The sequence below is a fragment of the Triturus cristatus genome, chromosome 6 (genome assembly GCF_964204655.1).
Source record: "Triturus cristatus chromosome 6, aTriCri1.1, whole genome shotgun sequence".
Taxonomy (NCBI): domain Eukaryota; kingdom Metazoa; phylum Chordata; class Amphibia; order Caudata; family Salamandridae; genus Triturus; species Triturus cristatus.
The window spans coordinates 173188851-173260939 of NC_140589.1; the positions used below are offsets into that span (position 1 = coordinate 173188851).

The 72089-nt window shown below is 44.8% G+C and overlaps 1 protein-coding gene across 1 annotated transcript; it reads left to right on the forward strand.

Moving 5' to 3' along the window:
* The first annotated feature begins 33073 nt into the window (after positions 1-33073).
* MCM3 (minichromosome maintenance complex component 3) lies at positions 33074-58168 on the forward strand. Its single transcript, XM_085610449.1, has 17 exons — positions 33074-33412; positions 34208-34320; positions 36007-36215; positions 40631-40761; positions 41542-41780; positions 41956-42064; positions 43072-43225; positions 43978-44109; positions 45310-45518; positions 45624-45798; positions 46250-46376; positions 46461-46611; positions 47791-47931; positions 52471-52568; positions 55246-55352; positions 56364-56454; positions 56918-58168. The coding sequence occupies exons 1-17, from the start codon at positions 33326-33328 to the stop codon at positions 57114-57116; spliced, it is 2472 nt and encodes an 823-aa protein (XP_085466575.1). The 5' UTR covers positions 33074-33325; the 3' UTR covers positions 57117-58168.
* Positions 58169-72089: the final 13921 nt, after the last annotated feature.

Below are 72089 nucleotides of genomic sequence, written 5' to 3' on the forward strand. Positions count from 1 at the left end.
CGCCAGTCAGAATCAATTTTGAGTTCCAGTGGATAGTAAAGAAAAGAAAAGAGACTGAATTAAGAGACAGAAGGATGAGTAGTTGTGAGACAAAGAAAAACTTCCGCAGCTTGAACTTAACAAAGCAATAGTGAATATATATATATATATATATTTAATTAAGAGCATTCACCTACCAGCATCTCTTCGTTGTGCTGAGTTCAACAAGAAGATGAGCAAACCTTACTCAACCTCAAATTCCAGCTCTTCTTAAAATATAGAATACCGCTTGATGGGAGACAGGTAAAGTTGGTGGGAGAGAGTCAGGGAGCAGGGGGCTTAGGAAGATATAGGGTTTTACATGTGAGTTCTCTTTACAGGGTTCGCTGCATGTCATCAGTACAGCCCCTCATTCCCAACGAGATACCCAGCCGAATGAGTATAGAGAGTAGCTACCCACTGTGTCAGGACAGGTATTGTGTGGAATAATTACATTTGGAATTCTTAGGGGTAGCGTATGTGGAGCTGTTGTTTATTAACTCTCGTTACAGGGATCTAGAAGACGGAGGTTCGTGTCCAGTCAAGAAAGAAGACACAGTGCAGTCTCTCTTGTCTGTCCAATTCCCCTTTCCCCCTCCTCGCTGTTCGTGAGCCTTTGAGTTCGCGGCAGCGGGGTAGGGGAGTGGAGAACCAGCATCTGCTCCTGTGGAAACCGAAGTTCAGCTTGAGGTACTTGACATATATATATATATACGTTGACTGTTAGACTCAGCTTTTCAAGACTCATGACTCCACCCCCTTTCTACATATATATATATATATATATATATATATATATATATATATATATATATATATTACCACACAACAATCCTCCGCGTACAGGAGCCCCCAACCCTACAGGGCGGCCTCTGTAACAATGGGCACGGAGAAGCCCATCACTTTAACTCCATAAACACAACTCAGAGGCCCAGTTCCGGGGACATGGCTTTATTAAGGACACAGCAGCACGACTTGTTTCCTTTTCCCTTACGCGTTTCGGCGTTAAGACGCCTTGCTCACAGGTGGAAGTCCTTTGCAGAGTGCTTACGTGCGCGCTTTAAAACACAAAATAAATCACGTGACTGTTCAAATACTTCATTTCCCAAAGTGCATTGTGCTTTTGTATATAAAGTATGTGCGAAAAGTTCTCATTGTAATTAGCATAGTGCTTACTTATTTTTCTTGCACAAAGCACTGTCGTTGTTTGTAAAATCCCAATGGAAAACAGTCAGGTGAGTCGGCTTTCATGCAGAGTGCTCAAAGTAAGATCTTGTAACTGTCCTTGACATCGCCTGCCTTCCGGACCGATCAGCACGGAGATTCCTCAGCGCTGAATCCCTTCCTCGCAGGCCAACAGTTTTGCTGAATAGCGTTCCTTTTGTAGGCATGTTGCTGCAAGTGGGTCATGCTCGAGATTCCTAGTACCACACAACAATCCTCCGCGTACAGGAGCCCCCAACCCTACAGGGCGGCCTCTGTAACAATGGGCACGGAGAAGCCCATCACTTTAACTCCATAAATTCAGCGCTGAGGAATCTCCGTGCTGATCGGTCCGGAAGGCAGGCGATGTCAAGGACAGTTACAAGATCTTACTTTGAGCACTCTGCATGAAAGCCGACTCACCTGACTGTTTTCCATTGGGATTTTACAAACAACGACAGTGCTTTGTGCAAGAAAAATAAGTAAGCACTATGCTAATTACAATGAGAACTTTTCGCACGTACTTTATATACAAAAGCACAATGCACTTTGGGAAATGAAGTATTTGAACAGTCACGTGATTTATTTTGTGTTTTAAAGCGCGCACGTAAGCACTTTGCAAAGGACTTCCACCTGTGAGCAAGGCGTCTTAACGCCGAAACGCGTAAGGGAAAAGGAAACAAGTCGTGCTGCTGTGTCCTTAATAAAGCCATGTCCCCGGAACTGGGCCTCTGAGTTGTGTTTATGGATATATATATATATATCACCACCAAGTGCTCACTTACGGGTACGAAGTGGGCAGGACACAGCTCCGGGGTTAAAAGTGGCTTTATTGAAGCAGTAAATGCGTGCAAAGAAGTCCGTGAAACGTCAAGGCAGATGCGTTTCTAGCCGGAACGGCTTTCATCAGTGCCGGAATCACAGGTATGTTCTAATTCACGTGGAGATCTTTAAAGCGTTCAGAAACCACTCACAGTGTAACAGTTTCCAGCTCCTCCTCATATACCAGGTGCGTCCCTCGTCACGTTGCATTTCCTGGTGAGTTGCATGCTGGATCATGTGGTCTATCGTGGAAACCGCATCAGGTGATGACAGGAATCCAAAACACACAGTGGTGTCCCCACACTCGGCGATTTTTCACATCTTCCGCCTCAGCTCGCCAAGGTGAGATTTTCCGGTTCATACCATTCGTATCCCCTACATCAGGCAGTACAGTTGCTCCTCCTCTCTCCCCTTGCAGAAAATTACTGCTCCATGGCAATTACCCGCTTGGGGGGGCTCTGCGCAGCAAGTTATGTTATGTTATGTTATGTTATTCGGAATTTGTTAAGCGCACGGTCACCCAGGGGTTTCATGGCGCCAAGTGAGACAGATGGTAAACTGAAGAGATAGATGGTAACAATACTCTAACCATGCGCTTGTTTGAATAACCAGGTCTTCAGAGCTCCCCTAAAAACTGCCAGCTTAGTACAATTCCGAATAGACAGGGGGAAGGAATTCCAGGTTTTTGGGGCAAGGTAAGCGAAACGGGATCCACCAAGTCGTTTCTTTTTGAACGTAGGCAGCGTGAGGAAGGACAGGTGGGCAGAGCGAAGGTCACGGGTCGGTTCGTATTTATTTATGAGTTGATTGACGAACCTGGGACTTTTTCCGTGGAGTGCTTTGAAGATTATGCAGCCTACCTTAAAGGTGATCCGTTGGGCTATAGGGAGCCAATGAAGGGAGGCTAACATAGGTTTGGCCGACTTCCTGCGGTTGCTCTTAAACATTAATCTGGCCGCTTGATTTTGAACAATCTGCATGCGTTTAGCAAGGGCGAGGGGTAGGCCCAAGTAGATGGAGTTGGAAAAGTCTAGTCGCGAAAGGACCAAGGCGAGTACCACCTGAATGAGAGCAGAGTGAGTCAGCAGATGGGCAATTTTCTTGATCTTTCTTAACTGAAAGAAACAGGAAGAGATCACTGTTCCGACCTGGGTTTTTAGTGAGAGGTTGGAGCAGAGGGTGACCCCGAGGCTCTTCACTGACTGAGAGGGAGATGGAGGGGTGCCCATCGAGCCGGCCAGAAGTGGGGGCCCCAGCTTAATGCGCTGTTACCGGGGAGTACAAGCTCAGTTTTTCCTGGATTGAGCTTGAGATGGTTCTGATCCATCCAGCTCTGGATGTGCAGCATGGTAGTTTGGAATTCCTCAGTGGAGTCCGTGGAGTTGAGGGGGAATACCAGCTGCAAGTCATCCGCATAGTTGTAGATGGTGATTTTCCTGTTTTTCAGGGAGTGCAGTAGCGGTTTAAGATATAAGTTAAAAAGGAGGGGAGATAATGAGGAGCCCTGTGGGACACCGCAAGTGGTGGAAAGTTTGGGTGCCATAAAGTTCTCCAGCTTTACTGCCTGGGATCTGTCCGTCAGAAAGGACTTAATCCAGTCAAGAGCCGCGCCGCTAAGGCCGGCTTGTTCGACAAGGTGTAATAAGATGGTGTGATCCACCATGTCGAACGCGGCCGACAAGTCGAGGAGTACGAGGGCTTGATGGATTCCATTATCGGCGTTGGTCCTTAGGGAATTCTGGACAGCGAGGATCACCGCCTCGGTGGAGTGTGCCTGGCGGAACCCGGCTTGGTTAGACTCCAGGTAGTCGGATGTTTCTATGAAGTTGGATATGCAGCTGGTTACATGGGCTTCAAGCAGCTTGGCGCCGTAAGGGAGAAGGGATATGGGGCGGTAATTGGAAAGATTGGAGAGATCGGCACCCGGTTTCTTAATTAGAGGGACTAGGGTGGCATTTTTAAATGAGTTGGGGACTATTCCTCGTAATAGGGAGGTGTTCAGAAGGGGAAGTATGCCTTGAGGAAGTGCAGTGTAAACTTCCTTCAATATATGCGGAGGGCAGGGATCATTGGGGGAACCAGATTTTACACGGTTCATCAGTTCCAGCAATTTGGGTGGATCGATGGGAGGGATATCCTGAAGTATGTATGGGTTTCTGCTAATGTCCGAATAGGCTGCCATGATATGGTTAGTATGAATACTATAGTTCATTGCGCCAACCAAAAGTTTGTCAACTCTCGCAGAGCACCTGAACGAGAGGGTGTGTCCTTTGCCGGCGTCGACAATGCCGGCTAACCATCACCACCAAGTGCTCACTTACGGGTACGAAGTGGGCAGGACACAGCTCCGGGGTTAAAAGTGGCTTTATTGAAGCAGTAAATGCGTGCAAAGAAGTCCGTGAAACGTCAAGGCAGACGCGTTTCTAGCCGGAACGGCTTTCATCAGTGCCGGAATCACAGGTATGTTCTAATTCACGTGGAGATCTTTAAAGCGTTCAGAAACCACTCACAGTGTAACAGTTTCTAGCTCCTCCTCATATACCAGGTGGGTCCCTCGTCACGTTGCATTTCCTGGTGAGTTGCATGCTGGATCATGTGGTCTATCGTGGAAACCGCATCAGGTGACAGGTGATGACAGGAATCCAAAACACACAGTGGTGTCCCCACACTCGGCGATTTTTCACATCTTCCGCCGCAGCTCGCCAAGGTGAGATTGTCCGGTTCATACCATTCGTATCCCCTACATCAGGCAGTACAGTTGCTCCTCCTCTCTCCCCTTGCAGAAAATTACTGCTCCATGGCAATTACCCGCTTGGGGGGGCTCTGCGCTGCAAGTTCATTGCGCCAACCAAAAGTTTGTCAACTCTCGCAGAGCACCTGAACGAGAGGGTGTGACCTTTGCCGGCGTCGACAATGCCGGCTAACCATCACCACCAAGTGCTCACTTACGGGTACGAAGTGGGCAGGACACAGCTCCGGGGTTAAAAGTGGCTTTATTGAAGCAGTAAATGCGTGCAAAGAAGTCTGTGAAACGTCAAGGCAGACGCGTTTCTAGCCGGAGCGGCTTTCATCAGTGCCGGAATCACAGGTATGTTCTAATTCACGTGGAGATCTTTAAAGCGTTCAGAAACCACTCACAGTGTAACAGTTTCTAGCTCCTCCTCATATCCCAGGTGCGTCCCTCGTCACGTTGCATTTCCTGGTGAGTTGCATGCTGGATCATGTGGTCTATCGTGGAAACCGCATCAGGTGATGACAGGAATCCAAAACACATAGTGGTGTCCCCACACTCGGCGATTTTCACATCTTCCGCCGCAGCTCGCCAAGGTGAGATTGTCAGGTTCATACCATTCGTATCCCCTACATCAGGCAGTACAGTTGCTCCTCCTCTCTCCCCTTGCAGAAAATTACTGCTCCATGGCAATTACCCGCTTGGGGGGGCTCTGCGCTGCAAGTTCATTGCGCCAACCAAAAGTTTGTCAACTCTCGCAGAGCACCTGAACGAGAGGGTGTGTCCTTTGCCGGCGTCGACAATGCCGGCTAACCATCACCACCAAGTGCTCACTTACGGGTACGAAGTGGGCAGGACACAGCTCCGGGGTTAAAAGTGGCTTTATTGAAGCAGTAAATGCGTGCAAAGAAGTCCGTGAAACGTCAAGGCAGACGCGTTTCTAGCCGGAACGGCTTTCATCAGTGCCGGAATCACAGGTATGTTCTAATTCACGTGGAGATCTTTAAAGCGTTCAGAAACCACTCACAGTGTAACAGTTTCTAGCTCCTCCTCATATACCAGGTGGGTCCCTCGTCACGTTGCATTTCCTGGTGAGTTGCATGCTGGATCATGTGGTCTATCGTGGAAACCGCATCAGGTGACAGGTGATGACAGGAATCCAAAACACACAGTGGTGTCCCCACACTCGGCGATTTTTCACATCTTCCGCCGCAGCTCGCCAAGGTGAGATTGTCCAGTTCATACCATTCGTACCCCTACATCAGGCAGTACAGTTGCTCCTCCTCTCTCCCCTTGCAGAAAATTACTGCTCCATGGCAATTACCCGCTTGGGGGGGCTCTGCGCTGCAAGTTCATTGCGCCAACCAAAAGTTTGTCAACTCTCGCAGAGCACCTGAACGAGAGGGTGTGACCTTTGCCGGCGTCGACAATGCCGGCTAACCATCACCACCAAGTGCTCACTTACGGGTACGAAGTGGGCAGGACACAGCTCCGGGGTTAAAAGTGGCTTTATTGAAGCAGTAAATGCGTGCAAAGAAGTCTGTGAAACGTCAAGGCAGATGCGTTTCTAGCCGGAGCGGCTTTCATCAGTGCCGGAATCACAGGTATGTTCTAATTCACGTGGAGATCTTTAAAGCGTTCAGAAACCACTCACAGTGTAACAGTTTCTAGCTCCTCCTCATATACCAGGTGCGTCCCTCGTCACGTTGCATTTCCTGGTGAGTTGCATGCTGGATCATGTGGTCTATCGTGGAAACCGCATCAGGTGATGACAGGAATCCAAAACACATAGTGGTGTCCCCACACTCGGCGATTTTCACATCTTCCGCCGCAGCTCGCCAAGGTGAGATTGTCAGGTTCATACCATTCGTATCCCCTACATCAGGCAGTACAGTTGCTCCTCCTCTCTCCCCTTGCAGAAAATTACTGCTCCATGGCAATTACCCGCTTGGGGGGGCTCTGCGCTGCAAGTTCATTGCGCCAACCAAAAGTTTGTCAACTCTCGCAGAGCACCTGAACGAGAGGGTGTGTCCTTTGCCGGCGTCGACAATGCCGGCTAACCATCACCACCAAGTGCTCACTTACGGGTACGAAGTGGGCAGGACACAGCTCCGGGGTTAAAAGTGGCTTTATTGAAGCAGTAAATGCGTGCAAAGAAGTCCGTGAAACGTCAAGGCAGACGCGTTTCTAGCCGGAGCGGCTTTCATCAGTGCCGGAATCACAGGTATGTTCTAATTCACGTGGAGATCTTTAAAGCGTTCAGAAACCACTCACAGTGTAACAGTTTCTAGCTCCTCCTCATATACCAGGTGCGTCCCTCGTCACGTTGCATTTCCTGGTGAGTTGCATGCTGGATCATGTGGTCTATCGTGGAAACCGCATCAGGTGATGACAGGAATCCAAAACACATAGTGGTGTCCCCACACTCGGCGATTTTCACATCTTCCGCCGCAGCTCGCCAAGGTGAGATTGTCAGGTTCATACCATTCGTATCCCCTACATCAGGCAGTACAGTTGCTCCTCCTCTCTCCCCTTGCAAAAAATTACTGCTCCATGGCAATTACCCGCTTGGGGGGGCTCTGCACTGCAAGTTCATTGCGCCAACCAAAAGTTTGTCAACTCTCGCAGAGCACCTGAACGAGAGGGTGTGTCCTTTGCCGGCGTCGACAATGCCGGCTAACCATCACCACCAAGTACTCACTTACGGGTACGAAGTGGGCAGGACACAGCTCCGGGGTTAAAAGTGGCTTTATTGAAGCAGTAAATGCGTGCAAAGAAGTCCGTGAAACGTCAAAGCAGACGCGTTTCTAGCCGGAACGGGTTTCATCAGTGCCGGAATCACAGGTATGTTCTAATTCACGTGGAGATCTTTAAAGCGTTCAGAAACCACTCACAGTGTAACAGTTTCTAGCTCCTCCTCATATACCAGGTGCGTCCCTTGTCACGTTGCATTTCCTGGTGAGTTGCATGCTGGATCATGTGGTCTATCGTGGAAACCGCATCAGGTGATGACAGGAATCCAAAACACACAGTGGTGTCCCCACACTCGGCGATTTTTCACATCTTCCGCCGCAGCTCGCCAAGGTGAGATTGTCCAGTTCATACCATTCGTATCCCCTACATCAGGCAGTACAGTTGCTCCTCCTCTCTCCCCTTGCAGAAAATTACTGCTCCATGGCAATTACCCGCTTGGGGGGGCTCTGCGCTGCAAGTTCATTGCGCCAACCAAAAGTTTGTCAACTCTCGCAGAGCACCTGAACGAGAGGGTGTGTCCTTTGCCGGCGTCGACAATGCCGGCTAACCATCACCACCAAGTGCTCACTTACGGGTACGAAGTGGGCAGGACACAGCTCCGGGGTTAAAAGTGGCTTTATTGAAGCAGTAAATGCGTGCAAAGAAGTCCGTGAAACGTCAAGGCAGACGCGTTTCTAGCCGGAACGGGTTTCATCAGTGCCGGAATCACAGGTATGTTCTAATTCACGTGGAGATCTTTAAAGCGTTCAGAAACCATTCACAGTGTAACAGTTTCTAGCTCCTCCTCATATACCAGGTGCGTCCCTTGTCACGTTGCATTTCCTGGTGAGTTGCATGCTGGATCATGTGGTCTATCGTGGAAACCGCATCAGGTGATGACAGGAATCCAAAACACACAGTGGTGTCCCCACACTCGGCGATTTTTCACATCTTCCGCCGCAGCTCGCCAAGGTGAGATTGTCCGGTTCATACCATTCGTATCCCCTACATCAGGCAGTACAGTTGCTCCTCCTCTCTCCCCTTGCAGAAAATTACTGCTCCATGGCAATTACCCGCTTGGGGGGGCTCTGCGCTGCAAGTTCATTGCGCCAACCAAAAGTTTGTCAACTCTCGCAGAGCACCTGAACGAGAGGGTGTGTCCTTTGCCGGCGTCGACAATGCCGGCTAACCATCACCACCAAGTGCTCACTTACGGGTACGAAGTGGGCAGGACACAGCTCCGGGGTTAAAAGTGGCTTTATTGAAGCAGTAAATGCGTGCAAAGAAGTCCGTGAAACGTCAAGGCAGACGCGTTTCTAGCCGGAACGGCTTTCATCAGTGCCGGAATCACAGGTATGTTCTAATTCACGTGGAGATCTTTAAAGCGTTCAGAAACCACTCACAGTGTAACAGTTTCTAGCTCCTCCTCATATGCCAGGTGCGTCCCTCGTCACGTTGCATTTCCTGGTGAGTTGCATGCTGGATCATGTGGTCTATCGTGGAAACCGCATCAGGTGATGACAGGAATCCAAAACACACAGTGGTGTCCCCACACTCGGCGATTTTTCACATCTTCCGCCGCAGCTCGCCAAGGTGAGATTGTCCGGTTCATACCATTCGTATCCCCTACATCAGGCAGTACAGTTGCTCCTCCTCTCTCCCCTTGCAGAAAATTACTGCTCCATGGCAATTACCCGCTTGGGGGGGCTCTGCGCTGCAAGTTCATTGCGCCAACCAAAAGTTTGTCAACTCTCGCAGAGCACCTGAACGAGAGGGTGTGTCCTTTGCCGGCGTCGACAATGCCGGCTAACCATCACCACCAAGTGCTCACTTACGGGTACGAAGTGGGCAGGACACAGCTCCGGGGTTAAAAGTGGCTTTATTGAAGCAGTAAATGCGTGCAAAGAAGTCCGTGAAACGTCAAGGCAGACGCGTTTCTAGCCGGAACGGCTTTCATCAGTGCCGGAATCACAGGTATGTTCTAATTCACGTGGAGATCTTTAAAGCGTTCAGAAACCACTCACAGTGTAACAGTTTCTAGCTCCTCCTCATATACCATGTGCGTCCCTCGTCACGTTGCATTTCCTGGTGAGTTGCATGCTGGATCATGTGGTCTATCGTGGAAACCGCATCAGGTGATGACAGGAATCCAAAACACACAGTGGTGTCCCCACACTCGGCGATTTTCACATCTTCCGCCGCAGCTCGCCAAGGTGAGATTGTCCGGTTCATACCATTCGTATCCCCTACATCAGGCAGTACAGTTGCTCCTCCTCTCTCCCCTTGCAGAAAATTACTGCTCCATGGCAATTACCCGCTTGGGGGGGCTCTGCGCTGCAAGTTCATTGCGCCAACCAAAAGTTTGTCAACTCTCGCAGAGCACCTGAACGAGAGGGTGTGTCCTTTGCCGGCGTCGACAATGCCGGCTAACCATCACCACCAAGTGCTCACTTATGGGTACGAAGTGGGCAGGACACAGCTCCAGGGTTAAAAGTGGCTTTATTGAAGCAGTAAATGCGTGCAAAGAAGTCCGTGAAACGTCAAGGCAGACGCGTTTCTAGCCGGAACGGGTTTCATCAGTGCCGGAATCACAGGTATGTTCTAATTCACGTGGAGATCTTTAAAGCGTTCAGAAACCACTCACAGTGTAACAGTTTCTAGCTCCTCCTCATATACCAGGTGCGTCCCTTGTCACGTTGCATTTCCTGGTGAGTTGCATGCTGGATCATGTGGTCTTTCGTGGAAACCGCATCAGGTGATGACAGGAATCCAAAACACACAGTGGTGTCCTCACACTCGGCGATTTTTCACATCTTCCGCCGCAGCTCGCTAAGGTGAGATTGTCCGGTTCATACCATTCGTATCCCCTACATCAGGCAGTACAGTTGCTCCTCCTCTCTCCCCTTGCAGAAAATTACTGCTCTATGGCAATTACCCGCTTGGGGGGGCTCTGCGCTGCAAGTTCATTGCGCCAACCAAAAGTTTGTCAACTCTCGCAGAGCACCTGAACGAGAGGGTGTGTCCTTTGCCGGCGTCGACAATGCCGGCTAACCATCACCACCAAGTGCTCACTTACGGGTACGAAGTGGGCAGGACACAGCTCCGGGGTTAAAAGTGGCTTTATTGAAGCAGTAAATGCGTGCAAAGAAGTCTGTGAAACGTCAAGGCAGACGCGTTTCGAGCCGGAACGGCTTTCATCAGTGTCGGAATCACAGGTATGTTCTAATTCACGTGGAGATCTTTAAAGCGTTCAGAAACCACTCACAGTGTAACAGTTTCTAGCTCCTCCTCATATACCAGGTGCGTCCCTCGTCACATTGCATTTCCTGGTGAGTTGCATGCTGGATCATGTGGTCTATCGTGGAATATATATATAAATGTTTTTTAATTTTTGCAGAACTCGACAACACCCACTGTGGTAAAACGACGAGGGACTTCAAAGACCATGAGGCATCGTGATTGCACGCCCACTGGGGCGGGTCTTAATGTTTAAAATTGGTTTCCTCATTGTTGCCGGGACTGCTGTTCAATCCGCCAGTAATCAAGGTCAGAGTGCTGCCCGAAACGCGTTTGGCCTACGATAAGAACTTAGGAGGGAACGTGATGTGACTGCTAACCTGCAATTAAAATATGGTGATAATTCCCTGATGTGTGACGTTTCCATCGAGGACAACCTTTGTTTGTGATATATATATATATATATATATATATATATATATATATATATATATATATATGAATATTTTTTTATTATCTGCTGTAAAGAAATTGGCAACAAGGACAAATGTGACAGCAAATCTGTTGTTGCTTACATTATTGGTCACAAAGAGGGTACATGTTAAACTACTGTACAGAGTAAAGGCACATGCTGCAGAGATTATTGTGTGCCCAGCAATTTTCAAGAGATACTAATCGGGTGATTAATGTACTTCCTAGAGACATCTACGTTTGTCTAGTTACAGTTTGACTCATGAAATAGCACAGAGGCTTACTGTGCCTGCTGCAAATCACATAGTGTAGCATACAGATCACAGATTTGCATTTTTTGTAGCTAGGTAAGTGGGCTACTGCTTTTGACACAGAGATCCTTTCATTAGTACCGACAAACCCAACCACTGCACTACAATTTAATTTCTGACATTGTGCTTCTCTCGACCATGCACCTTTAACATCTAATTCCTACCCCATACTGAAATGAATAGCAATATAAAAGAATTAATGAGAAATAATAATTAGTAAGTTGTTATTTGTGTAATAACTCATACCGACAGATACACCTGACAGTCACAGTGCATGCATATATCTTACATATAGGGGTTGAACAAAGTAAAAAACCTGCCTCCAAATCATGGTTTCTCTTTCATACTTGTGAAGTGATTACAAGCTGTGTGCCTTTGTTTACCTCTATTGCATTGGCATCTGGGTGCTAGGCTCTAGATAGCATCCCAGATGATACCTGAACAAAAGAAGGGGTGATGGCCCTTTAAATCAGGCCTTTGCTTTGGGTTCAGCTTGAAGGGAAAATAAGAAAGCCCCCTCACCTCTTGCAGGTTGCTGTTATGATTGGAAATCAGACAGCGGGTGGTGTTTATCTCGGTGATGGCAAATTACTCTAGGTCAAATTCAGCACATTTCATGGGGTCAGGCTCAGATCCTGCTCAATAATAGCTGCCAGGTTCGGGATCCAACTGGATTCCTCTCAGAGTTATTTCCTGCACTGTTAATCTGTTAAAAACTGAAACAATGGAGACTAGAATTTAACAAGTGTATCTCAAGTTATTAGTCATGCACTGAAAAGTTGGACATAATGTGGATTTTAGTTCTTTCCAAACCAAAATCCTCACGTCCTGGAATTTACCATGTCTTTTCCCTAGTTAAACATTGGCAGGTTTGACATGCAAAAATGTATTGGGGGGGGGTAAACCAAAGTTTTGGTCATTATTGCACTTGGTAGTATTGGTCACAATGAACATCGCACCACGTGTAAACTGGGATCCTGCGCAAATGTGTTTGCAAGGTTACTGTAACTGAATAAGGTGATCATAATCAGGGCCACTATATTTTTTACCTAATTCCTGCAAATTGATGTGGGTCATGCGATGTCAAGTCCTGTAATGTCAGAGTGAGGTCAAGGTGGAAGAGGTGTGGTGCAGCGGCCAGGATGCCTGACTCCGGACCATGGGGTTTACAGTTTGATTGCCGGCAGATTATCCCAGCACCATGTGACTCTGGGCGATAGCTCGCTTAATCTTCCTGACGTCCCCCAGCACCGGGACACCTCTCCAGAGGGAGCTGTGCACTTTACAAATGCTGGTATTTCATTTTTTACATGATGCAATTTCGCATGATGTCATCATTATGTTAATACTTTTGAAACCCACAGAATGTTGGCAAGTATGTAATGTGATCCGATGTCCTAGTTTATCGGAATGGTACTGCTTTTCAGCATGATGCCTCTGTGCCTTGAGAAATTCTCTCTGGACACCTCATTACCCTGGTTTTAAATTTATAGAGACGAAAGCAGACAATGCTAAATGAAATCACTTCCAAGCACTGAAATATGCTCGTTGGTGGCTACCAGCTCAAGTTCTAAGCCAATTTACAGGCCAGTAATATGCATCCATTGGATGGCAGGGGATTTGGAGGCGACCTCAAAGTGTTATAAAACTTTGAGACGTATGATACCGGTTTAGTATTTGGAAGGGTAGCCTGCAAAACACCCCACTGACTCGAAATCGCTTTTTAGGAGTCAGAAACCCTTTATCACCCCTTTGTATCGTTTCCCCCCTATTTTTTGTCTCTGAAGGGCCACTCTTGCCTATTTCTCCTTCTTCACCTTTCTTTGCCTCCTTTTAGCTCTATATCTCCCTATCTCCTATTTTGATCTGTTTGTCCTCTAGTTGTCCTATCACTCTTTGGGACATATGTCACCTTGCTGTGCTGAATGACAGGGAAAGGGCGGGAAGGCGCTGTACTTAACAATATATGGTGCATTCCTGCCAGTTACAAGTGCAGGTGCACGAAGTGCTGCCTGGTGCCAACTCAGGGCCTGCGCTGTAAACTGGATTGTTTTTGTGCAAACACTCTTCAAAGGCATTAGCCAAATAACTTTGCTGTATTTCATTCCAACTATTCTCTATAGTTGCAGCAACGGATTTGAGACATCCGGGCAACGCTGAAGCTACCGTATCTAAGGTAGCTGAGAAGTAGGCAACTGGTCTGCGGACACCTCCATGAGTCTGTGTGAGTCCTGAGAGTGTGCAATCCTCCCCCTCACAGCAAAATAGTGAGAAGGATTTGTTATAATCAGGCATTCCTAGAGCCGCAGCACAACACAGGCTTTCCCTCAGCTCCATGAACGCAATCAAACATTCGTTATTCCATGGTACCAGATCACTCACATCCTTGTGTCAATCTCTGTAGAGGTTTCGCCTTCAGCGAAAAGTTGGGAATCCACTGGCGGCAGTACCCAATCATTTCCCCCAAAAAAGCCCTGACTTCCTTTTGTTTGGTAGGCGCAGTCATGTTCATGATCGCCTAAATGCGGTCTGGTGACACCTTCCTCTTGCCTTTCTCAATGCAATGACCCAAATACTGAACCTCAGTCAAGCAGTACAGTAGTTTGCTCGGAGACACCTTGTGTACATTCTCTGCCAGGTGATTTAACAAGGCACCAGTATCGATCCTGCAAGCATCTTCTGTTTCAGACGCAATCGAAAGGTCGTCAATGTACTGCACAAGAACTGAATTTTGTGGCAGTACCAGACTTTCAAGATTTGTTTTCAAAATCTGATTAAAAATCGATGGACTCTCTGTATACCCTTGTGGAATACAACACCACGTTAACACACGATTTTCCAGACGGAAGGTGAACAAAAATTGGCTCTCCTTGTGTAAGGGTATCGAAAAGAAGACCTGACATAAATCAATCACTGTAAACCTTTCAGCTTCACATGGGATTTGAAATAAGATCACTGATGGAGTCGGTACCACAGGACAACTTGGAACTACGATTGAGTTGACCTTTTGCAGGTCCTGCACAATACTGAACTTCCCACTCGGCTTCTGCAGTACCATTATAGGGCAATTGCATGGGCTCCCCATTATCTCCTTCAGGATTCCCTGTTCGATTATGGACTCAATTACAGGCTTGATTCCTGCCACTGTTTCCGGCGTCAGATTGTACTGGGACATTCTTGGGAGCTCAGCGTTTGGCTTGATCTGAATCTTAACCGGCTCAACCCCTTTGATCAATCCTATCTCTTCCCCCGTGAAATCCCATCCATTCAGAAAGACTGAGTCTCTCAAGTCGAGTGGTAGTTCTTTAATTGTCATTACGGGATACATCTCTGTACAGAAATTCGGATTCACCAGTTTGAATGCAATGTCATCATCATTAGTCTGTAACTCCACTCCCTTGGGTGTGCAATAGAGGGTACAATTCAGCTTACACGATAGAGCGCGACCCAACAAGCAGACTGGACTCGAATCGCACACCACAAATTGGTGTAGATCGTGGAAAGTTCCTATTCTAACAGGTATTTCATCTGTCAGTGGATTTGTAATTTTCTTATTCGCAACTCCTACAACTTGGATTGATTGTCCCGGGAGGGGTAGGTTTGAGACACAGTAGAACAGGCTGGACCAGTATCAATAAGAAAGGTGATGGGATGACCGTCAACATCTGCCTCCACGTACGGTCCTCTCTGGTCTACCTCCAAGACTGCTCCAAGGGTATAGTCTTCCTCCCCATTCAGGCACCATCACTGCAACGGGTCGGAATCGAATTAATCGAAAGTCTCGATGAATGGCATCTGCTGGTACCTTCAATTTCCTTGACGGATTCTCATAGGTTGGGGAACTTGCACTTGTGGACTCAAACCCCCTCCGTGTACAGATCTGGGCCTCGTCACTGAAGTTACAACCTACAGTACCTGTACTACTTCCTCATCTTGGATCTGATTAGCTGGATTTGACCTACACTTGTGCTTCCAATGCTCGATTTTGTGACAATAATGACATGCAGTGGTTCTCTTCAGGGTACCAATATAAACCCCCGGTTTGGAGTTTACGGGTTTCCCTCTTCCCTGACCTGATGCTTTCTGAGCTCCTCCGTGGTTGTTTCCCTGCCTTCGTCCCAATGTTCCTCCATTCAGCTGTGCTTGGTCCAACCTATCCGCATTGCTCATCTGGACTAGCATCAGCTTATCCTTGAGCTTCCTATGCTTCGAGTCTACTTCATCACTGCAATATCTGGTGTATCGCAGAATCTCACCCACAGATTTGTTCTTACAACAGATCAAATGCTGTTGGATCATAAAGCTAATCTCTGGCCTTAGTCCTAGGACGAATATGGAAATGAACTGTCTCATGTCCTTTGAATCTAGAGTGTCCAAACCACTGTACTGCTTCGTAATAAGCATGAACTGATTCCTTGGGCTCTTGGGTCATTCGGTCTATTTTGACCCAATCAATATCTTGTGGTGAAATCTTGGACTGTAACCATGTGATTACGTGCTCAAACTTTTTCATGACTATGGGTGAAGGACCATGCGTTATGGAGTCTCGCTCAGGTTCTGAAGTTGACCATTCAACAGCAATTTTACAAGCAGACCACAAATCACTTGGTACTACGATGTCAAACAAAGTATTCAAATAAATCCACAATACTTTTGAAATTTTAACAAAGCGATCGACTTGCTTATATCACTCAACAGGCTTTTCCCTCAGCAGAGGAAAATCATTTGTATACGCTGCCAAATCACCCCTGCTCCAAGGCACATGCACATACCCTCCACAATAGGTAAGCCTCTACTCCTGCTGTCCCCCCTCCTGGAGGCGGCGTATCTCCTATACCCCTTTTGACACTCTTTTTCATGAACCACCTTTCTTCCCACTTGTCAAGCATGCTCCATGCACGTATCCCCACGATCAATTCTCAATTGTGGGTTTTTAATCCTATGACTCTTTTCTCTTCCAATTCTTGATTGCTGTAATTTAGCCTATGGCCTCTCTGTAACATTTTTGTTTTGGACAAATCCACCTCATATCTCTGTGCTAATTCTGTCAGCTTCTCATGAGCTTTTCTCGCCTTTCGGGTCATATCCTTTGCCACAAACAGAAGCTCATCTTGTTCCTAAAGTTCCATTCTTTCCAGAGGCAAATTTCCACTTATCATCTCATCTGCTTCTGCCTTCAACCTCACCACATCTAGCCCCTTGGGCCTTATGGCAGCTTTAATCGTTCCCTCACTTGATGCTCTCCACTTTCACTGCTCTGATTTCCACGGTGACTCCCTTCAACTGTGTTCCGTGGGACATTTTGACTCCCAGAAGCTCCTAGATCGATTCCTCCTGTCATTCTCCCCATGGGACCTCTAACTGGGGCTTCTCACATCCTCAAGTCAGAACGTAACTCTGCTAACGACACTGATCTTACCACTCTAGGTTCGATGTGCCCTCTAGAAGGGTCTGCAGTGGCTGGCAGTGAAGTACTACCCTCCACAGGTCTCAAAAAGGGACCACCTCCGCTCACGGCGGCGTTTCCTCCAGAACTGATGCCTTCTCCTACTACTGACTGCATTTGAGTACTGTATTTTGCCTGACATGGGTCATACACTGACACCATGGGACCAATGGTGACCGGCACCGGGCTTCCGGTAACCATGTAGCAGCGTTAACTCCATTCATTTCTGGACTCCTTAATGCTTGCATCCCTATTTCTTACATTCCTGTTGAAATCTTTCCTACCACTCTCGCACTAGGGCTTGCCTGTGGTTCTCCTATTCCCTCCATAAGCGCTCGCCTTCCCTCCTCTGAAATTGGATTGTAGGGAGGCGGACGCTCTGCTAGCAACCTACCTAACAACCTGTCATTGATGTCACTATCGTCCCCTTCCTTCCTCTTCTGAGCGTCCCTTGTTTTCACTAACAGTGAGAATCGTCTCTCTCCCTCAATTTGGTACAAACTCTCAATAGAGCTTTTTGTGTCTGAGCTGAACAAACAACTTCCTCAGTTTTACAGTTGGAGGCCAGATCTGTTACCTTTTGCCAGGGATACATTTCTCTAACAGTGGAACCGAGATCACCTTTAGGTGTTTAATCCATTCCTAATGATTTCCTGTTGCCTACCCAAAATCAGAAGAGAGTCATCCACAGTGATCATATTTACATTTGGCTTCCCATGATAAGTCCTATTGAACAGTCACTGTTCACAGAGCTTCCATATCTTTGTAACATCATTAAGTCAACAAGAAGCCAGTTGGAGAATATCCTTTAATCTGCAAATTACTTTGTGGCTTAAAGGTAAGTATTACACCTGCTGACAGTTCCTTAAAGGTCTTATCAGCAAAACGAACAATGCTGTTATGTTTGGTTACTTTCACAGGAGTATCTCAAGTTATTACATTTGTTGGAATCCTGCTTTACCTAATCATCCAAAACTTAAATGCTGAAAAGAATATGATGCTTGTACTGCTGATCTCAGAACATCTGCAGGCCAACCACAAATTTAATTTGTGAAGTCCTATTCTGCAGTAACTCCGGCTGCTTAGCAAGGTAGGTAAAATGGACCATGTCACAAGCAGGTGTTGTTATTTCTAGTGTCGGAGCTCATTCTGCTGGAGGAGTCATGGCTTCTAAAGTCTTTTGGGTTGGAGCCAGACTGGAAGACTTTCTGAGAACAGCTTATTGGTCATTTGCTTCTCTTTTTAAAACCTTCTACTGTAAGCCTGTTTACCAACCTGCTCTTAAAGTTGTTAATTTGCTTTAAAACAGTAAGATATGAGGTTGTGGTCCTGTCATAAAATGTGGATTTTCTAAGTGCTATTGCTTGAAAATCCTAATTGTAATATAATGAATTAATTATAATGAATTAATTCTTTATTAGTGTTGTTACTTAAAACCATTACAAAATACAACGTTAAAAATGTATAGCAAGAAAAAGAAAAAAAAAGGTGCAGCACATTGTTAAATGAAAATCAGTTTTTTTTAAAAGAGAATTCATACGGATGATGTAGACATAATATAGATTTTTTTTTTTTAAACATAAAACATCAAGACGGGATTAAGGCTAGAAGATTCCGGTGATGAATCACTTGTTCACTAGTGGCCGGACCTCCATGGTGGTGACCCTGATGCTGAGGGCCTCACAAGCTGATCGTCGCACTCTGCCTGTGAAGACTTGGCCTTCAATAATGTGCGAGTATGGTATACAAATTTCCCAAAGTTGGCCATGTGCTTCACAATGTCCAAAGTGTAGAGCTGTTGGACGGCCTTCTTTGCTGTACAGGTGCCCAGTTGAAGAAGAATAGGGCTAAGGTGAATACTGCGAACTAGCTGCAAGGCAGGACAGCAAAGTAAAATGTGTGCCCGGGACTCTCTTTTGTATTTGCAAAAACGACACTCCGTAAGGCCCAGCTTTGCTTTCCAAGATGGATATAGTTCTTTTCAGGGGAGCAGATTCAGTCTTACTGCTAAAATCCAATGTAATGCTTGTCTCGCCACGGGCTGCGTAAGGTGGGGCTTGTGACTAAGCAGAATGTGAGGGAGACATTGAGTTTCATGAAAGCCTCTGGCTGCCAGGGATTCCATGTCCAGACTGCGAGAGCATAGACGTAGTTGCTTTTTTATTGTTATTTTAATGGTGGCATAGTTGATTGTACTGGGGTCCCAGTTCTCTGTTGCTAATTGCAGAAGATCTTTGGCCGTGGCAAGGCTGTCAGACCAAGGGTTACTTAGTTGTAGAAAGATGGATTTTATAACGGCCTTCATGGTGTTATCCGGAGCCTCCATTGTTAGATAGAAGTTTTTTGTCAGGGCGGCCAACTCTTCCAATTTTTGTTGGTTGAGGTCAAATTCAAGGTGAATCAAGGTGTTTCTAGTGCCGGCTGAGAAGCGAAATACCTTTTTGTACGCTGTGCAGTGTATTTTTTCCAAGTCCTGTGCGAGCCTCCTTGGAAATGCCTGTTGCCCGTGATTAAGAGACGGTAGTAATTTAGCCCTCAATACTCTTTGAATAGCCGTGGTTGTTGGGCTATCTAAGGTGGCATATAATTTACAGAGGGCATATGTGACCATTTTACCTTTCTGCCGCAATCATTGGAGGTGGGCCCGTGGGTGGCCCGTCTCGCTAAGCCAGGCCCCAAGATAGTTATAGGTTTGTACACAGTTCAAAATCAGGAGACCCAGCCTCCACTTAGCAAGTTTTTTCTTCAGGTGGTGGCCAAAAATCACTATTTTGGACTTACTAGGATTGGCGACCAGCTTGTTTTCGACGTTGTATTCGGACAAGGCTGTAAGTACTTTTTGGAGGCCTATGTTGGTGTGGTCCAAAAGAACAAGGTCATCGGCATATTGCATCAGCTGGATATTTATGTAGCCGATCTTAGTAGTGGCTTGAGATGCTCTGTACAGTGCTCGGCCCATGTCGGCGGTGTACAAGTTAAAAAGCATCGGTGCCAAGACGCATCCCTGCTTTAAGCCCCGGTCTGGGGCAATTTTCTCAATGGTAGACTCGCTGGAAAGTTTGACCCTTACCCAGGTTCGAGTATACAGCGATCTAATTGCTTGTAATAGTGTGGGCTGATGTTCCACCGTGCCAATTTATGCCAAAGGATACTGCTAACTACCCCACCAAAGGCTGCTGAGTAGTCAATAAAGCAGGGGAAGAGCGGCGGGGAGCGATGGGACACCACTTGTTGGGCTAAGTATGACAGGGCTGTGATGTTATCTACAGTAGATTCCCCTTGGTCTGAACCCCGTCTGGTAAAATGAGTCTTTCTCTAAGGCTCCTTTGTTTTCCCAAGGCTGCCAAGGACGTTCCATTTCACTCGAAGATTACCCCGGCTGCTGATGTCCTCACGGAAAATTTCACAAGGCAAGCAAGGACTGTGGTCAGCTGACTTCAGGACCATATTCAGCAGGGCTCTCTTCCATCACAGTTTTCTATTCTCAAATCGAGGCCAGGCTTACAAAATCGGCCATCTTTAACTAGGCCGCCATAGGCCACAATAGACCATCTTAATTAAAAGAAACAAAAACAACGTTACCACAGCATAGTGATTAAACAGTGTTAACCCCACTAATACCCTTATGTGTATGCATCTATCTAGCACTTGCAACATAGAAAAGCATTAATTCGGAAAGCGTTTTGTGCTCAAAAATAAACAGCACATAGCAACGTTTAAACATGAAAACACGCACGTTATTGTTAAACAGCACATTTATGCGCACCCACGTGTAACTCTCTCTTATTAGGACAAAACGGATTGATTAATATAAACACACTTGCACAAGACAAATAATTAATTATTAATAATTAATAAAAATTAATATGACAAATAGACATGCCAGAGCTTCAAAAACCAACGAATTTTCAAACAGAAAACTCTGCTCCAGCAATCCCCCCTTTGGTGATTTTATCACCAAATAAACCCCAAAAAAAAATTCGTGAAAATTTTAGTCCCATTTTAGGAGAAATCGGAAATGTCTTTTCTCCTTACACAACATTACACACCAGTCACTCTTTCATCATCCCTTTTTGTCTCTAAGTAAACACTCTCCCTCAATTCTTCTAATTCAATTTCTTGAGGTTCTCTTTTCAACCTCTTATTTTTCTTCCCTTTATTCAATTTCTTCCCTCCCCTGTTTTTACAACACACACACACCAATCTTATTATCAATAAAGCAACAATTATACAAGTTAAAGGAAACAATATTCTACCTATAATAGTACTACCTATTTTTGCAATAAAATCTTTAACAGCTATCATTTTATTAGCTATTTTAGTCCATAAATTCTCAGCTTCAAGTGGTACTAATTCTTCATGCAAATCAGTAATATTTTTGATATAGACCTTCAGGTCTTTGCTTTCGTCTGGAATGTAAGTGCAACAATGTTGAACTTTCAGCATTCCACAGACTCCACCCTCCTTGGCCAATAGAATATCAAGGGCAAGTCGATTTTGCATAGACATGGCACGTACGGCACTTAATTCCGTATTCACCAAAAGAAACCCTCCAGCGGTATTTGTCGATAAGCGATCAACCACTGTGGACAGTTTCCGAATTCCATAAGCATTCAAAGAAATTCCCACTGCTGGAATCAAAACTCCAAAAATGTCACCCACTATTTCAGACCAAGTTTCTCTCTTAAAACGCATTAGTAAATTAATATGTTCTACATCTGTTATTTTATCTATATGAAAAATCTTTGGAAAAACCAGGCCCACATAACACGTGCCATACCAATGGTCAGGCAACTTGTAATAAGCCTTGTTCCCACAAACATAATATACTCCTGGAAAAATTGTATCTTCTCCACCTCTGAAACCCCAACCTGTTGCAATGAAGTATGTATCATGGCACTCACTAGCCCCAACAAAATATGTATCATATTGGAATTTCCTTCTTGTAATACAAAGTTTACCTTTCTGTGGTGCATCTAAAGCTAAAGTTGGACTAGCCCCATTCTTCAACTCTTTTCCCATCTCAATGTCCCAAATTGTCTCACTCACTTTATATTTTCCTGCTTTCTCCTGCATGTTCAATCTCCTTTCCTCTACCATATCCAGGAAAGCTTTCTCTTCTCCTTTCAGACTGCAAGTTAAATTATTCTTAAAAATGTAATCTAATGTTAATCCTTTTTCTTCAATAAAAATTTCACCAAAAGTGTTAGCTTCTTTAGCTGGATTCAGCTCTTTGTTCATTGGCAAGTGCCCAAAAATACTATCTCTGTTAGACATCTTATAATCTACTTTCCCTAACAAATAAAAAACACTACTTAAAATACTACAAGAAATACCATATGTAGCTGGTAAATGATGATAAGTAACACCCTCTGAAACGGATGCAGGTAATTGCATGCAAACGTAGCAATCCCTTACTTCCATTGTTTTCACATATTCATATAACAATTTTGAAAAAACATTACTAGAAAAGTTATTAATTGACCTATCTTTGTGTATGTAAGTATTGCTAATTCTAATTGGAACTACTTTTTGCGAATTCTTCTCTACATTTGTCACATTCTCTGTATGCATCTCAAACTCTACTTTAAAAGTAACTAATAAAACTAAAACACCCCATAGAAGCATTAATAATCCAGTACAGCAGCAGCACATTCTACACCACCTTTTAAAGAAGGCACATCTATTTCGATTATCTTCTATGTTAGCCATTTTACTACTTTAGTTTAACCTCAACTATTCCACTACTGTTGGAACTCTTAAATTCTTCGGCAATTCTTCAGCTTTTCAGTTTTTCCAAATGATCCTTTCGTTCACTTAATCCAAGTGAATCCTTCCTTTATTCAGTTTGGATACTTGTCATTCTTCACTTCAATTTCTTCAACATCAAATTGTATTAGATCTCCAACATCAAAATCCTCAGTACTCGACTCTTCTCCAATGTCAGTCAAGAGTACTTTTAGAATTTCACCAGTATCTTCCTCAACCACTTCTCTCAAGATCTCTTCCGGATTATCTCGAGTCACTGTTTCTTCTTTTCCTCCTTCAGACAGTGCCACATAAGACCATTCCGGTGATCTGTACTTTTGGTTGGGTCTTCTTACTCTTTTTATTTCTACTGGTTCTTTTGACTCCTTTGATTCTTCTCCTTCGGCTTTTGAACTTTGACTCGATACTTCATTCACTTGTTCAGCTTTTGATGTACTTGCTCTTATTATTTTGTATCTCAGCCTCTTAACTCTGTTGTTAGGCCAACGATCTCCTTTTATCACCTTTTTCGGCTTTATTTCTTTATTACTTCTTTCTCCAATCCAAGTTCTCTTTCTCAGAACTCGACCCTCTGTTTGTTCATTCTCATCATCCAATTCTGCTTCAAGTGCCTCTTGTTTTCGTTTTCTAGCAGCTTTCTTCTTTTCCACAGATTTTTTCACCACTGTTTGAGATTTCCCTACTTCTGTCCCTCCTCGAGTCTCCGACACGCAATCTTCTTGCTGTCTACTTGTCCCTTCACCTAGCTCATCAAGAATGTTCCCTACACCTCCTCGGGGGTCTTCCGCAATCTGTCCCTCTCTATCTTCTTCTGACCCTACTTCTTCAAGTATAATCTCAAGTGGTTCTTCAATCTCCTCCTCTTCTGATTCAGGAGTAGTCTCTGTGAAATTTCTCTTTTCTTTTCTTTTTCCTTCACTGCTTTTTGGAACTTCAGGCTCTCTTACAGAATCTGATCTCTTCTCTGATACTCGCAGTGGTTCATTCGAAGCTTTTCCTACTTCTTTCCCCACTGATTCTGTATCTTCATCATCACTGGAATCTGACTCTTCAAAATACTCTTTACCAGTCCCTTCTTTTGGGTTTGGAACTCTCAGAGTATGACTTGCATGTACCCAGTGTCTCACTCCAGCACACTTTACTGCAGTCGTCGTAGTCAGAATAACTTGTCTTGGCCTTCCCCACCTTGGAACCAAGCAATTTCTTCTTCTGTGTACCTTAATCCTCACCCAGTCTCCTGGACTCAGATCATGGGCTTGCTTCTTCTCAAGTGTGGTAGCTTCTTCTCCAACCTGGTGAAACACAGAATGAACTGCGTCAGCCAGGCCTTTACAGTAATCCAAAATCATGTCATCAGTTATTGTCACCAACTTATTGACAGGCACGAATGCATGGCGCATTGCACGTCCCATGATTATCTCGTGCGGACTCAAACCAGTAGTTCTATCTGGAGTAGATCTAATAGTCATCAGCACTAGAGGTAAAACATCTGGCCATTTCATGCCAGTGGCTAAGCACATTTTTCCAATCCTGTTCTTTATTGTGCCATTAATCTGCTCAACCACACCAGAAGCCTCTGGTCGGTATGCACAATGTAGCTTCTGCTGTATTTTCAATGCTTCACAAATCAAACCCATGAGTTCATTTTGAAAGTGTCCACCTCTATCAGATTCAACTGTTACTGGAAACCCGTACCTAGGAATCAATTCTCTTAACAGTAACTTTGCCACTGTTATTCCATCATTTCTTCTAGTCGGGTAAGCTTCCACCCACCTTGAAAACAAACAGACTACCACTAGAACATACCTCAGTCTGTTTACTTGTGGCATTTCAATAAAATCAATCTGCATTCTTGTAAAAGGACCTCCTTCTCTGCCTATTGTTCCCAGACTCACCACTGTCTTTTTCCCAGTGTTAAATTGCTGACAAACCAAACACCTTTGACAGATGCTTTCTGCAATCGTTCTGAACTTTGCATTGTATCAGGTCTGTTTAAATGACCTTACCATCGCATCCCTTCCCAAATGTCCCTGGCCATGATACATTCTTGCCATTGACGACAAAATGGAGTTAGGCATTACTGGTCTGCCATCTCTGTAGACCCAAACATGGTCTGTTTCTCTTGGAGCACATCCTGCCTTAATCCAATCTTTTTTCTCTTCCTCTCCTGCCTCATCTTGCAACTGTTTCACTTCATCCCAGGTTTCTAAGACATTAGTAAACATCACAGAGAGAAAAGACATTTCCCCCTCTCGGTCCCGATTTATGGACTGATTTGTCTTAGCACAGTATTGCGCAACATCATTGGCGTAACGGTTTCCAACCGTGATAAAATCTTCTCCCTGTCCATGGGCAGCACATTTTACAACTGCTAACTCTTTAGGCAGCTGTATCGCCTCAAGCAATTTACCAATCATTTCAGCATTCTTTATTGGAGTTCCACTCGATGTCAAGAAACCTCTTTGTAGCCAAAGCTGGCCAAAGTCATGCACAACTCCAAATCCATACTGACTATCAGTCAACACAGTCGTCCTCAAGTCTTTCCCAATTTCACAAGCTTTTGTCAATGCTATCAATTCAGCAACTTGTGCAGATTTCACTCCTTTCAATGGTGATGCTTCCATAACCTCTGAAACTTTGCACACCGCATATGCTGCACATAGCACACCATCATCATTTCTCAGGCATGAACCATCCACAAACAACACATGATCACTCTCATGCAAGGGAAGATCCCTTATGTCTGGTCTCGGTTTTGTACAGTACTCAAGCACATCCAAACAATCATGATCATCTTCCATTTTCACACCCACGTTTTCAATATCCGGCAAGAGTGTCGCTGGATTCACATTCACACATCTTTCAAGAGTCACATTTGATGCCCCCAGAATCACTTTTTCATATTTAGTCAACCAACTATGTGACATGTACTGGGTTCTGCTTCTTGTCAAAAGAATTGCCACATTGTGAGGCACGAATACCCTTACAGGATATCCCATTATGATTCCCTCACTTTGTTCCAGACTCCTGCATGTTGCAGCCACAGATTTTAGACAACCTGGTAAACCCACAGCTACAGGGTCAAGTGTCGATGAGAAGTACGCAATAGGCCTTCTCAGTAATCCATGCTTCTGAATTAACCCTGAAAGTGCACATCCATTTCTCTCACTGCAGTACAGCTCAAACTCCTTTTCGTAGTCAGGCATACCCAAAGCTGGAGCCTCACACATTTTATTTTTGAGCTCTTCAAATGCTGCCATTTGTTCCGCATCTAGATCCAATGGATCTGTCATCTCACTTTTTGTCAGTTTAATCAGTGGCTTTGCTATCAAGGAAAAATTAATTATCCACTGACGACAATAACCCACCATACCCAGGAACATTCTCACTTCCCTCTGAGTTTTTGGGGCTTTCATTTCTCTGATTATTCTGATCCTGTCATCCGTCACTTTTCTCAGACCCTTTTCAATATTGTGTCCAAGATAATGCACCTCTTTCTTGCAAAATTGCAATTTGGCTGGAGATACCTTTAACCCTCCATCTGCCAGATGATTCAGTAAAGCTATGGTATCTACTTCACAAGCTTCACGTGTCTTTGATGCCACAAGTAGGTCATCAATGTATTGCACTAGTACTGAGCTCTCAGGCATGATCAAACTCTCCAACGATTTCTTCAATAACTGATTGAATATCGAAGGACTCTCCGTATACCCCTGTGGGATTCGACACCATGCTAAGATACGCTGGCCAAACCTAAATGCAAAAATCGGCTGGCTATCATGATGTAATGGAATTGAAAAGAACGCATGACACAAATCAATTACTGTATACCACTCAGCATCATGTGGAATTTGATACAGAATCACTGATGGATTTGGCACGATAGGACAACATGCCACCACAATTTGATTAACTTTTCTCAAATCCTGTACGATTCTAAATTTCCCAATAGGCTTTTTCAGTCCCATTATCGGTGAATTACAAGGACTACTCAGTAGTTCTCTCAGGACTCCCTGCTGAATCATTTTCTCAATTATAGGAGTTATTCCTTCAATTATTTCTGGTGTCATTTTGTATTGAGGAATGTTAGGATATGTAATTCCCTCTTTTACTGCAATTTTCACTGGATCTACATTATTCATCAATCCCACATCCTCTCCAGTAAAATCCCAAACTGTCCTTTTCACTGTGTCTCTCAGCTCTCGAGGCAAATCCTCCGGATTAAACACAGCAAATGCACCAATTAACTCACTCTCTCTATTCTCTAGAGTCACTCGGTACAAAACATCCTCATCTGGTGTCTCAAAGGCTATTCCATCCGGTGTACAAAAAATTGTGCAGTTCATCTTGCACAACAAGTCCCTACCTAACAGGTTCACTGGACTCGTGTCACAGACAATAAATCTGTGCATGTCTGAAAATGTCCCTATCTGTACTCTTACTGGTTCAGTAAGACGTGTTCTGATTTGCGTATTGGCTACACCAACTACTTGGATTGCTTCATCCGAGAGAGGAAGATTTCTAACATCTGTTGACCTGACAGTTGATCTTGTCGCACCTGTGTCTACCAAAAAAGTAACACTCTCCTCATTTATTTTCCCATCCACAAATGGTCCTGCCTGGTCTATTTCTAGAGTTGCACCAAGTATGCACTCTTCTTCCTCTCCTCGGCACCGTCAATAATCACCCTCAGATTCACTCCCTTCACTCTTTAACAAGTACTGTTGTACCTTGTTTGAACGTCTTGGTTTGTTTACCTGTTCATCATTGTAGAATCCTGAATCCTGATTATACTTTTGTAACCCTTTATTCTGCGGCAAGGGCGGTTTTGGCTCTTGACTCTGCTGTCTCACAACTTTCTGTTGTTGCTGCTGTTGATTATTTCCTTCATTCTGCACCTGTTGATTTAAGGATTTATTCTCATTACTCACTAATGGTGGATTAGGACACTCCGATCTCCAATGCCCCAATTGGCCACAGTTGTGACAAGGAAACTTTTTTTTCGCTTCCTCAAGACTTCCTTTTCCTTTCCCTGCATATCTAGGTCTATTCCCTGCATTATTTCCTGGATTATTCGCCTGTTCCACTAATTGTGCTTCCTGTCTTTCCGCAACTTTCACTTGTGCCCACATTGCTTTTTCTTTCAGCTTTCTTTGTTTTGCTTCAATTTCATCACTGAAGTATTTTGCATGTCTCAGAATCTCATCTACTTTCTTACTCTGCCAATCCACTGTATGTTCACGAATTCTCTCACCAATTTCAGGTCTAAGGCCATATACAAATCTGTATACAAAATGACTCAAATCTTTGTCACCCAGGTGTTCATCTCCACTGAATTGTTTAAATGCCAGTATCAGCCTCTCGTAAAAAGCATGAACTGATTCTTTCGCTTCCTGTTGTGTTCGATCTATCTTTACCCAGTCTGTCTCTTTTGCAGGAACTTTACTCTTCAGGCATACCATCACCTGATCATACTTTCTCATTACCTCTGGGTCTGGTGCCCCTGTTCTTGGGTCTCTTGGATATTCCTCAGTAGGCCAACTCACAACTATTTTACACTCAGTCCACAAGTCTGCTGGAACAATTATATCAAACAGACTATTCAGGTCAACCCACAGCACTTTTGACAATTTCACAAACCTATCTACCTGCCTATACCACTCGACGGGCTTTTCTCTCAATCGAGGGAAATCATTCGTGAATGATAAAATATCCTGTCTGGTCCATGGAACATGTACATATCCTCCTCCAGGTATTTCTCTCATAGGATAATTATCCACTGGTTTCTCTTTTTCTCTCACTGGAAATGCTGAATAAGTTGTTCTATCTTCAGCCTCATCTCTTTTCTTATACCACCTATCCTTCCACTTTTCTACATCACCCCATCTTCGCAATAATGCTACCATTTCCTTAATCTGTCCTGTTCTACCAGTAGCATTCAAATTCTCAATATCCTTCTCTGTAAAATCCATCCTGTAGGTTTTTTGTAAAGCTTTCACTTTATCAATGTCAACTCCCTGCTCATTCGCTATTGCTCTTAGCCTGTCATGTGTATTTCTTGCTCTCCAAGTAATGTTCTTACACATGAACATTAGTTCATCATCATGATGACTCTTCAGAATTTCTGTTGGAACTGTTCCTGTAACAAGCTCTTCTAGCTCTACACGTAACCTAGCCACATCAATTACTTGTGAATCTTTATCCTTTTTCTGTAGAACTTTCATCCAATCATTCAAATCTTCCACTGTTATTTCAGCAGTTTTTCTCACTGGAACCATTCTCTTCTGCGGTTCTAAAATTGGCATCCCTGAACAACTAGCTTCACTAGCATCCAATATTTCACTACATGTGTCATGTCTTGATTGTCTCAGGTCACTTCTTTCTGCTGTTTTGCCTGAATCTCCTGAAGGACCAACTGAATTTGTCAGATTATTCCCAACATATGGAATCACCAGTCCATTCTCACCTGTCCTCTGTTTGTCAAACACAGGCATAACCGGACCTATAGTTACAGGCACCGTAACAGCTTCTAGATTCTTCGTTAACTCCCTAATCTTCTCAGTCAACTCTGTTGTAGTTCTGGCTAATTGTCTGGCATTCTCATCAAGGTAGCGATCACTTCTTACCTCAGGTGTCTCATTTTCTGTCTCACTGACACAAACTGTATCTCTTATTGGAGAAACAACTGGTGTACTTTTGTCTGGTTCTGGTCTATATGGAGGTGGTCTCTTGTAAATCATGTCATTCAAGACCTCATCCTCATACTCATTAACTCCATATTTTCTCATTTCTGACTCAGGAACCCTTTCTGCTCCTCCTTCAACTGTTCTCATCGGATATAATCCCTCTGACATACTAACATCTCGCCACCTTTTCATTCGATCATGATGAGTCTCACGATCATGTCTCCTCCCAAACATGTATCTGTAGTACCCTCCAGATCTCTGTTTTTCTCGCTCATGTACTTCCTCTTCCCATTCCACTAAAGCCTCGAACTGTGTAGGTCTTGGTTTCGGGTCTAGACATAACATCTTTTCCCGTAAATTTCTCAACACGGCCAGATTAAATGAACCATGTTCTGGAAATGCTAGAACACCATCTTCTTTAGTATACCTAACCCAATTCTCCAACCATATACAGGTATGAAACCCATGTCTTGCAGCCATGAAGGATGCAGGTGTTTTCGGTGGAGGTAACAACTCACCCTCTCTCGTTTTAACATCTTTATCCTTGTTAAACCACTTTTTAATTTTACCAAAAAATGTTTTCTTCTTTTTCTCTTCTTGGTAATACATTTTAGCGTTTACCAAAAACTCTCTACTCTTTCCGTATTATAAGTATACAATACGAATTTTCAACCAATAGCAGCGCGACTCACACTAACGCACCAATCCTGGAGCGTCTACGTCACTAAATAACCCTTCCAATCCTAGCGCGGCTCACACTAACACACCAATCCTAGCGCGAGCACTATTCTGATCTACTATCCAATCAGAACGCGGTCTTTCTGACGTCAACAGTCGCTGCAGTCGCTTGTCTCCTGTCTCCTGTCACTCGTCTACCCCTCCTTTACAAAATCTTTTCAGTAGACTTCGTGTCAAAATTTCTACAAAATCTATTAGTTACAACATAAAAACATCTCCATTGTCTGCTTCGCTAACCACAGAATAGTAAAAAAGAGTCTATTTCACAAGAAATCTTTCATTGACACAGTAGCACTTCCTCTACTCTGCCCTTCTAACATACATTCATTAACTGTTTCCTCTAGGACTTGTCCAAAGAGTTTTACAATCAACTAAATGTACGAACATTCACGCACATTCATACAAGAAAATATAGTACATACATACAGAATCCTGCTTCCCGAGAACAGACAATCTGCTCCACTACAGAATTATAACATACATCAACTAAACAGCTTTCCTCTGTTCAGTTTCTCAAATAAGCTCAGAGAATACCTATTACTTCTCCCGCGATAAGCTTTAACGGTAATCCTTACTGATCCCTGGGACTTAAGACCAGAGTTTCACAGATAACCTTCACTATCATACACACTCCTTATATACCAGAAATATCTAATAGTAACATACGACGATGTCACTGATTCCGAACCCAGACAATGTGACGCGTAACTTCAATTGTCACACGTTATTCCTTACAATTCCGTCTTTCCCGAGAGCAGCATAGACTTCCCTCTGCCCTACTACGGAACTGCTACCAGCTCCCAAGTTCCAGAAGCACTACATATAACTCAACATTACGACTCCAACATATAGTATTAGTACATATACCAACATCAACCAATAATCAATAAGCTAATGTACATGCAATCTTATCAGATCAAGACAATCATCAATAACCATCCTACTCTGCTACCAGGAAATTGATAGAGATCAGGGTGTGTATAATATTCCCACTACCACAGATAGAGTAATCTCACAGTTACACGCACATACATTCATCATACGCTAGGGCCCATTTCACTAAACATACGCTCATATACTCTACCAGCAATAATAAACCTGTGGAAAGAAAACTCCTAGTCACCCTGCATCAATATCAGGTCGATAAGATCTGGTTATTGAGACTGTCCATAAACATAATCTATACAACCTATATGAATTATCAAAATATAATACACAATAATTGACAAGAAATAATATCCAACACCATGTTCAAATTATATTGCTTTATCTAAAATTAGTCAAATGAAAATCAAGCAGCATAAATCATTTTTCTCATAGTTACCTATTCTAGCTAAATGTCAGAACGGGTCAGGACAAGTCTCTCGGTAAAGTCTCTCAAGACGAAGTCCCTTCAGCATCAATCCTCAGCAGCGCAGATTCGGTACGCGGCAAAGGCAAATGGCAAGTGGCAAGACCCTCTCTAGGCTAACAATTCTTATACTGAATCGAACAAAAGAAAGATACAAAGAAAAGTTGTAATGTCCGCTGGACCGCTGAGCAGAGCGAGAAGGAAAGGATGTAACATTGCTACATTCGGAAATCTCCGCTCAAGAAAAATCACAAAATAAAGACTACGGAACAGGAACCAAGAATCACAAATGTATCTGTTAGTTCTACTTCTCCTCGGCAATGAGACCAATGCTCAGAGTCTTTCTCTAAGGCTCCTTTGTTTTCCCAAGGCTGCCAAGGACGTTCCATTTCACTCGAAGATTACCCCGGCTGCTGATGTCCTCACGGAAAATTTCACAAGGCAAGCAAGGACTGTGGTCAGCTGACTTCAGGACCATATTCAGCAGGGCTCTCTTCCATCACAGTTTTCTATTCTCAAATCGAGGCCAGGCTTACAAAATCGGCCATCTTTAACTAGGCCGCCATAGGCCACAATAGACCATCTTAATTAAAAGAAACAAAAACAACGTTACCACAGCATAGTGATTAAACAGTGTTAACCCCACTAATACCCTTATGTGTATGCATCTATCTAGCACTTGCAACATAGAAAAGCATTAATTCGGAAAGCGTTTTGTGCTCAAAAATAAACAGCACATAGCAACGTTTAAACATGAAAACACGCACGTTATTGTTAAACAGCACATTTATGCGCACCCACGTGTAACTCTCTCTTATTAGGACAAACGGATTGATTAATATAAACACACTTGCACAAGACAAATAATTAATTATTAATAATTAATAAAAATTAATATGACAAATAGACATGCCAGAGCTTCAAAAACCAACGAATTTTCAAACAGAAAACTCTGCTCCAGCACTCTCATTGTTTTCATTGGTTCAAGTGTTATACTTTTATTTGTCTTTCTAGCTTCTATTCAATTTAATGGCAAGAACGAGGGCAACATGTTCGCCCTGTCTGTAATAAAATTACGGCTTTCGTGCAATAGCTCTTGAAAAATCCACATTAACGTACTGAAAGATCTGAAGATGAAAAAACACTAGACCTAGTACGTCCCTATTTTCAAACGGTGGCAGCTGCAAACAGGAAAAAAAATATATTTGATATGGATGGGACTTATAACCAAGACGTTTTAGGATAAAGCTAAGAACATGGGCATAGTTTAATGAATTCGAGCAGCCTTATTAAAAAAAAAACACACGAGCGGCAAGCGACAGGACTATGTATAAATATTTTACAAATAATAACAATTTTGAGCAACAATCGCTGATTTGCATTACTAGGTTTGTTTTGCTTATTTTATGGTTGAATTGTTCCATTCGTGGCTCACCACTTGGAAGCATTTCTTTTCTAAAATGGTCGCATTTCGTACTTTGGCGGCGCCATATTGAGCGTAGAAACGTTTCTATAGTGAACTCGCAATTAGGCGGGGCTTCGATGCAAGATGAACTCGCCCTTTTGTGATTGATCGTTACTCAGTTACGCGTGCCGTAGCTATACTGGCTGGCCAATCCGCATCCACATGACTATCTGTGGGCGTTGTGACCCCTGGTGGCGGGAAATCTGGGAGAAGTTTTCGCGCCATTCGCTCAGAGCAGGGAGTCGGGCAGGAGGACAACTTGGGGCTCTGTGATCTGTGCCCAACAACTCGCGCCTCCAGATAGCCAACTCCTCTCGTTACCTACGCCCCCTTGAATCGCCAGCATGGCCGCAGCTCCGCAGACGGATTTGGTGGACGACAGGGAAATGCGCGAGGCGCAGCGAGACTACTTGGATTTTCTGGACGATGAGGTGAGTCCGACTTGAGCCAGGAAGGACAAAGAGAGCCGGGCTGTTATATACGTTACTCCCCAAACGCTTCTCACGTCACCCCTCCATGATATCGTCTTACCCGGAGCAACACTCCCCGTCCAAGCTGGTTTCTCTTTACCAGCGGCCCCCCTTTTGTCCGTTTAGTCACACAAGTCTGAGGCCCTCCTCTAACGGTAAATCCCACTTTTAATGGTTCGGCAGATCTCCCGGGTTCACCCCTTCCTCATTTCCAGGTTCGAGACACACCATCCCTGCATTGTTTGACAATCTCCTTACTCATGGATACTGTTCAGCGCCTATGCATAGAAGTTGAGATGGAGCGCTATGTTGAAATTCTAGTGTCTCCTCATTTCCTGGCATGGTGCACGTTGTTTTTGCTAGTCTGCCCCCCTCGCTGACCTACATACACTGGTCTGTGGGAGTGATGTACTGCAGGGCCGTCTCCGTCACAAATGTTTGTTCTAAGCGCACTTTCCACATTTAGTTATTTTATTTGCATATGCAGGTCATGCACTTTACTTATTGCAAGTTTGAAAAGAGTGGTGGGTGGATTTAAAGTGGGGCACGTTTCATGGTTGCAGTTCGCTACCCGGCTAGGGGTTGAGACGACATCCCTATAAGTAGGTCGATCTCCATTCTTAGGGGCTCTAATTTGATGAAATGTAATCTCTGCAACGTTACCGATTTATTGTTTAGGACTTTGGTGCTTGTTCCTAATCGTTTTTTGGATTGGCTTGTTACTAAATCATTGCTTCTAATGTCTCATGTATGCAGGAAGACCAGGGGATCTATCAGAGTAAAGTGCGGGACATGATCAGTGACAATCGGTTTCGCCTGATAGTAAATGTGAACGATCTACGCAAGAAGAACGAGGAACGGGCAAACCTGTGAGTAATACCGCCTGGCGGGCATCCATGTGGGATAAGACGGGGGGATAGATGGGTGTGCGCCCGTCCATTTCGAAACGGCGGCCTTCTGCCACCGTTCCCATTCAACATGACTGACTTTCTCCAAGTGATGAAGTAATCCGTGATTGCAGCTATGTTTTCGTGCCAAAGGATTAGACAACCACAAACTCACCCACAGGCATCCGATTTAAACCATACTGTCTCGCGTTAAATTGTTTTACCTAAAACGTTTGGGAAGGCCCTGCTGGATTATTTTAGTGGTAGAGTATCACTTAAGGAAAGTGTAGTTTTACCTTTAGTGTACCGATCTATGTTTATCTTGGTGTCACATGTTAATGCATGCTACGCATATTCACCACCTCAGTAGTGGCGGACTTCATCGGGTTCACCCTGAGCCCTAAAAGCCAGGTTGGACTCAACCATATTCCAGGAAGCTCTGAATATCCGGGGGTGGTGCGGTGGGGTAATATCAACTAAATAAATTAACATAACGCTTTGGAACTGCCTTGTATTGTCTGCTTTGCAGTTACTTCCGGTGAGGCAAGTATACACTGCCTTTGCATGCTTAAAAACTAGTATGCATGCAATTCGCAGAAGGCATAATATACGTCACCGGGAGAGTACTAGAAAAAAAAACCCGCCCGTGACGAATACGCATGACCTATAAAGGCTAGTAGTGTAGGCAGTGGTTTAATTCGTTTATAAAATGAACGTGCTATGGCGCGTGTCCGGAGGTAACTTGCACCAGCTAATTTCTCCTGTTGGCGACGTCTAAAACAGAACTAACTATGAAAGTGGGGAGAGGATGTGGTGTATGGCCAGAGCTGGGGGGCTAGGTTCAAGTCTCTGCATTGGCTCAACTTTGTGATTCTGGGCACATCACTTAATATCCCCAGAAATGAATAAGTCCTTAACTGACGCTTGTGAAAAGCGCTGGTGTTGATGATTAAGTGCTGGTGCTGAGCACAGGAAACCACTGACTCAAATTAAACTCTGAGTGTAGGACAGAATCATGTTGGTGTTTCATTGGTCATTGGACCACAACATTCTGAGTACGTAGTTATTTTTTTTTATTTTCCCATCCTCGTGAATAAAGAGATACCTTAGGGTTAGGAGAGGAACTTTATTTAGTTGATACGTCCTTCTAGATAGGAATATTCAAATAGCTCCCTGGAATATGGTCGAGCCCACCCTGACTTTTAAGGGTCAGGGTTAACCCAATTGTGAAGCATGCCATTACTAGAGCGGGTGAGGGTTACTTATTAAATGCTTTTTTATCCCTCCTCCTAATGAGATGGTGTATAGGCATGGAACGTATTAACCCAGCTTGAAAGCTGCCTCTCATAATCGAGGCATACCTTTTTGATTAATGTATAGTTTCTAGGGAGTTCATATCTCTCCTCCTCCTTTAAGACACAAAATGGTTTCCCCGCCCTACCAGGCTCCCTTACTAGAGTTTTGAGTGGTACCATGTGAGAACCACGTCATGAGTTCCTTAGATGTGGGGAACAGAAGTTGCTCGCGGTGTGCAGCGCACCTGTGTGGGGCATACCTTGAGCATGTTAGAATGTTCAGCCTTGGTGTTAGATTAACCTCCACACATCATTACTGTGCTTATTGTTCTAATTTGCTCAACTCTAACTCAATCTTTTGTTTTTCTGACAGCCTTATGAACAACGCTTTTGCGGAGCTTATTGCCTTCCAGCGGGCCCTCAAAGACTTTGTTGGCTCCATTGATGCCACCTACGCCAAGCAGTATGAGGAGTTCTACATTGGGCTTGAGGGCAGCTTTGGCTCCAAGCATGTTACCCCTCGCACTTTAACATCACGCTTCCTAGGCTGTGTCGTCTGTGTAGAAGGAATTGTCACCAAATGTGAGTAGTGGGGTTTAAACCTCAACTTCTCTCCTGAAAAGTCAGCTTTTGAATCTGTTGTGTAATATTAATGGTTTAAGTACGGTTAACGGGGGCACACAGCTCTGGTTTATCAATCTTTAAAATTTACCAATCTTTAAAACTAGTCTACCAATCTCTGCCATCTCTATGCATTTTCAACCAGCAGGAGCACCTTTGCAGCCATTGTCCCTGTGGCAGTAGCCCTTGTTCTGCTGGACTTCATGGCAACGTTAAGGTGCTCTGTTTTACTTAAATGGTCATGTGAAAGTATGTTTTTGGTTGTGTTATCGAAAAATGGCGGTGTTACTGAATGTCCATACAGGAAACACGCCTTTTAGTTATGGTAAACGTTGCGTTCTGGGGGTCAGATGATTCAGTGACAGTTTATAGATCACACATCTTCTGTCCATAAAGGTGTCACCTATTTACCCACCCTTTATTGACTATTGACATTCAAACATCGTGTGTAAGGGAGTTCCTTCCGTTCTTCAACTTCCTTGTTTTAGGTAAACCTTAGCCACAAGTTTTTTTTCTCATCATAACTATGCCAGATCACATTAATTGGTTGCTAGTGTTAATGAATTGAAATTGAAGACCTCTGAGGCGGAAGCCGGAGGTGGTGTAACTCGTGATTTTAAAACTGCTCATTTTCTGATTATTTTACATTTGTTTAAACTTTGTGTCCACTGAGAAACCCACTCTGCATTTGTAAAGTCCTGCAAGCACTTACAGCGGATTTTAGCGCTGTTCCTTGCAGCGGACTTCACGGCCGCCGCCGCGAGTGCGAGGCCACGCCCACCCGTTAGGCCACGCCCACCCTCCCAGCCAATTAAAAGCGCTGATTGCAAGCGCGCCTATTGAAATTGAAGACCTCTGAGGCGGAAGCCGGAGGTGGTGTAACTCGTGATTTTAAAACTGCTCATTTTCTGATTATTTTACATTTGTTTGAACTTTGTGTCCACTGAGAAACCCACTCTGCATTTGTAAAGTCCTGCAAGCACTTACATCGGATTTTAGCGCTGTTCCTTGCAGCGGACTTCACGGCCGCCATCGCGAGCGCGAGGCCACGCCCACCCTTCCTCTCCTTAAATGTGCTTCCTACGCAAGCGCAGCGGGAGCGCCGAAGGCGCGCCTAAGGCAAGCCCGTCTGCGCCCGTCCGCGGTCGTACGCGGTCCAGGGCCACAACCCCTGCTCCTCCAGATGGCCACATACGGTGGAGCAAGCAGGATCTACTGAACTCTTGCCACAAAATCGACGATTCCTGCAAGCATAGTCTATGCGTGGAAAACGATATGGGTTGCGAACACTGTCACTTCTCATTCGACCTTGGTAAGAATACAACCAACATGAACTATACCATACAATGCAGACTGTTTAACGTACGCTCGCTGAGAAAACACAGGCTAGACCTATATGATCTACTTACTGAGAACCAATGGGATCTTGTGTTTCTAACAGAGACATGGCTAGATAATGAGTCTACGCCCTTGAGGCAACTCCAGGAGGGTATACAATACATAGACTGGATAGACCCACAGGCAGAGGAGGCGGAATCGCAATTATAGCCTGCGAAAACCTACGATGCCAGCTAGATAGCTCTCCCATCCTGGACAGTGAAGCAGGGAGCTTCACTGTCAAAGTGAATAATAACTACACGCTAAAGGGCATACTAATTTACAGACCCCCAGGCCCCATAGCCAGGTTCGAGGAGAGTTTGGTTGAAGGAATCATGGAAACCGCACTGTGCACTGACAAGTTTCTGGTACTCGGGGATCTCAATCTTCATCTTGATGACCCCTCAGACCACGTCAGTAAGAATTTTGGCCAGGCACTGAAAGCCCTCCAACTTACCCAAATTGTTAGAGGCCCTACTCATCAACAGGGTCATCTGCTGGACCCCATATTTGTCAACTGGGGGGAAGCGGAAGCTATGACCCCAATTCCCATCCCATGGTCGGACCACTATTTGGTCCCTTTTTCCATACGAATCCCGGGAAGCAGACCCCCACAGCCACCAGCTATGTACCACCTCAAACGGAAATGGGCTACATTCTCTCAGTCCAAATTCTGTGCAGAATTAACGAAAGGAGGAATCCCAGGAGGGAAGGATGCTGACACAGCCAATGCTAACCTCTGGACACGCATTAATCAGGTACTAGACTGCACAGCCCCTTTGCTAAAAACCACATCTGGGGGACGCATAAACAAAACTGCCCCGTGGTTCAACGCTGAACTAAGAGTTCAGAAAACTGCACTGAAAAGAACCGAAAGAGAATGGCGCAAGACTCTCTCTCAAGAAACCAGAAAGAATTATCTAACCGAGAGACTAATCTACCATGGACTAATCAGAAAGACAAAAACAGCATATTTTACGAATAGGATCAGTGAGGCTGGTAACTCGACGAAAGAGCTGTTTTCACTCTACAAAACTCTTTCAAGCGGAAACCCAGCTATTGCCCCTGCTGACTGCTCGCCAGAATTGTGACAAAATCGCAGATTTTTTCTCAGATAAAATAACAATCTACTCAGCATTCCCTACGCAGTCCAAAACCGGGGCAGACTTCGTTGAAAGCCCAAGGGAGTGGGGAGATAAACCTAGACTTATCAACTTTACTACCCCTCCCACGGAAGATCTTCTAAAAATCTGCAGGTCGGTGAAGTCGGGCTCTCCGAGAGACCCTACCACACCCAAACGCCTGACGGATAGTCTAAGGGTACTAGAACCATACATTAGACATGTACTCGATGTATCTTTTACCACCAAGACAGTACCTAGGGAGTGGAAAAAGGCGGTGGTTCTGCCCCTCAGGAAGAAACCTACCATCAGTTTTGAGAAACTTGACAATCTCCGCCCAATTTCACTCCTGCCCTTCCTAGCCAAGGTGGCCGAAAAAACGGTCAATAAACAACTAATGGATTTCGTGGAAAAGGCTGACTTATTGCACGACACCCAATTCGGATTCCGCCCCCGCCACTCTACAGAGTCCGCACTGCTTACTGCAGTTGAGACCCTACGTCAGGGGGTAGATGAGGGACACACCATGGCCCTCATCCTATTGGACCTGAGTGCAGCGTTCGACACTGTGGCGCACAACAACTTGCTACAGTGTCTGAACAACGGAGGTATATCCGAAGCTGCACTCCAATGGTTACAATCCTTCCTGACAGGGAGAAGCTTCCAGGTTCGCCAGGGCGACCATTACTCGAGAAACATAGGTTTGGGTCAGAGCGTCCCCCAGGGTTCGTCTCTGAGCCCAACCTTGTTTAATCTCTGTCTCTCCAGTGGCTTCAATTGCCGTGAGTCACGGATTGAGCATCGTGTCATACGCCGATGACACGCAGCTGGCTATCTCCCTATTGCGTGCACCCGGTCTTGCGATGGGACAGTTTCAGGAACTGCATGCAAGAACTTGCAGCCTGGATGTCCACCAACTGCCTTAAGTTAAACGGCAACAAGACCGAGGTGCTCGTTGTGGGGGGGGAACCCATCTGTTTGGTCATCGGCGTGGTGGCCTCCATGTCTGGATGAAGCTCCCATACCCCGCCAGGGAGTAAAAAAACCTAGGCGTATGGCTCGACGATGACCTATCTTTTGGACCCCAAATAGACCGAGTTGCAGGCGTCTGTTTTGGTGTCCTAAAAACCATAAGGAAGGTCCTTGACCTTCCTATGTCAGCACGGAAAACACTGGTACATGCCCTTGTGACATCACGCCTAGACTACGGCAAACTACTTTACCTGGGTACCACCTGCAAAGCCATGAATCGCCTTCAGGTAATACAGAACGCGGCAGCCCGTCTCATCCTAAAAATCCCTAAACGATTAGACACCAAAGCCGCTCTCAAAACCCTCCACTGGTTGCCAGTAAAAAGCAGAGTGGAATTCAAAGCCCTCTGTACATGCCACCGCATCCTGGCTAAAATCTCCTATTCCACTCCAGAACTTAGTGACAAGGTATACACCTGCGCGCGAGCTGCGCTCCTCATATGAGGGCCTACTTAAGGTTCCTAGGGTCAAAAGAGCCCGTATGGGCGGACGCTCCTTCCGCTATCTGGCAGCGAAAAGCTGGAATTCCCTCCCTCTCCGTCTGGATCCATCCGAATCCAGCTTCCGCAAGAACCTAAAAACACACCTGTTCTCCAGATAACGGATCACTGGTCTCCGCCTCGCTCAGAGTTCTTCAGTTGCAGCGCGGGGACACGCTTTGGCGTAACCAAGCGCTTTTTATAAGCTACCCTTAAATGTCTGGTCTAAACTGAAATTGTCTCATGAACGAGTAGAGTGAACACTGATGTTACACCGTTCTGAAGCTGCATTAGCTAGTTCTATACATTGTTTGTTGTCCTAGTCTTGGCGTGTGCTTTTTCTCATTCCTGTTTGTTTCTATTTGTAGGCTCTCTGGTGCGCCCTAAAGTTGTTCGCAGTGTCCATTACTGCCCTAATACCAAAAAGACAATAGAGCGCCAATACAAAGACATGACCAGTCTTGATGCCTTCCCCTCTTCTGCGGTCTATCCCACCAAGGTGAGTTGCTGATTAGGACTTCGGCTTGTGATCTACCTTGACTAGCTTTGAATTACTGGGCACGGAGATGTTCAGGTTGCTAAAGGCTGGCATTAGAAATCCTTTTTCCCATAACCTTGATGTCCCTCCCTTGACGGAAGAGCATTGAAAAGTGCCTTCAGTTGGCTTTGTAATTAATAATGCTTTGCTACCACTGTAAATTACCCTTCCTTGGCGGATTTAGGTCTAATGGGAGGTTGGAGTGAATGTTATGTGCACCATAATTAATTGGTCACTATATTGTAATTTAAATCGACTTGTGCTTGCCAAATGCGGGCTGATTGAATTGGAGCTTTGCTTTGGGGTCCTTGATTAAACATTACATTTGGATTATTGCAGATCCCAAACTGTGTTTAACAAATGTCTCCATGTGGAAGGTTATTTCGACAAAGAATGAACCCATGGTCTCTTCACATGTCGATTTAGCCTTCCCTTTATGCGTGTGGCTTGGGCGTTCTCTTGTGGTGGAGTTTTGAATTGGTAGTTTATCTGTTACCACTGAAGGATGGCAACCATCCTTCTTGAAGTGATGTCTGAAGTTCATTGTCTAAACATATAAGTGAATATTAAACCAGCAACGTTTTAATTCTTCATTCCAAGTAATCGGTTACTACAAACTATTTTGTATCTTAATAGTCCCTCAAGTTCTACAACACGTGTATATCGCGTAGAAAAGACTTGCACTGTTTCTCAGTCTTTCTTTTGCATTTAAACTTTCGGAACCTTTTTAACTGATTGTAGGATGAAGAAAACAACCCCCTGGAGACTGAATTTGGTCTGTCTACATACAAAGATCACCAAACCATCACCATCCAGGAGATGCCAGAGAAGTCTCCTGCTGGCCAGCTCCCTCGCTCAGTTGATATCATTGTGGACGACGACCTTGTGGATATAGTAAAACCAGGGGATCGGGTGCAGGTGATTGGCACGTACCGCTGCTTGCCTGCAAAGAAGGGAGGCTACACCTCTGGGACCTTCAGGTATCTTGAATGATTGTCAAATTATTATTCAGCGAGGGCTGATAAGAGTTGAAGGGCATGGTCCGTCCTTATGTTTTTTTTGTTTTTACCAATCCCGCTTTGTGGAGTGGGCTTGCATTCGTGAATGGATGAACTACTTGATTCCCCTGTTAATGATGTCTGTTTTCTTCTTCAGGACCATCATGATAGCCTGTCATCTGAAGGAGCTGAATAAAGAGGAGCAGCCTCTATTCTCTGCTGATGATGTGGCCAAAATCAAGAAGTTCAGTAAAAGTCGCTCCAAGGTATTAAGTGGTAGAAGTCTTCTGCTCGTTTTGGTTTTAAAACGTAACTGGACTGTCTCTTGTCATCGCCATGGGCAGTCTGCACAGATGTGAATAATACTGAACTAGCATTGGCCACTGAAACACAAATCTGTACCTACCATGGCTCGTGGACAGAATTGTTGCTCCGCCCAAAGACCCTTAGTTGATCCGTATAACTCCCATCTGCAATGTCTAAATGTTGAGGCTGCCCTGAACATAACTCACAATTAACATACCCACACCAGAGAACTCACCTCAAACACCACATCCTAGTTGGAATACACATGCCTATGGGTTGTGAAACATTCATTTTTGCTTATCTTAAGGAAATACCTGCTCTTGGGTTAACGTAAGCTATGTCTGCATTTTTTCCCACAGGACAGCCCAGTGCTCAACGGATATGTTAAACTTTGCTCCGCATGTGCACCTTATAACCACATTGCCAACCACAGTCCCTGACTCAAATGCTAGTTGCTGAACAGCCCTCTAGTCAATCCATACCTCAAACCCAGTAATTAAAATTGCAGTCTGCCCTCCTATTACGTCTGCACCTTCTATCCAGCAGCACATATTGAGCAGTCCTGCAAAATATACTGGACTCCTGACACCCTCACGGAAGGCATATGACCAGTACCGTGCGATACTTAAGCAGCGCCCGTCTGTCCATCGATCACAATTACAAAGTGTGAGCCGTTCACAGCACCAAGTAATTAGTTTGATAATGTTTTTTTGGTAGGGCGCTCATGTAGGGGGGATGGGCGTAGAGAACAGTTGGAATGAAATACAGCAGTTATTTCGCTGCCTGTCCATAAACCGTACAGTACAATGCTCTCTGGCTGGATCACTACGAAAGAGCCACTGTGCCAAATTGCAGACGTGCATTTGGTGATAGAATACCCTGCGGGTTGATATATTGGTGTCCTTGTCTATTGAAGACCTCCACCAAAGCAAGCTTTGCCAGGTAATCTGTTTTCTTGTTCCGTCAGGATATCTTCGAGCAGTTATCGCGCTCTCTTGCTCCAAGTATTCATGGGCACGAGTATGTTAAGAAGGCCATCCTTTGCATGCTCCTTGGAGGTGTGGAGAAGATTCTGGAGAATGGGAGTCGCATCAGAGGAGATATCAATGTTCTGCTGATAGGTAAAACTATATATTGAAATCTTCCCAGCTTTGATCCAGTCCCAGCTTTGATCCAGTCTCAATAGTGTGTGGTCCCTGGGTTTCTACCGTTGCTCTTTTCTGCTAATGTATAGTGTGCTCATATGCAGAGTCCTTTGGAGATCATGTCAAATGCACAGTTTGAGTTTCAATATTGACCAATGATTTTTTTAGGAGCCCTTGGTCAGCACTACTTGAAGGGACTGAACTGATGACAATAATTAGGGTTGGATAAAAATAAATTACAAGCAACAATCCGAGTGGTTGTGCATCAGTTTTGGGTGTTTGACAGGCGGCCGGGTTGTTGGCTCAGTGGACTAATGCATCCACTCCAGGGTCGGTCTGTCCTGGTTGCAGGCTTTAAACCTGGCAGGTCCACTTAGACGTTCTTTCTAACGAGGTTGATACAATGAGTCCGATTGAGTTGTGGAAACTAACATCTGTTATTTCCGCAGCAAGAGACTTGTGTGAGCAGGCCCTCTACAAATACCATGTTAAGTACATGATTTTCCGGAGGCACTCTGCATGGATAAATCAGTGTTTATAACATCTAAACCACGATAATGGTACTCCTGAGCAGAAGTGTGTTGCACTTAACTTTGCCCCAATTGTCGCAATATGGTTGAGAATCAAAATAATCATCATGGAGCACTTTGTACATCGCTTTCTGTTGTCTTCCTTTTGACCCTAGTCTCTAATGACTGCAACATTACCTTTCGTTTGTTACATTTCAGGTGACCCCTCTGTTGCGAAGTCCCAGCTTCTTCGCTATGTTCTCTGCACTGCCCCTCGTGCCATCCCCACCACTGGGCGGGGGTCCTCTGGTGTTGGTCTGACTGCTGCAGTCACCACCGATCAAGAAACCGGTGAGTAGCCCCTGAGCGTGTTTTGTGCACTCTTCTGTGCATTGAATCCATTTCTGCATGCATATAGTTACATCTCATCCCTTGGTATCAATGTCTTGTGCCTTATGCGCCCTTCTTCCTGCAGTGCTTGCAAGGCACTTCAGTCCACGTGTATGCTCTTTTCCTTTATCGGGGTATATACTTATGGTGGCTGGGTGTATAGGTGCCTTCCCCTGCTGAAAGGTGGCAGCAGTAACCATCAATTGTGCCCCTCTTCTGTTAGCTTATTTTTTATGCAGGAGTGGGGGGGAAATAGCGACCAAGAGTTACAAATTTAAAAAAAATATTTATATGCATCTTTCTAGCTTGCGGTTTAGAGTGGCTCTAGATTTGAAAACAGCCCTGTTTGCTAGTTAACTAGGGGGGAGGTGGCGAGGGTCATGATGGTTTACATCTCAAAGTAGTAAAGCCGGTAGATGAGGGTAGAGCCTGAACAGAGGGTCATACTGGACCTTGAGGGGCCCAAGGCACGGGCCATGTAATTTTGTTTGCAAGTCACACCACACACGTGGTGTAAAATGGTACTTTTAAGTTCCTGTTTTGTGTGTATGTCGTGAACAAGGCTCGGATGAGCCGAAACGTTATGGCGACGTACTAGGATTGAATAAACTAATCTTTGCGCTACTAATTGGTCCGTGTCAGTTGTGCTTGAGGCGAAGGCGACCCACCTGCTTTCTCAACACTTGAGTTCAAGAGATGTGTGTGTATATATATAATTTGAGTTGATTAGCCTGCTGGCAAACTTATTTCAAGAAGTGCCCAGCACCCAGTCGGAGGCAATTAAATCTAGTTGAAAAACAAATCTCTGGTACTCAGTTTGCTTTCTGGCTACAAGCCTTCATGTATATGAGCGAAGTAATCTTGGCTCTTGTCACGGTTATCTGTTTTTAAAGGAGGGAATCTCCACTGTAATGACGTTCTCGTTGCCTAGTCCCGCATTTCTTGCAACAAATTTCAGATGTCCTGTTTCTCCATTTACTCCCATGTACACAGACATAAATAGTGGCAGAGTTACAAATAATGCAGATTGCAAGATTAAGAGGAACTGGACTTTGTAGTAGCCCTGTGACTATCTTCGCATGTCTTACTAGGACCACGCTTGGACTCTAATAGGGTTGAAAACTAAGCAAGTTTAATGCTTTGCAATTCCTGTTCCTTCAGGTGAACGGCGCCTAGAAGCTGGTGCCATGGTGCTAGCTGATAAAGGTGTGGTCTGCATCGATGAGTTTGACAAGATGTCTGATATGGATCGCACGGCTATCCATGAGGTCATGGAACAGGGTCGTGTCACTATTGCAAAGGCTGGGATCCATGCACGCCTGAATGCCCGCTGCAGTGTACTGGCCGCTGCCAATCCAGTCTATGGAAGGGTAAGTCTCTGAGCAAACCGTGTGAACTACTCTGCCTACGCACACTCTGCGATTGCTTACTGAAGTGCAAGGTTTGCTGGTGTGAACCGATTGTTTCTCTTGCAGTATAACCAATATAAAACTCCCATGGAGAATATTGGCCTTCAGGACTCCCTGCTTTCCCGTTTCGATCTGCTCTTCATCATGCTTGACCAGATGGACCCAGAGCAGGATCGTGAAATTTCAGACCATGTGTTGCGCATGCATCGCTACAGGGCAGCCGGGGAGCAGGATGGAGATGGTACGGTCATCAGTGAAGTGACTCATTGCTCAGCTTTTGTTGTATGGCCGTGGTTATCTTTTTGACATGGATGGTTACCTTGGTTGTGAACATCTGTTTAAAATAGGGATCAGTCCATTCTTTTATTGCATACATTTATTTATCAGCAACTCTTCCCAGTTGAATAGAGTTATAATTCAGGAAAGCACCCCATCGCATTAGGCCATCAAATGCTAGTCTTATGTTGGAACATGCTGCTTTTTGAATTACATTGCTACTAATGATTATGTGAATATAGAACTGTGGCAGGCTGCAGTCCACTTTCTTATTTTTTTGTAGCTTAAGTTGTACTTATATTTTAGCCTATATAAGATTTATTGTATGCTGTGCTAGGTTTATGCAGAATTCAACCCTTGATGGCGGTTTTAATTTTTGCTCTAGAACACGTGTGAACTGGCTCTTTTCTTTTCAGCTATGCCATTTGGAAGTGCCGTTGACATCTTAGCAACTGAAGACCCCAACACCACTCAAGAAGAACAAGAAGAGCTGCAGGTGTTTGAGAAGCACGACAACCTGCTGCATGGGTCCAAGAGGCGCAAGTATGTATGCAGTGTTTACAGCTCAGTCATTTTTGTTAGCTTTTTAGGGACAATGTTAAACTTAATTCTTTGTTAACCCTGCAGGGATAAAGTGGTCAGCATGGAGTTCATGAAAAAATACATACATGTGGCCAAGATGGTCACTCCAGTGCTGACCCAGGAGTCTTGTAGCTACATCGCCGACCAGTACTCTCGGCTGAGGAGCCAGGACCAGATGAGCTCGGATCTTGCAAGAGTGAGTGTTGGGGTAGATACTAGATGCCTGACTTTGGATAGATTGTATACCCATGCCACCTCGATTGCTGCTTTTGCCACTTTACCAAGCTATGGGTTGGCAGCTGATCGTATGAGAGCAGAAGCTAAACAGTACCTTTAAGCAAACCTTTGTCTAGGTTACTTCTGGAAAAAAAAAACTTCAGATTAACATCGCTGTGAGAAAAATAACGTTGCTGCTATAGAAACATTCCACATACACAGCAGTATTTACAAGTCCGTTACTACCTGTCTGGTAAGGGTATAAAACCGGTGGAATCACTCTGCGAGAGGAAAAAGTTAAGGTGCCATAGTTGCATAACTGGTAGGAACAATGCCTACTTTATCCCCTTACACACTTAGCCCCTGCATACAGATTACCTATTGCACTTAAAACAGTTGTCCTCATACCCTTGTAGCATGCTTTGGCGCCCTCTGCTGCAGCTTTGCAAGGCCCTTCATGCTTGCCTCCTTTGTGACCACTAATTTGAGGCACTTCTGCTTGCTGCCCCATTTCCCACTTCAGGGTGTATTTCTCGTCAGCTTATGTGAGCCAGACACCTGGTAAAACTATGGCCCTTGCATAACGCATATTAGTCTGTAATGGTGGCAGTTCTTGATTTACTACAGGCATACATAGCAAGGTGGAGCCCACCCTCGCAACAAGCAGGTCCTGGCTTAATTGCAGGCATTTCTGGCAAACACCTTTGATTAGTTATAGTTTTGTGGAAGAGGATACCAGCTCTGCAAATAAAATCAGGCCTTCCCATCCCTCCCATGTATTAGATTTCTTTGGGATTTGGCTTTTAAAGCTGGAACAGCGCACCAGTTTCTACCCTGCCAACATATGAATTCACCTTTCCATAACCAGTTCGTTCCTGTCCTACTTTAATTGTAGAACAGTATATTTGCCCACAGTCGTGCTTTACTCTGGCTACTGTTATATTTTTGGACCTGTTTGTAACCATATCTAATTAAGTCTTTTTAGTGATTGCGCCTCTGCTTCTTTTTCGGACATCTCGAAGTCCTAGCCCCTTTGTATGTGTGTGCTCAGGCTCAATCCTTTCCCCATGTTTTATAGTAGTATGTTGCTGTCACACCATATTCTGTTTTTCTTCTGAGCAGACTTATACTCTTGTGTGTAATTATATTTTCTTTCTAGACTTCTCCTGTCACAGCCCGTAGTTTGGAAACTATGATCCGTTTGGCTACTGCCCACGCCAGGGCGCGAATGTCCAAGACCATTGACCTCGAGGATGCAGAGATTGCTGTGGAACTCATGCAGTTTGCCTATTTCAAGAAGGTAAGTATTTGGATGACCCCTGAATTCATTTTTTGGTCTCTACACCAGCCTGGATATTTCACTTAGTAGATGAAGAATAGGCGGCATTGTGCCCCTCGTCCCCAAGCCTGCCCCCAAAAAGTCTTAACTGCAAGCATTTTGATTTGCTAATAACCATGAACGGTAACAGATTGTTTTAAGTCTGTTCCTACTTAGAACATTTTGTCTGTCATGACCTGTCACCTTGCAATAGCTTGAGTTTCTCCATGGGACTCTTGCTGGTATTTATAAATGGCGGGATGTCTTAGTATAGTAAAAGACGGCCTCCTAATTACACAATTCCGTTTAATTGGACAGAGGGCAAAACTCTCCACCCTGGCAATGCCATTCAAAAGAATAAAATGTTTACTTTTGATAACTTTCTACTTCCCTCAAAGGATCTTACTGACCTAGTCAACTCTGCTTTGGTCTCTTTGTATGTAGTGTGCTGTCCTGTTGCACTACCCATGGAACTGCTGCAGTGCAAAAGAGCATACTGGACTTGATTGTCTAAATAAAGTAAATGTAGTAGTCACTTTTGCAAAATCCACACAGGATTAAGGCAGAAAATAAAAATAAAAAAATCCTCTAGGTCGCAGGCAGAGAAGGCCAATAGGAGTATTGCAGGTCTCCGCATCAGTAGGTTGATGTACTCCCGGCATAACCAGCTGACAACCTGTCAAAGCAGGAGCCTTTCCAGCAATGGCAGAAACGTCCAAGGCAGAGGAACATAACCGCTTTAAGCTACTGCTCCTTGGCCTTCAAATCACTGATGCTATTGTACCACATTCGTGCCCCGTAGGGAGATTGGTTTCCACCATCTATCTATCTTTGAATATTGGCTACAGGAACAAACTTTGATTCTCCAGCCCCATATTCAAACTTAACTTTTTTTCCAACCAGGAAGTGAACATCCTGGTAAACCTACCATTGCTAAGACCTAAACACAAGTTTTCTCCTCTGCTTGATGTAAAAGTAGGCGAGTCCAGAGAAGATGTTGGCATCCATGAAAAATGCCTACATTCCAGTGGTAATGTACGTGAAGTAAGAACATCAAGTAAAACCTTACGGAGACTCCAACTTTTTGAGAATAGAAGTGTGTGGCTTTGGTAGCTACTGCTCTTCATTGGAAGAGTACTGTAATCTACATTTAGATGAGCCTGGTAGCAGCACTGGAAGGGCCAGATCTCCACACTGCAGCTGTATTTTTGTCGTGGTTGTCCTTATGGTGTAAGGGTTTCCAATACTATGATCTGTGGGAAATAGTCCATTGCCATTTCAAGTAGGATTGGGAAACTTGTGAGCAATCAAGTGATACAAAGCATGGTATCTACTTAAGAACAGCAATATTGAATCCGTTGTGGGACTGAAGGTAATCCATTAAATACTTTCCAGTCAGTTTCACTGCAGCTGCACAACACCATTGAAGCCGGACTCAGAATTCCTGCTGTAATTATCAGAACTGCTACTATACAGACCCCCCCAGGATATAGCGGCATGGATTAGCAAATTTAGCGGCACAAATATGGAAATTTTGCGGCACTTTATTTTACTCATAATCTTTCATTGTCAGCCTTAAATCAATGGAAACTGTTTTAGCAGAGTATTCCGCTTTGAAATAGGCAACCTGGGATATCGAACATAGGAAGCAGCCCACAGGTGAAGGCTGTTGTCCCTTTGAAATGCAATCCTCCATTTGCTTTAGTATAGTTTCTGAGAAGCCCATCAAAGATGGCCTGGTAGCATCCCATAGGAAATGGCATTCCAGAATCTACCTTGGTGAAATTAAATATTTGCCTAAGATCACACAATTTCAGCATGGAAGCCATGCTTTTATCCAGATTTTCTGGTTTCACTCTGAAGTGCGGTGAGAGGCCCCCGGGCAGTGAGAGTCAGTGCCCCCTTTGTGGTGGGGCCAGGGGCCCTGTTGTGTGGTGAGAGGACCCTGGGCAGTGACAGTCAGTGCCTCTTTTGGGGTGGGACCAGGGGCCTTGGTATGCGGTGAGAGGGCCCCTGACGGCCCTTGCAGTGTGACCTTTGTGATGGAACCAGAAGATGTGCCCAACCCCTCCTATTTAAAAAGGCTCCCTTGAGCTAACGAGCTGACGAGCTCTGGTTGATGCACCTGCGCCCAGCGAGTGGTACTGAGACCTGAGAAGACTTTGGGCAGCATCTCCAGCACCCTCTAAAAAGTGTTGCTCTACTGAGGAAGGACAATTCTCCTCAAACACGTGTCTAAAGATACACAGCACTGGCTGCACCAACAAGGGTGAAAAACGAAAGCTTTACACCGAAGAAAGTGTTATCATGCACTGCATTTATTATGATGCATCGGGGTTGAGTGCTAGAGTGTGAGGCTGTGTACGCCCACCCCCCTCATATTTGAACCATAAGATGTGTTTGTTAGTTAGAAGGAAGCACGCTCAAGTCAGAAATTCAAACAATCATAAGAACGAGCAAAAAAGACCTTTAATGAGGTTATGTGAACAAAATATATACTTTGCAGAGAAAATAATATGTATAAAAACTATTAGATAAGAAAACCAGTTAAGTCTTTCTACTGTGGAACAGTGTACTGTGTTAATGTCACCAAAGATTTTTTACACATGTAAGAGTGCAAAGTACAACTCTTTTTTGTGTTGTTAACCATTGATGCCTTTTTTAATTTCATGATGCAGTATGTACATTTTCCAATGTACAGCACTCTAAACCTGTGATGATGGTAAAATCTACATAAGTGTTATAGAAACGGTGCTGTGGGCCTGATGGAGGAAAGAATTATAAGTGCAAATGTTAAACACTGTAACAGTAGCATCTTCTCAGTGGTGGCCACTCTTGACCCATAATGTCTCCATTCTATTTCTATCTCTCTTTGGTTTCTTTCTCTGTTTCTCCCTTGCTTGTTTTCTTCTCTTTTTTTCGAATAAATGTCCCTCTTTTCTGCCCTTACCTCTCTGTGACTTGTTTTCTCTCTCTCTATTCCTTTATCTCTTTATCTCTTTGCCAACTGTTCTGTCTTTCTCAGTCCTCTTTTTGGTAAAGCTGCCAAATCTTCTTGACTCTCTTTGGTCTAACTATTTTTCTAACTCCTTCTCATGCATCCCAATACACCTTTCTTTACGTTCCCTTGACTATTAATATTTGTATTCCCCATTCTTTCCCCTTCCATTAGTCTCCTAGGCTATTCTGATTGGCGGTTGCTGATTAAATAAGTGTGCCAGTTGACTGTCGCTCTGGTTGTTGCTTAGTGGGAGGTGACTTATCCTGAAGGAAGTGTCTGTGAATGGTGGAAGTGACTGTGCACAATGTTTATATATGTGTGTCTGGCACCTGTCATACAATTGCATTCACACACTTCTCTTTCTTTTGAGTACTTCATGGAGAATATTAAGTGTGTTAATCAGTAGGTGCGTGTGTGACAATGTGTGTGTTCATGGGAGATTAAGGATGTGTGAAGTGCATCTAAGAGAAATTGGGAGGTAGAGCTTACAAGAGGCAGTGCAAGACCTGCTACTAACCATGTGCAAGAGACTACTTCGGATATGGTAGCCGACAACATATACTTTACGGAGGGATATGCAGAACTGCCCTCTCACATCACCACTATGTAGCTTTTTAACTTGACCTCTATGGACTTAAATGCTCTATTTAGCACAGGACCCTTGAATGAGACCTTCTCAAAACCACCTATGATGGTCATATTTAAGACTGATCAGGCTTTGGCCAGTTTTTCAACCTTAATGTACTTTGAAATATACAACATGTCACCTATTTCCCAAAATTTCCTTTAGAGAGAACACCTTAGCCTATCTCTAAATATAGTCGTTAAATCTGGTCAATTTCAAGATACTTTTTAAAATCATTTTTACCCATCTCTAATGAAAAACAGAATTTATATATTGCAGACGTCATTGTCAGCCGAGGGTTATTGTGGTTTTTACAAACGGGGGAGGCCGAGGAGACAGACTAACATTCGGCTTTTGAAGTGCACACATTTTGTAAGTCCCTCACCATATCCTTTAGGGATGTCCATCACCTTCTGTGACACCACAACAAGCAACACACTTGAGCCAATGTGCCAAAAGACAGACTAGTCTTGTGTTAAGATATGATTGTATGGTGAAAAAACAATCAATTGTTTAAAGGGTATGAATGCTCCTATATTGATGAATTCCTTCAATTTCGTGGACACTTTTGTAAAAATTGCGGCATTTTTACAAAAGTGCCGATTTCGCGGCAAACCGCGGAATCGCGAAATCCTGGAGGGTCTGACTATAACTCATCTTTTGCATCTCCTGTTCGCATTATGATTTCTGGTTTTGTGATTTCTTCCCCAAATGAGTGGCAGCTGTACGGTTATTTGTAAATGCATAGATGGTTTGACATGCACCATTGAGAGACTCAATCTAGCTGGTCCTTGGTGCAATTGCTGTCTGGTCAATTATTACCCGCACTTCTGAGTATCAGGTTGTGGTTTACCTTTTGAGAACCACGTAGTAGTTTTGTGCTGGTCACTCCTAGGTACTTGAGAAGGAGAAGAAGCGCAAGAAGAGGGATGAAGGAACAGACACAGAGGGCGAGGAAACGACGCAGGAGGATAAGGAGGCTCGTAAAAAGAGGTAAGCGCAAGTTTAGCTGCTAATCATTTAGATCTTTCTTAACATTCCCTCAAAGTGGGATCTGGGTTGGGTTGCTACCTTCCACTGGAAAATGTACAGGCCATTTGTTAGTTTTTTCTATTGTGGCAAGGAAAGATCTAGGTAGTGGGTTTACATAAAATTCCTTTTATGAAAGACCAACTAGAAGTTGGTTGGCATCCAGTGTTATTGGTATGGATGCTTTGATTTTAATGACCTTGTAGAATGTAAAATCGGAGACCGGTTTAGACTTCATACTGGTAGTAATGTCAGGCGCTCTTCACATCTTGTCACGGTCTCGATTAGTCTATGGGGTGGGGTGAGCCTTTTCAGGGGCCCACCAGTGCAGGGGTTCGCCCTTTTGCGCACTGGTCCTTTAGGTTGACAAAGTAGAGATTGGCACAGAAGCTGTAATAAAGTTTATTAGGACTCCTGAGTGGAACTACATTGATACATAACCCTCAGGCAATGTATGAGGCAGCACATGGAGTACAGAAACCATGGTGCTTATATACGCCTCTTATTGCAGAGTAAGCCTGGAGGTTCAAAAAGAGGCGGTACAGGTTTGCACACACACAGGCTTTTACATACAAGGGTATATAAGAATCACTCCCACCAGAGTGGGAGGAGTTACAGTATTGCTGACAGTTAAAATAGCCTGACAGTAATGTGTGTAACGGGTGCATCCCAGCAACTAAGGCCTCTCTGAGCATGCGCAGGGCTCAGGCTCAGTGCTGCAGGCACTAAATATAAACTACTCTGGCGTAATAGAGAAGCAGGCAACAGCGAAGATGGGTAAGCGCATGGCAAACGCATGGTTTACTAAAATGGATGCCACAAACAAAATGGCTTCAGCTCATGTTAACAGTCATGTCGGCCAAGTTTCCACAGGGGCATGTACAGGAAAGGTGCAGAGTCTACACTTGATATACAGTAGACCACACATTTCAGGGGATGTATCGACCAATTTCCATCTAAACGGTTGTACTCTGATAATGAACCACATTTGACACTGATGGCTTGCTTGGCACCCCAATAACTTTCCATGATGGCCCTTGGCATACCCTTAATTTAGTGACAAATTTGCTGTAAACTCCCACCAGCCTTTTTGCTTTACATGTTTTACATATTTACACTCAGTTTGAATTTGATCAAAGGCCAATTTCTACTTGGCGATTGTTATGCAGCCTAATGGATCAGAACTGGCCGTACGCGAATTGCATAGGAAATTGGATTTATTCTTCATACAAGCTGTTAGTATATAACTGCTCTTGTGTTGTGAATCATCCGAAAATTGGGCTGCATTGGACAGTAATGTTTGTAGGTTTGGCCAAATATTCAGTTATGCTGCCTGGTATTGTAGACCTCGTTTTGGCATTGCATGGTTTCTCTGCCTTGTACTGGTAGGAAAGTGTGGTGTGGTACTTCTGGCAGACTGTACATATTGTATATTGGCAATTTCTGTTTTTAAAAGTGGCCTTTATCAATGTTTGGTAACCTTGGAACAAGTATTCACTTGGAACTCATTTATAGAAAAGATTGTGACAGATTTTTCTGTGGAATTAATCTGTACCAACATTTTAGTTAAACTTTGACTGAATAATTCCTATCTTGATTCAATCAATATAAACAGTAATTACAAGAGAAGCCAGTATCTTGTGTACTTCGATTCCACCGAACCAAATTTTACTTTTCTTAGAAAAAGACAAATAGGCAGTCTTTAACATTCGTAAAAATGTCGTGAGATTTTTTTTGTGGAAAGAGTACACCCCAGGTGAAGGAATGGCTGAGTATGGGAGGTCCTATCCACTCCTTTGGGGACCACTGTGGGTATGGTGATCAGGAAGATTTGTTGGCCATCAGTTAATCCGATCTCCAATCAGGAGAGCGGTTATTCTGAACAGTTGGGGATCCTCTTGTCCCAAACATGGGCTACATTTTTTCTAACCTATCCTTGCCCATGCAGAATCCTGTAAAACCTCTTACGGAAGCAACATGGGATATCATGCCCTCGTGATTTGGCACTACCTGCCACCATCACGACTCACCCGAGCCCACCAGTAAACACCACACTCTGGTCCTGGTTCCCATCGGAGTGGATAAGACCTTCTCCCAATACTTTGCCATCCCCAGGTTACCTGAGACCATAGTATTTGAATTTAGGGTCAAAACTCCGTAGACACACAATACAGACTCTTGCCTTGTGGCACATTCATAAGTTCTTGTCTTTCATTGCATTGGATATAATTTGTCTTTTGGATTAAATAACCAATGTATCATGTTCACATTATTTACCACCATGTTTTCCTTGTTTGGTTTTTCTTCACCTGGGGTTTACTTTTTTTTCCAGAATCAAAATACAACCAAGATACTGGCTACTCTTGTAATGTTTATCTTGATTAAATCAAGACAAGAATATTTCGTTCATAGTTTTACTAAAATGTTGGTATGGATTTAAGCCCGCACAGAATTGTCACAATCTTTTCTTGAAATGAGTTCCATGTGAATACTTGTTCTAAGGTTACTTGATCCCCGTGTTAACATGGACATTAGGTTGCTCGTGTGTTCGTTAAACATTAAATGTTGGGCCTGTTTGGTGCTTGTACAGTCTGATAGCTAGGATTTTTTTTGATGAATTTGAACGTTGTCTCCTTTCCAGGCGGAAGACCCGCTCCAAGGACGGCAAGGAAAAGGATGCGGGAGAGCAGAAGGATAGTGAGCACGACCCCTATGAGTTCAGTGATGCAGAAGACGAGCTGCCAGCAGGTAACCTGCTCATGTTTCTCCATCATAATTGGTGTAGAAAAACACAAACCATGACCTGAGCCAAGTGAGTGTAGCATTCTGGAGGCATGTGTTTTCCCCTTTACAAATTTAAGTATTCATTTGCGTTTTAAGTGGTACAAATTGTTTAGTTTTTCAAAAGTAAACTCTCATTAAGCATTACCCTATTCTAAAGTGTTTTCTGCCCAAGCTGATTTTCATAGTATCACTTTAGCCACTTGCATTCTTGCCTGGACCCCAAATGATAAAGCAGCAAATATTAGCCGTAAAAGTAATTCTTGACACTTCTCCCCCAGTGGTACAAGTGATATATAGGTACGCATAGGGCTTGTGTGTTTATTTTTTTATGGCGCTTGCTTGAGTGGATGACAAATCGCTCTGCGTGTAGGGGCTAAGCTTCCTTTATGTATCACTATGTAGGGGTTGGACAAACAAGGTATTTGAAAAATGGTTCTGTATTTATTTAATGCCCCCTCCCGTTGCTCAAACATTTCTTCTCAGTTGGTGAGCTATTCAGTGACAGTCCTGCATTGCCAGATGTAACTTCAAAATAAACTGTCTTTTTTTGTTCTTTGAGTTTACTGCCATCTTGGTGCATAATTGACCATTGTATTCTGTGTAATCTCAGAATTACCATAGATTTGCACCTTCACTTGCTCCCGCTGCTTAGCTGTGCCATCAAAACACTAAAAAATAGAAAAATCGACGCGAAACTGCTTGCTATCCATATAAATAAAACTCTTGAGGTCCATATACAAAATCAAAAGTATTCTGTATTGCTGAAGTTATTGGATCATGATAATTGCTGACCATAATCTTCTGAGATGTATTCAAAATATTTGTGCAGAACGCATTGAAGAGATCTGTTGAACTGTAGTATTCACTATTTTGGGTTTTGTTCTACTGTGCTAGCTGCTGCAAGGTCCAGTAGTGTATTCTCTGAGCGGTTGCTGCCCCTTTTTAACAGCATCTTTTTTTTCCTTCTTGACACAGTGAAGGTGGCCACTCCCAAAGCCCCCGAGCCTTCAGAGGAGCAGCCAATGGACACAAGCGAAGCCAAAAAGACAGGGTTAGCGGATGAGAGGTGAGTTCTTCCCTTTAAAAAAAAAAAAAAAAAATTTAAATCCTGGACATTAGTAGTTGGTAAGTGTAACCGGCCCTTCCTTTGAAAAAACATTTCAGATCAAATTGCCCTGCATGTTGCTATAAGAACATTGAACATAGCACTACTTCAGGGAAACATTTTGTCTTCAGTATCTACGATAGTGATTTACATTAGGTAGGCAACATGGGCCATCCCGTGTAGACTGTTCTTTACACAACCCTGTCTCTTACTGTCGCGAACAGTAGACCAACATAGTGTTTATTAATCTGCCTAGGTTTTGACAGCTAGTGACATAAATCCTCGAGAGAGACCTCTAAGATGCTTAGAATGCAGCTTAATTGTGCACTCTGACTTTTGATGTGGTGGTCTTTGTCTGTATTCTACCTCAGATGGCTTAAGTGCAACATGGCTTACTCTTCATGTCTTATTCCCTGTCCTTCAGGCTGAAGCAGTTCAAAGCTGCCCTCTTGGATGCCTTCAAGGCTGCGCATGCCCAGTCGATCACCATGCGTAACCTGATGGATGCCATCAACAAGGACAATGCGAGCCCCTTCTCCAAAGAGGAGATCCAGGCTGCACTGGACCACATGCAGGATGCCAACCACATCATGGTGTCTGACGAGATCATCTTTCTCATCTGAGCCAGTCTGGCTTGACATAAAACTTTATTTTAAAGAAGCAAATAACGAACTTGGAAAAACAGGCAATCCAAAATGCCGGTGTTTTACAAACTCTTGAGGAACGGCACAACAATTTTTAAAGTTTTTAAGAATGCAGTCTCCAAGTTATATTTTGCTTTGGAAATATTTTAAAGTCTAGGAGAAGCCTTGTTTTTCTAGCTGAAATGTTTCATTGGCTCAAACGCGTCTAAAAGCCATTGTTTAAAGCGCTGCTCTTGAAAAACGTGCAGCCCTCTAATCCTGTATTGTGGGTCTGCACAAATGAGCCCTAATCTCTGGTGATGTGGGTTCGTTTTCTTCATCCTGCAGCATTTACGGCTAGTCTGATTGCTTCTAATGTTATATTCAGCTTCGTGGCCCGGTTTCTGTACTGCAAGTTGATGCCTGAAAGACTAGGGCGGGGATTGGTGGATTAAATGTTCATGTGCCTCATTACAAACTTAGTTTTAATGTTTGTTTCAAGCAAAATTGCACTGGGATGCTCAAAATTTAATACCACAAGTTTGGTAGATTTTTTTTATTTTTGTACAGATGTACAACTGTGACATGCTACAGTGCAAGGTTGTTAGAGCATCTTAGTGTTGGTGTTCTAATACTTCACATTGAAATCGTATGTTTCAGTATACCTTTTTTTTTTTTTTGAGGTGTTTGGATATGGACTAAACTGCGAGTCCTTTGCTTTTGACCCAAGTCGACGGTGCAACTACATGCTTGCATTAACCACTGCTTTAACTGAAGAGAAACTATACAAGCTGTATATAGTTTAGTTAAGTCTAGCACCACCGAAAATAGTGTGTTTCCTGCTTTATTGAAAAGCTTACAACTGTTCCTGCAATTGTATAAAATTTATACAGCTACTTCGGTTACACTTGCTTTGTATCCAAGTAGTGCTGGCACCGCATGTAAAAAGCTGCTTATTTTAATGTCTTATGTTCTGTGCATAATTGTTTTAAGGGACAATGTTCTTAAAGTAAAAGTTGAGAAATAAAAGTTCTCATTGTACAATTTAAAAATGTCTTCCTGGTTTTGATATACTCTGCAGTATTCCCTGTTAAACAACTTGACTTATTTTTTTTTAATTAAAAGGGACCACTCCGTAAGCGGTGTGTGCCAGAGCGAGATGGTGTACAAAAAAAGTACTGTCTGAAAGGTTCTGAAGTCATTAACATTCAGAATGTTTTCACATATATCTAACATGCTACTCAACATGCAGGAGTAACCACAATTTACAAGAGCAGTCTTTTTTACACTGCCTCTGAACAACCACACCACCCAGCGCAAGAGACTTGCACCTAAGAGGCCTGGCACTCCTACACTGACTCCAACCCAGGCCCCTGTCGTTACACTGAATACTCGCACAACCCACAACAGATGTCTACCTGTGTCAAAACCCATGTATAACCTTTTAACTGCAGATGACACGATGCTCCTTCCCATTAACACCCCAAACACTTTACAGTTGCTCCACAACTTACTCCATGGGCACCCAATTACCTTCCTGTGCAGCCTGCCATCTGCAGCACTTTGGAAAGGGGACCTTGTAAACCTACCACTCTGTATGACTAGATTTACGTCTCAATCTATCCATCATACCTCGTATACAGATTATGTTGAAAGCACAACAAACACACTGCAACAGGACACAACTAACCTCACCTACTGCTTTGGGAGTGGCCACCTTCACTGCATGTCAAGAGAAATAATGCAGCTATGAAAGAGTGGTTAAAACCAAACCACTGACTTGCCCTTTGTGGTTGGTTATCAGTGTAAACATTGTGTGCTAGCGAATATGCTACTTACCAGTATGCATCTGTTCTTGGCATGTAGGGCTGCTGACATTCATATCTGTGCATAGATCGCTGCCTAGTGTTGGGTCCGGATGATTGCACATTGTTGTCCTGGAAGAGTCTTCGAAGTATCACGAGATAGGTGGCTCCTCCCCTGGACTACAGTGCGCATGGGCATCCTCTCCATCCTCATTGTTTTTCGCCATTGTGGCAGTGATGGAGTAGATACAGTGAGTGATGACTATGCTATACAGTAATTCTGAGTGCTGCAGCCGCTACAGGCGCCGGGGAGGAGGGTGGGCGATATGAATGTCAGCAGCCCTACATGCCAAGAACAGATGCATACTGGTAAGTAGCATATTCGGTTCGAGGCATGTGGGCTGCTGAATTCATCTGTGCATAGATTACATAGCAGTCCCTCCATTAGCGGCGGCTGCCCGTGCCAGCTGCAGCAGTCTGAAAAAGGGTCTTGAACAGCCTGTCCTACAGCTGCCTGCTGTTTTGAATGCACATCTACACAGTAGTGTTTAGTAAATGTATAATAATAAAAAATAATAATAATAATAATAAAGGAGCTTGTAAAGCGCATGGTGACGCCATCTCGGCGTGTCCCCGCGCTGTCTCGGCGTGTCCCCGCGCTGTATGTATAGTGGACCATGTGGCTGCTCTACATATTTCCTCTAAGGGAATGTTCCCTATGAAAGCCATGGACGCCCCTAACTTTCGTGTTGAGTGGGCTCTAGGAGGAATCGTTAACGTGCGTTTAGCTTTTTCATAGCAAATTTGAATACATTTAACGATCCATCTGGCTATCCCTGCTTTGGAAATGGTGTTGCCCTTGTATTGTGGAGAAAAGGCAACAAACAGTTGTTTTGTTTTCCTAAAATCCTGTGTCCTGTCTATATAGTACATGAGGGCCCTCTTAACATCTAGTGTATGGAGCATTCTCTCTGCGACATTTTCTGGATTTTGAAAGAAAACCGGCAGTTCAATAGTCTGATTCATGTGGAACTCTGTGATATCACTTTAGGCATGAATGTGGGGTTGGTACGTAGTACAACCCTGTTTGCGTGAACCTGTATGAATGGCTCTTGAATGGTTAGTGCCTGGAGTTCACTAACTCTTCTCAACGAAGTGATTGCCACTAAAAGCTACTTTGCAGGTGAGGAATTGAATTTCACATGAATGTAGAGGTTCAAAGGGTGGACCCATCAATCTGGTGAGGACCACATTCAGGTTCCACACTGGTGCCGGTGGGTGTGTTGGAGGAATCACCCGTTTGAGTCCCTCTAAGAAGGCTTTGATGGCAGGCACTCTGAATAAAGAGGTGCTGCCTGTTTTGAAGATAGGCCGCTATTGCGGTTAGATGTATACGGATGGAGCTGTATGCCAGATTGCATCGGTATAAGTGTAACAGGTAACAGATGATGTTTTGAATGTATGCATCCAGCGGGTTAATGTCATTATTGTTACAGTAAATGACAAACCTTTTCCATTTAGCCGCATAGCAAGCTCTGGTCGTGGGTCTCCTGGCCTCCTTGATGATACTCATACATTCTGGAGGCAGGTTCAGGTAGCCAAACTCTAAGACTTCAGGAGCCAGATCACCAGGTTCAACTGTTGCGGATCTGGTTGCTGAATTTCGCCATGGTTCTGCGTTAAAAGTTTGGGTGTTAGCCGCAGTCTTTGAGGCGGCACCACGGAAAGTTCTAGTAACGTGGTGTACCATGGTTGGCGTGCCCACATTGGAGCAACCAGGATGAGTGTCGAGTGTTGCCGTAGTTTGCGTGCCACTAGCGGTATTAATGGCGCTGGGGGAAAGCGTAAGCAACTCTGCCTGACCAGTTCATCCATATTGCATTGCCCTGCGACTGTGGATGCGGAAACCTGGCGGCAAAGCTTTGGCATTGTGCGTTTTCCCTTTTGGCGAATAGGTCTATCTCTGGATGACCCCACTGCTGGAAGTACGGTTGGAGTACTGATGGATGTAGCTCCGACTCGTGCATTTGGTGGCTGTGTCTGCTGAGCAGATCCGCCATCTGGTTGTCTTTGTCCGGGAGATGTTCCGCCATGAGGAACATGTTACTTTGAATGGCCCACTTCCACATGCTCTGAGCCAGATGAGACAACTGGAGAGTGTGTTCCTCCCTGCTTCTGTATGTAGTACATGGCAGTCATGTTGTCCGTCCGGATCAACACGACTTTGTTGCACCAGTGTACTTTGAATGCCTTAATTGCCAGGAAGATAGCCATCAGTTCCAGAAGGTTGATGTGCATCTTCTTTTGCTGTGTCGTCCATAGCCCCTGCACTGTGTAATGGAGTACATGAGCTCCCCACCCCTGGAGAGACGCGTCTGCCGTCAGTAGTATTTGTGGAACAGGCTCTTGGAACGGTCGGCCCTTGCAAAGGTTTTGTGGATTCCACCAATGCAGAGAGTTGTATGCCCGACCTCTCACCAACACTAGGTCTTTCAATTGTCCTTGATTCCATTGACGTGCTAAGCACTCCTGAAGCGGGCGCATATGTAGTCTCGCGTGCGGGACTATGAAGATGCAGGAGGCCATCATGCCTATCAACTGCATGAACACTCGCGCCAGAAGGGAGTGTTGAGGTCTGAACTTTTTTATCAGCAGTTGCATGCTGTTCTAAATTTGGCTGAGCTGTGGCAGCCAGAGTGTCTATGGTCGCGCCCAGGTACTGCTGTACGTGGGCGGGTTGTAGATGTGACTTTAGATAATTCAGTGAGAATCCCAGACTGTGAAGGTGAATGGTGTGGGATATGTGGCTGGCACACTGCTGGGCTGACTTTGCCTGAACAAGCCAGTCGTCCAGGTAAGGGAAGACGTGAATGTGCTGTCTCCGTAAGTGGGCAGCCACTGTTGCTAGGCACTTGGTAAAGACTCTGGGCGCCGTTGTTACTCCGAAAGGGAGTACTTTGAACTGATAATGCTGATCCTGAAGAGTGAACCTGAGATGTTGTTTGTGTGATGGGTGTATGGGTATGTGGAAATACGCATCTTTTAAATCTAGTGTTGCTAGGAAGTCTCCCTGACTGAGTAATGGCAGAACCTGTTGGAGGGTGAGCATATAAAAATGCTCCGACAGAATGTATAGGTTGAGAGGTCTTAGGTCCAGTATAGGTCTGAGAGAGCCGTCCTTTTTTGGGATTAAGAAGTACAGGGAGTACACTCCTAACCCGTGCTGTTGTACAGGCACAGGTTCTATGGCCCCTTTTTTTGCAGCATACTTAGTACTTCCTACTGCAATAATGTCAAGTGCTCTGCGGACATAGGACGGTGTCTTGGTGGTATGTTGGGTGGAATGGATGTTAATTCTAGACAATAACCGTACTGGACAATGTCTAAGACCCACCTGTCTGTGGTGATGGATCTCCAGACTGGCAGGAACTGTTGTAATCTCCTCCCGACTGGTGTTATATGGTCGGGGGCAGTGACAAGAGGTCGCTGTTTGTTATTGGCTGAGGACCTGGTATTATTGTTTCCCTTGCCTGTGCCCTTGGTGCTGGATCCACGGTATCCACCCCTATTTTTATTATAGGTATTTTGGGAACCTCCTTTATTGTACTGCTGCTGGGACCCCTGACCTCTAGCTGCTCCTGAACTTCTGGGGCGACGAAAAGAGCCACTCAAACTGCTGTGATTGGAGAGCCCCCATAGATTTTGCAGTTTCAGTGTCTTTTTTAAATCTTTTCTAGTGTGGCGTCAACTTCAGGGCCAAATAAGAAGTCTGGGTTGACTGGTTGATGCAAGATATTTGTTTGAATGTCCGGTTTGAACCCTGATATTCTCAACCATGCATGTCTTCTTAACATCACACTAGTGTTGATGGCCCTTGCTGCCGTGTCCGCTGCATCTAGTGCGCATTTGATGGACGCATTTGTAATGAGTTGCCCCTCTCTAATGAGGAGTTCGGCCCCCTCTTTGTACTCATCTGGTAGGTGTTCTATCAGTAGTTCTAGGGTATCGTAGTGGGACCTGTTGTATCTGGCTAGGAGTGCCTGTGTGTTGGCAATGCGCCAGATGTTTGATGCCTGAGCTGCCACCCTTTTCCCCGAGTTTTCAAACACCTTGGACTCCTTGTCTGGAGGAGGAGCATCACCAGTAGTCTGCGAGTTTGCTCTTTTGCGAGCGTTTGAAACAACCATTGAGTCTAATGGCAATTGACCCTTAATGTATATAGGGTCTCCAGGGGCTGGTCTGTACTTTTTCTCTATTCTGGGGTTTAACACTCGTGTTCTTGTTGGTTCCTTAAAGATGTCCTTAGCATGTTTAAGAACTCCCTTTAGCATTGGTGGAGTTTTAACTGTTTTCTCTGATGTTGAGAACGTATCCACCAAGAAATCCTCTTCGACAGAGTCTGAATGAAGTTCAACCCCGTGATTGGCAGCTGCCCGTTCAATGAGGGCGTTAAAAGCAGCAGTATCCTCAGCGGGTGATGGTTTTATAGTGTAAACAGGAGTGTCAGGAGCATTGTGTATGTCACCCTGGTCAGTAGGGTCTCCCCATGACTGATTTTGGTCCTGTTGTTCATCAGGGTCGTGATCTAGAGGATAAGTGGTATCCTCATAATAGCCTTCTCCTGCATCCGTTTCCGATGGTGTGGGAGAAAAGTCAAGTGTTTGTTGGGTATATATGTGGTCAGATTCCACAAGCAGTGGTGTTGAACCTGACGCCATCTTCTTTTTGAGTGGAATTTTATATGACTCCAAAGCATTCACCTGGACAATTTTTCGCTTTTGAAACACCAGTCTACCAGTATCCACGTCGATGAACCCCTCCTGTGAGTCTTCGACATGTGATTTGTCAGTGGACGCAGGTTTTGGGCGCTCGACGCTCTTCCTCAGTTCGAACATTTTAGGTGTCCCTGACGGTGGCAAACCAAAAGTGATCGGCGCCGGCGTCAATGGAGCCTTTGCGACTTTCTTTGGCTCGGGGCCTTTTTTCGGGTCGGTGTGTCTCGTTCCCTGATGCGCGTTAGGGACTCGGACACCTGCTTCACCATGAATGGCGATGGTGCACTCGATCCGACAGTCTCTTTGGGGACAGGCCTGGACGCAGTCCCAGGTCCCTTTCCCGACTTAGGGACTTCAATCAACGAAGCGTCGAGCCGAAAATTCGGATCGGAGACCTTCGCAGACTCTGCACCCTTTGGGGTCGATGTATGCAGATCGATTGTCGTGACTGTAGGTTTCGGCGCCCCAACCTTGGGTGCTAAAGGCATCTGCGGCTTTGGAGGACCACTGGCCTTCTTGTGTTTCTCGGCGCCGAAATCCCTTTTTGTTTTTTCGGTACAGACGGTGCCTTTAAGTTGTTCGGTTCAGACGTCCTTCTTTTGTGTTAGCGGATTTGAAGGTTTGGAAGCCTTCGATCCGACGAGGACGAGTTGCACTTTCAGTTTCGATTTCATCTGTGCAGCCTTCGGTTTCGATTTTGAGGGATCGATTCCAGTGGTGTCAGATATTTCCGGCTCATTGGAAATGCTCGAAGCCGGGCCCTTAGGCGGGGCTGTAGAACGATCTGACTGATCTTGGGTGAGGCCCGCAGGCGAACCCTCGACCTGAGCCGCATGGAGATTGTCTCTGGGCCTCCGAATCGACGGATTGGCCTAGCTCCTCGCTTGAGCTATATTCCACGACCCCAAGGGCCTCATCGTCGTCTCCGACCTCTTCGACGACTTCTTTGTCCTGGAAGATCTCCTCGTCTTCATCTTCATATTGGGAGTCCGGTTCCGAAGCAGAATCAGATTCTACTTCCTCAACGCTCTCGACATCTTCATCCTCGGTACCAAATATGTTTACCGGGGTGGGTGCCGATTTGTTGGCCTCCAAACGAGCTGCACGCCTATTCCGAAGTGTCTTCTTGGACCGGAATCGGGCGCAGGCCATACACTTGGTTTCATCATGATCCGGTGATAGACATTTGTTACACACCGGGTGGACATCGATGTGGGGATATTTGGCGTGACATAGAGGACATCTCTTGAAGGGGGTCCTTGATTCCATCCTCGAACGTTGATTGAAGTTCGGTCCGAACTCGATCCGATGAGGTGAAAGAATAAATTTTCGATACCGAACGCAAACGATACCGACGAAATCTAAATACAGTTTTCCTAACTTGAGCTAAGATAAGCACATCCGAACCCAATGGCGGAAAAAAACAATCTGAGGATGCCCATGCGCACTGTAGTCCAGGGGAGGAGCCACCTATCTCGTGATACTTCGAAGACTCTTCCAGGACAACAATGTGCAATCATCCGGACCAAACACTAGGTGGCGATCTATGCACAGATATGAATTCAGCAGCCCACATGCCTCGAACCTATTTAGCTACACCCTTGTGGATAACCTTGTGAATGATGCAATTCAGTTTATAAATGCTCTTAATGGGGAGGTAGAATTTGAGCGATGTGACCGGATCTTCTCATTCTGGTGAGTAGGCGAGCTGTGGAGTTGAGGGCTCCCTTTGTAGGGCCTAGATTATTTTTTTTTTTTTAGACTGCCAGCAAGGAGTTGCCATAGTCTAATTTTGAGATCAGACATTGAACTACAGTTTTAAGTCTCGCCTGACCCTGCGCATGCGCTGGTCTGGCGAGACTTATTGAGAGGGCTCCAAAAAGTGCTACCAGGCCAGCCTAGAGCTACAGTGCATGTGCGCGCCGCGCTTTACTGCGATTACTTTCACTTTTGCGGCCACACAGTGCTTTGATGTTTGATCACGATCACTTTCAAGGCCGCTTGGCATAGCCAATAGGTCTCGCTTTTGGGACCTTATAAGTATTTAGTTATGCCACTGTTGCATGGATAAACGCTTATAAGGTCCCAAAGGCGAGACCTATTGGCTATGCCGATGCTTGTTAAGACTGTTGCTGGTATTTGAGGCACGATTCACTTGACTGCTCCGAATTGTTGTTGGGGATCTTTACCTGGTTAATAAGGGTGCATGGAGGTGTAAAACACCCGAATTAAAGTAAATCTAGCAACTAAAAGGTGCCAAGTTAACATTACAAAGCAACTGCCATTGTGTGGTGGTGTAGCAGCGTTTACTCTTTTGGCCTGTTCGGCATTTTTAGGGGTTGTAGGGCTGGAAAAGCTGCATGTTTCTCAAGGGTAGTGAGTGTACATATAACCCGGGGGGGGGTGTACTGCAGTGGGAAACTTGTATCAAAAGCTTTTCTTCTCCAGCCTTTGGATAACTAAGTGAGCGCAGGCCAGATAAGTTTTTTTTTTTATTTTTTTTTTTACACTAGCACTACCCTAGAGATGCTACAGGGTGACTGCCCTTGCCTAGACTTAAGGGATACGATCACAGTGGTGGCAGCATGCCCGTTTGTGTCCAGTAGTAATCGATGTTAACAGGCCTTGTGCCTGTGTCACTAGAATGAGACCTACTGGCCCACTCATGTAAATTTCAGTGGCTGTGCACTTTACTCACCCGTGACCTGCATGGACTGTGTAGCACCAGGCAGCGCTTGATACGTATCTGTTAGGGTGCATATTAGTGTCTGTATAGTACTTAACATGGTGGCCTTTGGGTTCAATTTTGGAAGCCCAGGGCCTGGAGAGGCTTGTGGAGGTGAGGACTGCAAGGAGATGGGGATTGTTGACATTCCTGAGGGCTTACAAACATTGGAGGAAGGGGGGCACAGCATCCTCCGTGCACATCAAAAATCTTTGGTACCAGGAAGATTTACCTGTTAGTGTGGCCTGCGGTAATAGATAGTGAAGTGGTAGGACTAAATCAGGTTGAAATGTGGACTAAGGAATGTTGATAGAGGAAGGATTAGACTGTTAAGCCTTTGAGGCATATTTCAGAGGATGACAGCCAGGCCTGATCACTCCCTTGGCCTGTGTTGTGGGTTAGTCTGATTGGAGCCATCCAGTCTTTCAAGTGCTCAGACGCTAAATCACATGTGCCTGGATTTGGATCATAAAGGTGGGAGCTAAAGTCCCCCCACACTGAAGCAGCACGGTCTATCGGGAGAAAGGTGGTCGCCAAGACTGAGCTGCTGCAACCAGGACTGGGGACCTAAGTCTGCCAGTCTCCCATCTGGGTGAGGGGCTATCATCCAGGGGCCAAGAGCACTTGCCCTGTGCCTAGAGCACATGGGGGGGATTCGCAGGGGGTCATGCTTCATTCAGCGCTGGGGAGCTAGACTTCACTGATTTAGTGTGTGAAAATAGTAAGTACGGCTTTATTATGCATAGTAAGTATTGGACTGGACAATCCACTTATTGCGGTCGCTGTGCGTATTTTAAGCTGAGGTTACATATACCTTGTGCCTACCTCCTACTGAAGAGCCTTGGACTGCTTGACCTGCACTACCACTGAAGTGTCCACTGCTGAAGGGGTGGTACATGGCCCAGTGACTCTGGGTCCATAGTAAGTTGTCTCCTCGGACAGCAGGTTTAAAAAAGCCACAACCCCCATGGTTGGGCCAAGCAACCCCTGCTTGCCCCATTGTCCTCAAACTGGTTCGGACATACATATTACAACTTATATTTGCTTTATTCTTGAGTGTTGCTTTTGTGTATAAAATCATGGTCAAAAATGTGAACCGTATTTGCCTGCAACACCTTTTTAATTAATTTTTAACACAAGGAAAAGCGGCTGGGAATGATTGCATCTTTATACTGAATGTAGCTTTTAAAGAGATTTTCACTTGTTTTTTCTTTTTTCAAACTGACGTATCAAATATCAGCTTTCATAATTTTCAGCATCGGTTTCATCACAACTCCTTACTTCTCATGTTGCTTGCAAGATGTAGATATTTGGGCCCGAATTACGATGCCGGTCAGACATGTCTGACATAGTTGCGGTAATGGGACCGTCCGTCAAGGAGTCGGAGGTCCCATGCACCATATTAGGATGCGACCTCCAGCACAGTGGTTAGAAACATGCCCTTTATTTTTGCAGCATGTGCTGGTGGCTGGAAAAGGACTGCAGCACAAGCCAGTGGTAAGGGGCATGTAAACAAACATCCATGCACCGTGTGCCAGGCACCACATGGTACATGGATGTTTGAGGGGTGGAGAGGCACCACAGATGCCCTCCAGGCTAAATAGTAGAGGCCGCTGGGGATGGCAGCCCTGCTAGGAGATGTCAGTTTCCGACAGCCTTTCTATGGTGGCAGGTCACCATAGAAAGGCTGTCAGAAAGGGACATCTTAATCCCTTCACGGTGCCTGAGCTGGCACTGCCCCATTGCAGGGAATTTGTTTCTGGCAGTCGGATGGGCTCCTTGAACGTGTCAGTCAGTCGGGTCCTCTGCACGCTGCCTTCACCGCCGCACTTTATAATGCGGTGGTTCGGACAGCTGCACTAGATGTCGGTTGGACCACAACAGACAGGCTGTCTGTTGCGGTCCAACCGACGTCATGAGGGCCTTAGTCTTTACACTCCAATTGTGCTCTGCTCTTGCATATTCGTTTTTGTTTGCTTTAAAATGTTCCTCAATACTTAACATCCCAAAATAATAAATGCCAAAGTGACAATGCTACAATTACATATTGTGCATGTTATTTTTCTAGCCCTCACATTTTTTCTGTTTAAAAAAAATTGTATTTAAACAATCCACAAAATAGGCTCTGGTTCTTTTCAATGCATCAATGCTCTGTTTGTTGGGCCAATACGTTCTAGGCTGCATATACCCTGCCATACCTGCAAGTTTCTTTTCCTGCTGCCTGTCTCCCTTGCCGCCGTCCTCGCATCTCGGCGCGGCCGCAGTGAGGGGAGAACTACACTACCCACCATCCTCAGTGGCAGGAAGCCGCACACGCCTCTTCCGCGCCTGGAGGCGCATTAAAGCAGAGGCGAGCCCCGGTGGAGCGGGGGCTCTGTTTGTTGGGCCAATACGTTCTAGGCTGCATATACCCTGCCATACCTGCAAGTTTCTTTTCCTGCCGCCTGTCTCCCTTGCCGCCGCTGCCGTCCTCGCATCTCGGCGCGGCCGCAGTGAGGGCAGAACTACACCACCCACCATCCTCAGCGGCAGGAAGCCGCACACTCTTCTTCCGCGCCTGGAGGCGCATTAAAGCAGAGGAGAGTCCCCGCGTCGCGGGGTGGCGCTGGGGTGAGCCCGGGCAAAGGGCGGGCCGTCTGCGGCTGTCCGAAGCAGACCGAGGTTGGGTTGGGTCACACCCCTTGGCAATCTGTGTGAGGTTTAAGGTTAGTGGCAATACCGGTTTACCTCTGTGAGTAGATTCCAGCCTATGGTAGAAAAGTTACCTATTGCTGCATAGTTTACCCGGCCAATCATTTAATATGGGGAAAAGAATACTAGCTGTGCCCAGGCCAAATGGTAAGCAGAAAATGCCTGCAACAACTTCCACTACCGAGCCTGACTGCCATAGATAAAATGCTCCAGAAGACTATTGGTGTTGTCGCCTCGGCTATTAACCTCTTGAATGCCCATGACGAGATGGTCTCGTCATGGGCCGCGGTTGCGCTGTGCCCATGACGAGACTATCTCGTCATGAGACCCGCCCGCTAATGAAACGCCCGGCACAGGGCGTGGAAAGGGCGGGGCACTCAAGGGGTTAAGAACACTGAAAGGCGTCTTTCGCTTCCATCGAGCCTGCCCCCACTTATGCATCAAGAAAACTCATTGGATTCCCTGCTTGCTACATCTTATGCGGGGCTCCCGGGCGCAGACTCTAATGAGAACTGTATAATGGTGGACACAGTATCCCCTAAATATTGTTCTATGGATAACAGGCTTTCGTTAACCCCTACTATGCTAAGGTCTAGCGTGAAGAGGAGCCTTGATTCTTCCTTACCCTTAGCTAATGAGCAGGCACACTCGGAGGGCATAGGACCATGCTCAGATATCGATGTGTCAATCACAGTTAGGGATAAATGCGTCGGCACACCAATGCAAACTAGGGGGCAGAAAGCAAAGAGGCAAAAAGCGAAAACAAACACATAGAGCCAGTGCCGAACAAATGCAGAGACAAGGGTGGGCGTTATCAATTATGGAGGACCCCTGTCCCTGTAGAGCAAAATGATGGTAATGGGGAAGACCACCCTAGTGAGAAGGACTTACAAATTATAGAAGCCAGCGTAGCGCTGGGGAATGAGGGCTTCTGGGGGAGGATGGAGTCTTTGATGACCACCCTTTTAGGGCCAATTAACCAACAAGTCCTTAATATAGACGAGAGGTTGAGAGCATTAGATGACCATGTGTTAAAATTGGGCATAGGGCATAATTCAATAATTAAACCACACTCAGGTATAACTACTATAGATAAACCTAAAAACATCGAGGCTAGTAAGAACAGTAAAGCCCATATTAATGCTCCTCTGCCAACATCAAAACCGAGCACAAGTAAAGATCCATCAAATGCGGAACCTCTACCCAAACGGGCACCTAATCTTAAAACAACTAAGGCAGTTAGCCTTGAAGGTGTGGACCAAACCACTACTAGAAGCAATAGGGCATCAATTAGACAAGCTAATAATGATGCCCGAGGTCCCTCGACAGCTAAGTCGGATCCAACTGCAGCAACTAACATCAGACAGATCCCGGCTCGTATTAGCTTACCCCCAGAGGACGGGGCTTATGTGTTGGTCCTAGTTAATGTGCCAAAATTGAGGAAGGACCAAGAGGAAAATCACACAACTCTTAAAAATAGAATTCTTCATTGGCTATCTGGAAACTGTAATTTCCCAATGGAAGGAGCAGGGGAGATTATTCATACCCAAAGAGTAGGGTGGGTGGGTCCGCTGAGAAAAAAGTTTGAGGGGGATTGCATAATTATAAATTTTGGGTCCCCACAATGGGCGCAAACTACACTTGCAAAAGCTCCACTGCCCTCACCTTGGGAATTTAATACTACTTTGCTCCCCCTCGGATACTTTTATAGGCACTTAATAGATTTTAATCTTAATCCTGGGATCAATCCCCAAGTGTATCAATTGAACCCAAACTACAATATTAGGAATAACTTGGGATTGTCCCACCAGGATCAAAACCTTAACCTAAGGAATGGTCCCCCATTTGGCCATTGGACCGCACCCCCAGCATACCCAATGTCACACTTACCTTCTCCCATCCCCCCCCCAGTTCGTCCCAAGGGAGAGGCTTTATGCGAGGACCGATCAAAACAGTAATATGTCTCAGAACGAGCTGAGGTATATGTATAATAATCCAATTTATAATCGGTTTGAACACGCTTTTTCCAACTTAGAACGTCAGGATTGACTGGGGAAAAGAGAATGTGAAGAGGTATCTAATGTTACTGGGGAACATTTACATTTTAAACAAATAAATACAACTCAGACAATGGTAGCGCATGACGTCATTGCCTTACCCCCAGTCACACATGAGGTTACAATCACCTTACTAACCCAACCTAAGCAGAGTGTTAGGAGCAAGTTCTCTGGTCCTTTTAGTCATTCTAATTTGTCAATCCTTAGCTGGAATGTTGCTGGCCTAGAACCAAGACTGTCAGACCCCCAATGGGTCCAGCTATTGGATGGTAAAGATATTATGTTTCAAGAGACATGGGCCGTTGGGAACTTACACATAGAGGGCTACCATTGTTTTAGTGTGACCACACGGAAGCCTACTTTTGGTCCTGCAGTGGGAGGACTATTTATAGGTATTAGGACATTGGTGGGTGGTACTATCAAAGACCTATCAGAAGGGAACCCGAACATTCAGGTCCTTGAGTTTAAACGAAAATCCAGGATTTACCTAATTAATTTTTATAATAATGATTTTTATTCTATGCCCAATAAGAACTATATAGCACTCTCTAAGACTTTACAAAAATTGGAAGCAAATTTAGAATCAGAGGAGGAGATAGGGATCTTAATTGGGGGGGATTTTAATGCGAAACTTACAAAGAAATGTTGGTCCGAGGATAATAATTACTTAGATCAAGCTGAACGAAGGGGTCTTGAATTAGCAAACCTACTAAGTGAGCATATCCTCAATAATGCTATGGAAACAGGTCAAACTTCTAGCATGGATTGCGTCCCTACGTTCAGAGGGAGGGACTGTCGCTCAACTATTGATTTTATTTTTATGTCCCCCTACTTAGCAGATCGTGTAATAGAATCCAAAATGATAGAGACATCATTTGGTGATCATAATCCCCTCACAATTACTTTGCATCTAGGCTCCA

Bases quoted from the DNA above. Each gene is read 5' to 3' on its own strand.
- MCM3 (XM_085610449.1), top strand. From the start codon at position 33,326: ATGGCCGCAGCTCCGCAGACGGATTTGGTGGACGACAGGGAAATGCGC. The intron at 36,216-40,630 runs GTGAGTAGTGGG...TTCTATTTGTAG, and splicing joins AGAAGGAATTGTCACCAAAT to GCTCTCTGGTGCGCCCTAAA. The intron at 46,377-46,460 runs GTATGTATGCAG...TTAACCCTGCAG, and splicing joins CATGGGTCCAAGAGGCGCAA to GGATAAAGTGGTCAGCATGG.